General features: G+C 37.0%; 5 protein-coding genes and 1 long non-coding RNA gene across 7 annotated transcripts in view; 3 read left to right on the plus strand and 3 right to left on the minus strand.

Moving 5' to 3' along the window:
* Window positions 1-840: 840 nt before the first annotated feature.
* On the minus strand, window positions 841-14,937 carry LOC136263127 (ATP-dependent RNA helicase DHX58-like). 2 transcript variants are annotated; one of them, XM_066057616.1, is made up of 7 exons: window positions 14,813-14,937; window positions 13,398-13,673; window positions 10,820-10,885; window positions 10,691-10,765; window positions 7,721-7,786; window positions 3,019-3,138; window positions 841-2,969 (listed from the first exon to the last, which is right to left on the minus strand). In XM_066057616.1, the coding sequence occupies exons 1-7, from the start codon at window positions 14,850-14,852 to the stop codon at window positions 925-927; spliced, it is 2,688 nt and encodes an 895-aa protein (XP_065913688.1). In that variant the 5' UTR covers window positions 14,853-14,937; the 3' UTR covers window positions 841-924. The 2 variants fall into 2 exon arrangements, with proteins under 2 accessions (XP_065913688.1, XP_065913687.1); XM_066057615.1 differs by having other exon boundaries at window positions 7,721-7,789.
* A 4,609-nt stretch (window positions 14,938-19,546) lies between these two features.
* On the minus strand, window positions 19,547-24,339 carry LOC136264231 (putative phosphatidylglycerol/phosphatidylinositol transfer protein DDB_G0282107). The gene is made up of 5 exons (XM_066058943.1): window positions 24,074-24,339; window positions 23,924-24,022; window positions 20,396-20,521; window positions 19,805-19,854; window positions 19,547-19,749 (listed from the first exon to the last, which is right to left on the minus strand). Exons 1-5 carry the CDS (start codon window positions 24,177-24,179, stop codon window positions 19,669-19,671), a joined length of 462 nt encoding a protein of 153 aa, XP_065915015.1. The 5' UTR covers window positions 24,180-24,339; the 3' UTR covers window positions 19,547-19,668.
* Window positions 24,340-27,215: 2,876 nt separating this feature from the next.
* Window positions 27,216-28,351, plus strand: LOC136263174 (F-box only protein 44-like). The gene is made up of 2 exons (XM_066057682.1): window positions 27,216-27,332; window positions 27,400-28,351. Exons 1-2 carry the CDS (start codon window positions 27,293-27,295, stop codon window positions 28,233-28,235), a joined length of 876 nt encoding a protein of 291 aa, XP_065913754.1. The 5' UTR covers window positions 27,216-27,292; the 3' UTR covers window positions 28,236-28,351.
* Window positions 28,352-39,627: 11,276 nt separating this feature from the next.
* On the plus strand, window positions 39,628-47,916 carry LOC136264920 (uncharacterized). The gene is made up of 21 exons (XM_066059686.1): window positions 39,628-39,771; window positions 39,844-39,885; window positions 39,947-39,982; window positions 40,158-40,178; window positions 40,251-40,286; window positions 40,362-40,429; window positions 41,126-41,212; window positions 41,272-41,300; window positions 41,345-41,414; window positions 41,479-41,509; window positions 41,571-41,675; window positions 41,732-41,803; window positions 42,008-42,169; window positions 42,228-42,260; window positions 42,315-42,458; window positions 45,392-45,468; window positions 45,546-45,612; window positions 45,868-45,922; window positions 47,439-47,485; window positions 47,535-47,609; window positions 47,668-47,916. The coding sequence occupies exons 1-21, from the start codon at window positions 39,628-39,630 to the stop codon at window positions 47,914-47,916; spliced, it is 1,650 nt and encodes a 549-aa protein (XP_065915758.1).
* Window positions 47,917-64,723: 16,807 nt separating this feature from the next.
* On the plus strand, window positions 64,724-65,206 carry LOC136264921 (F-box only protein 6-like). Its single transcript, XM_066059687.1, has one exon. It carries the CDS (start codon window positions 64,724-64,726, stop codon window positions 65,204-65,206), a length of 483 nt encoding a protein of 160 aa, XP_065915759.1.
* A 6,251-nt stretch (window positions 65,207-71,457) lies between these two features.
* LOC136263718 (uncharacterized) overlaps window positions 71,458-72,089 on the minus strand; it is a 2,515-nt gene continuing 1,883 nt past the window's right edge. Inside the window, exon 2 of the long non-coding RNA XR_010704759.1 lies at window positions 71,458-71,707. This is a non-coding gene — a long non-coding RNA (uncharacterized lncRNA). The remainder of the gene's footprint in view (window positions 71,708-72,089) is intronic.

Genomic DNA, 72,089 nt, shown 5'->3' on the forward strand with positions numbered 1-72,089 from the left:
TTGTTTAGTTTTTATAAACCCATTTATGTACAGCTAACATGATAATAAGAGTTGCTAAACATGTATATCAAGTTATATTAGTCATTATGTATAGTAGCCGTTAAGTAGCCATCAGAGTTAGTAAACACCAGTGCAATGTTTCATTACTATTGAATGTACTTTGTACTATACAACTTTGACATATCCAACTATAGGCAGTGTATAGCATGCTGTTGTCAGCAATAGTATGGCTTATGATTTGTGCTGCTAAGTGATCACAATAAGTCAAGTACACAACAACATGTTGCTCTGGTATGAACTTAATATACTGTGGTTAAATATAGGTAATGATATAAGGTTTCCAAATGAATTTGTTAACATAAATAGATTGGATAGTTATTAACACAATTAGCACGTTGGTCACCCTTGCAGAAACTAAGTCAGAAGATCAATGGCAAAGTGAACCTATAATTGCTTGAGAATGGGTGTTATCATTGTAATATGCATTTAAAAATAGGTCATGGGACATAGGAAGGAAAGTTATGTAGTTTTTATCCCCCAAAAAGCACACACATTTTTCTCTAGCCCTGTGGAAAAAAAATGTGGTTCATGATATAATTATTTTCAAAACCAAATTGAGTTATGACAGTTACCAGTTCAATTCTCCCTTTTTTAAAATTCAGAAACATTATAGCTACTTGTAAAAAGCTATTAATGTTAGCTAGCTACAAACCGCACAAGGATTTTTTTTGTTTTTTCTCCTTTCTCCAACTTTTCAAACACACCTTAAGTAGCTAAAGTCTTTGAGCAGGCTGTAGGACCAGGTGTCCTACAGACCTTCAGCACTTGTGCTGTAAAGCATTAATAAATAAATAAATAAAATAAAACAAACAAACAAAAGGACTCGTAGTACGTTACAATGACAAATTGTTACCGTTAAATAATTTACATTTCTGAAACACTAAATGTAACATCTTTCCACTTCTTAAAAGTATCCCTCCCATCCTTTGTTACAAACACAAACTTGTCACAGCCAAGACATGGCAAAGCTCTACCCACTTTTGGCCAGACTGTTTCAACACCCCATGGATGATCACACTCATTACAATGAATTCTGTATTTCATTTCTGTCCCTCCTCTGACAAAAGGCTTTTCATGCTCTTTACGAGTGTACTTACTGAAGATATCTTCAGAAATAACAACATGTTGTGTGTAAACACGGCGTAGATCTTTACCATGACACACAAAACTGTCACATGTGCCACATAGTATCTTAATATCTTCAATTTTGTGCAACTTCTTCTGTTCTTCTGCAAGTTTCTCTTCCCTTTCTGCCTTATCAATACTGTCCTTTTGAATCATATGAAGCTTAGAAATCCATTTCGATATTGGTTGCAGATTGTTTTCAATTGCAATGGTAACAAGATGGTTCTTTTCTTCATTTTGTATTTCTTGAAACTCTTTAGGGGTTCCCTTACCGATGATTGCATAGCACTTGCTATCCATGGCACGGGCACGACCTTTTGACTGAATAAGAGCAATTTCATTAGTGACATGTTGATAGCGAATGATAAGATTGCAAGCAGGAATGTCAATTCCTTCTTCCAGAACTGACGTAGCTACCAGGAGGTTTAATTTACCCTCACGAAAATTCTTGATAACAGCATTTTGTTCTTCCTGTGTCATACCTTTGAATTCATGCTTGCCATGCCCAGTAACAACTCCAGCTAGAACACAGCCATTTAATTCAGGTTGTCTTAGGATCCACTCTTTCATTTTCACGGCATTGTCAACTTCAGTAACAAATATGATGGCTCTGTTATCTGCTGAACTATGGAAGTTCTCAAAAATCAATTCCTTTAATTTGTCCAATTTAGGATTGGTAGTGCTTGTAACCTGTTGCACTTCTTGATGAAATGTTTCAAGCATTTCTTGTAGTTGTGCTTCAACCTCGGTAGCTTTCTCCTTCCTGGGTGACCTCAATTTATTACGCATGACTGACAGCGAGTCTTTGTATTCATAATCAAAGTAAAACTGAAGGATTTTGGTGTAGTGTTGGAGATGCTCAATTACAGCACGAACATTTCTTTCTTTTTCTGCATCTGATCTCAATTTGGATTCACGTAACAGAGCTGAGAGATGGTTCATATAGCCTTGTTCACTGAAGCCCTGGGCAGCTAATTTTCCTGTAACTTTCTCTATAACACTGTCCAACTTTTTAATGTATTTTATCAACAAGGTTTGAAAATCATCACTGATCCTTCGACCTGGAATTGGAACTACTTTATATTGTGTCTTAGTAGTAAAACGCCACAGCTCAGCTAAATTCTCATTAACAGTAATGTATCCAGCATCAGCATCCATTAGAGCACCAAGTGTCATTAAATGATCAATGGTTTTGTTAAAATCAGGCTTACGACTGTCTCCAGCTCCTGGTGAAGCAGTTAATCCAACTATCTGTGGCAGTTGAGTCTCTCCTTTTCTTAACTTGACCTTGAGATATTCAATCATGATGGATGCATAAGAAGACCGACCTTTACAGTAATGGCATTCGTCAAAAACTATCAGTGAAATATCCTTCAGCAACACATTTTTGGTGTGAAGATCATTCTTCAACAGGTCAGCTGTACACACAACTATATCATGTGTGCTCAGTAGGGTAGACAAGGAAAATGAATTGCTACTCTCTCCAGTAACATACATAACTTTGGTTCCCTTAATGCGATGCTTTATTTCTTCATATTGCTGGCTAGCTAATGGAATTTTTGTGACAAGGTAAACCACCTTCCCTTTCCTGCCATAACGGTTCAAATTTTTACAAATGATCATACAAGCAACTAAGGTTTTTCCTGTACCAGTTGGGGCTACTATGATGCAGTTATTTCCTTGTAATCCTGGAGTGGCCAATTCTGTCTGGTACTGCCGAATGATTACATTATCTTCCAGATAAATTTCAAAATTAATTGGGTTTGCTAGCAATTCAGAAAACTCTACAACAACAAAAATATTCTACACATTACAATACAAATCATGAAATACCTGTTTCATCACTTTTTAGCTTTTTTGGTGGACTACTTGGTTCTTGATCCAGGCACAAGTTTAGCGATGACAAAATGTCTTCCTTTATTTGTAACACTCTTTTTGTACCAGAGGATGAACCTGCCAATGTAAGCATTACAGAAATAATAACATGTAAGTATTTCAAACTATACATGTGTATGTTTGTGATATATATGTGTGTACATGAGTACGCTTGCAGACCAAAACAAAACAAAAACTGTAAGAAAGAGCTTGACTTTAAAACAACAGACAATGTTTACAATGTAAAACCGAAGTGATCAAACAATGCCTGTATGGCCAAAAATATCACCCAAAAACCAGCTTCACAATACCATCCTAGCGCCTTGGCAGTATTGGTTAGGTATAACCAAGCCCAAAAGTGCCTTCATTGTTCAACTATCCCTCTAGGGACCTGCAGGGAGGCAACGAGTTAGCCTGTGGCACAGGGAGTCAGAAACATGAACCTGAAAACTATGCTGAATGCAGAAAAAATTCCAGATCAGGTGGTGACTTGATCCACAGACAGCTTCAGTACAACCCTAAATGCTCCCAATAGATTGCTACATAACTTTAAATTCTCTACTGACTGACTGACTAACTGCCTGCCTACCTGATGTTTTCAGACAAGTGTACAGTAACTCAATAACGGCTAAGGCTATGGGCTTGATTCTTTCTCTGTTCGATGTCGCTTCAGCCGACAGGTGCCTTTTGGTATACCACAGTGGGTTACCGATGCACACATCATGGACTTACCTTTGTCCTCCTTTGCGTCCCATTTCTTTTTGCTGACAGCCCAAAACGTCAATTCATGGTAGTGTGATGGCCTCCCTATGTTTATAACAGGAATCGTCTGTATTTTCCGTGGTGACTGGATTGATTGCAGAGGCACTTCTCATATTGTTCTTTATTTGTAATGCTGTGACATAGCTGAAAATGAAGTGTAATAGCCACTTCATTTTGAGTAAGTAATTGGTAGTTGGGGCGCACGTTCATTTGAAAACATTACCTTTGGCACCATCTGTTCTTTTGACGTGGCATGAGCGGGTTCACCAGTCATAATAATGTTACAAAAAAGTAAACAAACAAACAAACAAGTATAAGGAAAATTTAAGAATTATAAGTTCGATTAGGGATCATAGAAAAAAAGTAGGGACTGGTATAGACTGAATTAGGGATTAAATGTCCAATAGTATATCTGCAGGTGTAGGTGATCTCCCTCCCTTGTTTCCCAAAAAATTTCTATGATCCCTAATCTTCCTTATACTTTAAAGTTACACAGGTGCATGGATATCATCACTTTTACTTTGACAAAGGAAACCACTGGGACATCACCCTGTGGTTAGAGTGATATAATGATATAGCCCTGACCACAAATGCCTTTGATACTGAGATACTACAAAGCATCAATTTCCCTTTGATTATAGTTTTACATTGTTGGTTGGATATGATGATAATACATTTAGTTGGTGCCATTTGGTTACTAGTTGATGATGTTGGTTCCTGTTTATCATTTACTGATGTGGGTTGCAGAGATGTCTCTAGCCTAATATTGGCTTCTAAGTTGGTCAAAATGTACGTACTAGCTGCTGAATCCTGTATGCTGAGTTTGATATCTGTTTTAGGACCTTGAGTTATACTGACCATGGATGATATAATTTTTGGTTGCTAATCCTGCTGGTTGGTAAAGTTTGCAACGGAGTTGCAATGTATAGCAATTTTTACTGTCCAAATATCCTGAACTAAATCATTCTGGATATGCTATGGATATCTGTCTTTCCAGATATCCTGCAGATAGTGACATCATCACTTATAAAATATGACATATATTTACCATGAATTCACTTGCTATACTAATATTATCAGAAGCAAGCATATTATTTGTACAACGATATTACTTTAAATTATTAGCAACTATCCTGATGGTTTCAAATTACTATCTGGATATTGAAATACTATCCGGATATCTGGACAATATGGATATCTGTTTCAGCCCTAGTATGCAGCCACACTAATTCTCCCTTCTAATGTGGTTTCCCATGAATTTTTCTGTGACAAAGTTCCTTTCTGATGTTGATAGTTGGAATTGGCTCGCACTAAGTCAAAGTCCTCTGTCATTCATTTACGGAGCAGTTTGGCAATTCACATGTTAAGGTAGTGTTGGGTCCAGGCTCAGGTCTGCCAGTTCCATACGAAAGCTTTTGTATGACATGTTGAATGAAACATTAATTTCACTATCTCACAGCCCATGGGCCTCCCCATTGTCACCTAGTTAATGAGGTGACAAGAAAAGATTCCTATATCCAATTCCTAGAGTTAATGCTTTGGCTGGTTCACTGTGCTTGACCTTAAGACTAGCAGGTAAGGGTAACTGAGGAGCATTGGGAGAAAATGGCTTTCTGTGCAAAGGAATATTTGTTCGAATTTCCTTTGATTTCTGCAATGCCTCAACCACCTTTCAATGCTTAATGAATTCAGTGCTAGCCTTCTTTTTGAAATTGAGAACAAAAACTCACACATAATGGTAGTGGGTACTACACACAGTGGGTGGAGGCAATCCCAATCCCTAACCAAGAGGTTATACCACTGTTGCTGAAAAGTTAGTAGATGAGATATCCTTAAGATTCTCTGCAGCTCCACATAGACCAGAGGAGACACCAGAAGTATGCAAACTACTATGTTATTCATAAAACAAGAACAGCCCAATACCATCCCCAAAGCGACGACCTTGTGGAAAGGTTTTATCATACAATGCTGAACATGCTTACAGCATGTGCTAGAAAAGCACATCCAGAAATAGCTGTATAGCATACAATTCCAGTTTCCAAGCCTCAACAGGATTTGCACCATTTTATCTGTTAGGACTGCCAACAAAGCTACCAGTTGACATCATTTACCTTTCCTCTGTGTGGTAAGGGTACCCTCCTAGCTGACTGATAAATGGGCAGTGCACTGCCACCATTTTACACCACAATAACAAATTCACCAGTGGGATGTGCCTTTTGGGGTCCGATGAGTGTGTGCCCTCTGCACCTTGTCCTTCAATCAGGCTGCTCTTCGTCCTTCTTCATGAAATGAAACCATATAAGGTGTTGATTTTCCCTATCAATACTTTCCTTGAGCACCATTTAGATTCTGCAATATTTAGGCGCTTACGCTCCGTAGATAACTATAACTTCATGATAGTTCAATACCACACCTATTGATGCGATCTTGGTTGATTAATCGTAATGATCGAGCACCGAGACCACACCTCATAACTTAATCACGATGACACATCCCCTGGTAGGTGAGGCTGACTTGATATACTCTAATACAGCAGTCACCCTAATAGAACAGTCACACTTGTATAGCTGTATGGTATAAAAACCAAACAAACTAGTATATTAAAAATTAATTTTAAAATGAAGTAGGGATCCAAGCAGACATGGGGCCAAGTACATGAGTACTTATACTTAAGTACACTTAAGTACAGATTTGAAAGTACTTGTACTTTACTTAAATACTTTCTTAAATTCCCCAATGTACTTGTACTTATACTCAAGTACTTTGCTAAGTACTTGTATGTACTTGAGTACTTAAAGTACTTGTAAGTACTGCAAACATTGTACATAGTTTGTACACAGTGGGTATACAATGAGAATATCAAAATTGTATGAAGGTACAGTTTACAACTTCTTGCGATTCTTCTACTGCCTTCCCAAACCTTACTGTGTATCATGTTGCCACGATTAACGATGTCGCCAATGCTGTTGTTCAAGTCAGTGCGTTTTAAGAGTTTAGGAGAGAGAATAGTTGACAAAAACCAACCCCCTAGGCACACTTACATACTACAATACAATGAATACAGCATATATTTTACTACAGCAAAATGTACTTGTACTTTACTTAAGTACTCTCTTGATTGCTGCTGGAGTACTTGTACTTGTACTTGGAAAATTCAAAAGTACTTGTACTTTACTTAAGTACTTTTAAATGTACTTGGCCCCATGTCTGGATCCAAGCGATGAAAAGTAGTGAAACAAGAGATGAATGATGGTATTACAGCATAGCTCGGTGGTACTTTGGCATTTAACAAAATGATTGTTATAACATGCCAATGTAGGTAGGGATTTTCCCACCAAGCTATGCTGTAATACCATCATTCATCTCTTTTTTCACTACTTTTTATTGCTTGGATCCCTACTTCATTTTTAAATTAATATACTATTACAATGTAACTTGCTTATTTGATAGTAATTTTTGGCAGGCGATAAATGAAAAAAGAAACACATGGTACGTGAAGTTTTAATAAGCCACATGATACATGTATGTATATAGTGAAGAATGTTGAATATATAAGGCTCCCCTGCCTTGCCCCATTTTCTGTACATTATGTAAGCTTAAGGTTACGGTATAGTCACGGGCAATCATTCAAAATTTTGAATACCTATCGATACTTTTTGAGAAGCCCATAAAACCAGTCTAGCAGCGTGAAAAGTTTTAAATGAAGATGAAGCCCTTCATATTTAATGTTTTTATGTAGCTACAGTGTAGTTTGAGGCAGGTGGAACACTACAATTTGTTGTAGTAACACAAGTAAGCCGTAACCTTAAACAAACTTATTGACAATCAGTTTACATGCATAAACACATGTGTGCATGTATGTTGAGTGTCTGCACTACACACGTTATTACAGCTACACCTGATGAGCCTTGTAAAGGACTGTTAACTCCTCCACTTAATACAGGTGACCGTAGTTGATACTCAGCTGCTATACAAGTAAAAATACATACACCTAGCAAAATTACACATGACACGTACAGATTGACAGCATATTAATATTTTGCATGTGGCCATCTTCAATACTAACATATCCTATGCACAGAGCTGTACATACATTTTAAAAGAGACTATAGCTGTACAACTCAACTGTGACAGTTTATAGTATGCACCTCGCTAAATGCTGCAGTACATATTTGCATGGGAAGATCAAAGTAAAGAGCAGTTCTACAGCTGCCATATACGACAGTTTATGACACTGGAGTTCTACATCACGTAGTTATAGAACAGCACATGATGGAAACCTGGGTACGTAACCATGAGGGGAGGTAAGATAAAAGAATTGCCGTAAAGGTAAATCTCAGCATGAAGATGATGGATTTCAAAACTATTCTGTACATAAGTTTTGAATTTTATCTACACATGTTGCTGTTTTTTTCAGGTTGAATCTCTATAACACTTAAGGCATCACCTAGCTTACGCTATATGAGAAATAAAGCAATCAAAGAGTGGTCTTGAGAAAAAACATCACTTGATTTCACCTCATGTTATACATTCTAACCCACTCTTTTGCATGCTATATTTCATGTGTAGCACCTGCGGCAATGCTTTAACTCTTACACACATATAGTTCAATAAAATTGAAATAGTTGCAAAGTATATATATATATATTTAATCCAAAACAGCCAAGCTGTGAAAAGATGTGAAATCTAAGGTGGCGGCCAAGAAATGGCTGTGATGGTAGGTTAATGGTAAAAAATTTAATAACAACAATTCAGGTGAATTTGGTGTGGTGCCATTTGGTCTTGGCACAAATTCACCTGAATTGTCGTTATTAAAATTTTTACCATTAACCTACCATCACAGCCATTTCTTGGCCGCCACCTTGGATTTCACATCTTTTTTCACCATATAGCCTTTTGAGAGCCGCACTCTTTTTTTGCAGCTTGGCTGTTTTGGATTAGATTTACTTCTTTTTGTATTTGTATCAGGCTTTGGAGCTTTTTAAACCTATCTTTTTTTCTTTACCACAGGAAGAAGAAAAAGATGAAGAAGAAAAAGATGAAGAAGTTTTTAAATACTACAGATAACTTGTTTGCAGCTGATCTCTCTACTGGGTGACTTGAAATGTAGCTGAACTCTCCACAGGGTGATTTCATTCTATCTGATCTCTTTATAGGGTTAATTTGTCTGGCTTACCTCTCTAATGGGTGATTTGTTTTTGTAGCTGACCTCTACAGGTGACTGGTTTCTAGCTGATCTCTCTACAGGGTGACTTGTTTGTAGCTGAACTATCTGCAGGGTGATTTGTTCGTAGCTGAACTCTCTACAGGATGATCCTTCTAGCTGATCTCTCTACAGGATGACTTGTTTGTAGCTAAACTATCTGCAGGGCAATTTGTTTGTACGTAGCTGAACTCTGATCCTTCTAGCTGATCTGTCTACAAGATGACTTGTTTCTAGCTGAACTCTAGCTCTACAGGGTGATTTGTTAGTAGCTGAATTCTCTACAGGGTGATTTGTTTGCAGCTGAACTCTCTACATGATGGTTTCTTTGTAGTTGAACTCTCTACAAGGTAACTTCTTCTAGTTGATCTTTCTACAGGGCGATTTGTTTGTAGCTGAAATCTCTACAGGATGATTTGTTTGCAGCTGAACTCTCTACATGGTTAGCTGAACTCTCTACAAGGTGACTTCTTCTAGTTGAACTCTCTACAGGGTGATCTTTTCATAGCTGAACTCTCTACAGGGTGATTTGTTTGCAGCTGAACTCTCTACATGATGGTTTCTTTGTAGCTGAACTCTTTACAAGGTAACTTCTTCTCGCTGATCTCTCTACAGGGTAATTTGTTTGCAGCTGAACTCTCTACATGATGGTTTCTTTGTAGCTGAACTCTCTGCAAGGTGAATTGCTTGTAGCTGAACTGTCTACAATATTAACTGGTTGCTGCTGAACTCCCTACAGCATAACTTGCAATGTAATAGAAATCTATAATGGAGTCAGTCATGAACTAGTTGAATGCTCTATTAGGGTGACTGTTCTATTAGAGTATCTCGATCTCGCATTTGCTACACGGAGTTGGCTTTTGAATCATATAACTCAGTGGTTTGTACTCCAATTGTTTTGTACTACTGCAAGGAATTTCTACGATGACTATTCCAGCTACATACCAATTTTCAGCTCACTGCTCTAAGCGGTTTGCCTGGTAGGTGTGCAAATTATTGGTATTTTTATTCACGAATCTCGATCGGGAAATTGTTACATACCTTCGGTTTCATGTCATATCTCCATGATCTTTATTTTGACTGCTTTCAAACCACCAAAAGGCACTCCTATAATGGTTGATCTATGCAAAAAAACGATTTTCAACTCATTCCATGATGCGGTTTACCCTGTAGGCATGACAACAAATTGATCTTGTTTTATGCGAATAATTGGTCATAAATCCTCAACCATTCAACGGATTTGCACCAAATTTGATATTAGGATTCGCCTTTGCACTCCCTTTCTGTGTGCCAAATTTCAAGGAGATCAGAGTACGCATTTACATTTTATAGCAATTTGTGCAAGTGTGCGAAAACATGAAGAAGAAAAAAAAATGAAGAAAAAGAACCGAAACTGTGGCTGCACGTAACTGGGAAATGACTTGAGTGATTTCCTTCAAATTTGGAATGTGAACTTCCCTAGCTGGGGGGCAACTCTGCAGCAAATTTAGTTCCAGTTGGATAAGGTATCACCGAGATACAAAGGTGTGAAAATGACGTTTTCTTTCTTCCTGTCAATATACCCACGGTGTGGTGTACCGGCTTCTTGGGCCGCACGACACACTATCGTGTGTCTTCATATACTTACTACATTATATATATATATATATACTCACTACATTATACCTGCTAAACATGGTGTGTCTTTCTTCATGTTATGTACACCTTCCTTTGGCTGCACTTGTGATGGTGACAACTCTCCTAATACACAACATGAGATAAATGTATGTTGTAAATAGATTGATAAAACACAACCTGTCAAGTCCTTAGCAGAATCAGTGACATCTTTTTGTAGAGAGTCTGAACGTTGCATTTTATCCTCTATAAGAATACAACATGAAAATCTACTCTAATAAAAAATATGCATTTAATTTATTACTGCACGGGCAGACAGCAATTGCTAATATTCCCAGGTGGGTGATTATACTCCAAGGGAAATCATACTATATATACAATACAAACATTAGACTACTTGTATGAATGAAACAGTTTATGTAATAGTTATACCATGGCTACGAGGGATTTTGCTGATATATATATATACTCAATGTGGCCCGAGGGGTAAGGGTGTATATATCAGCAAAATCCTGACACAGTCGTGGTATAGTGATATATATCACTCAGGATACACTCACCTGATAGGCAAAAGAACTACAGATAACTCACCCCATTTGTTTTATACACTAGCATACGATGATTGATTGTGGTTTCAGTAACATGAACAAATAGCTCTCAGAACGTTATTCCTACGTCATTACGATCCAACACATGCCAGAAACGTTTGACTATGATTGGTTTTTGGGGTGTAAAGGATCTATGTTTTTAATACTACATTAAACCTTCACTATTGTGGCAGTAACTATAAGTTAATACATTAAGTTAAGTATTTAGGACTATAAGCTACTCACTTAGTTGTCATATTCTCCTTGTTTTGTGGTCTGCTCAATGGCTGACATGCTCCCCATGCAGTGGGTAGAAATATGTATCCATGCATCGTCCAAGCGATCATTTTACAGATCATTCATCTTAGAATATAGTTTAGTTACTGTCAAATAATCTAAACTTAACAACTACACTGAACCTCACCTAATGTGTAAACTAAAACCCACAATAAAATGATCCATGTCGCTCAATAAAATCAGTCAAAGCGTTTCGTATCTTTGAACTAGTTGGGCATCAAAGCCATGAGCAAACCGCATTCCCATGATATTGTCCTGGTAATATCTAGATATTGTCCAGTGAATATGTGAGTTAAACCCTGAGTGACGACGCCTTTACTGCATACGTAAAAATTTTCGAGGTGGAAATTTTTCGTAGACTTCATAGATCACCTTTCACCTATAAAAATTTTCCTTTGAACCCAGCAATTATGCATATAATTAGCTATTGTGACTGCCTAGTTACGAAAAGTTTCCTCCGAATCTTGCCATAGTCACTCATCTACGAAACTTTTTCACCTCGAAACTTTTTACGTATACAGTACGCTGAAGTGATACATTCTTTTGTCGTCATGTATCACTTCTTTGTCACAGAAATTGGCACCATAAAATCATTATCAATGATTGAGTAAGTGTATGACATATTAAAAAAATTTGATTCTAAAATGTTTGTATCAATAACACGGTCATGAATTAACCACAGTGAAGCATGATCACTACCAACCACTAGCTGTCTCCAACAGCAAACTTGTGGACATATGAACAAAATACGCCTGAGACTGTGGAAAATATGTAAATGTAAAGGGTGCATTATTTACCACTGAGTAAACTTTTAACAGAGTTTGTCAATTGACTTGAAAAGCATGTATTGCTACTATTTAAAAATGAAAGTATTGCCTATACAGATTGCATCCACACTGAAAACTTAAGTTTTTATTTATTTCTTTCGTGGTTGAGTGGTGCAATTGTTGATTCAAATGGTGGAACTGGTAGAGGGTTGCTAGTCCCACCATTCAAGCCCTTTTATAATTGTCAATTACACATCATAACCACCCCTTCTGAATGGGTCTGGTGAAATACCCATACCTTTTTGTCTCAAGAAAGAATAAACTTATGGCTATGATAATTCAATGACAGATATTGTCATTCCAACTAGAGGTCGATCGTAGCTACGGATTCCTACTTTTTGGTTTAGACAACATCTGTTTTTCTGTTTCCAAGACCTGAAATATGTTTTGGAAATAATCTGACAAATCCTGTTATATGGTCGGACATACTCAATAGTACTGTTCAGAGAAATGGTCAGAAAATGGCAGATGTCTGACCATAATTTCAAGCTCTATGAATTCCCATTGTAGTGGTATATGTTGTTTGCATAATGCAATTATTGTAAAGCTGTTGCTACAAGGTACAGCAGCTATTAACTAACAATTTACAAATATATCTATGTAAGTGAGCTAGAACTCCAACCATGACTATTTGTTCGGTAGAGTCACCACAGTTCATCAACAAATTACCTGCATATTGAGCACGCTGTACAACTTAGAGCCACCAGCTCTCCAGCAGTATTGAAGCTAACAATCTGTATATTATCAGAACAGCTCTAGTTATGATAGCACAGTATAGTGCTCAAGCTCATATCACCTCTTGTGTATTTATTAAACACCAATCAGATTTTGGTGTTTCTTGGCGCAAAACAGGTACATAGGCATTTCACAAGACACTTTAGGAAGGGACACTAATAATTCCTAGTGAATATTATGAAGGAAACAATCTAGAGGACAAAACTATATAGGGACATATTGCTTCTAAAAATTACACTTTATTGATCAAAAATTTTACTGCACGTACTTCATAATCTTCATTGTAACATTCCACATATATTAGCACTTTACCTGATTTTAATTTAAGACGAAGGGTTCGTGCAAGTTCATGTAAGTGTAAGGAAGGAGCTTCAAGTGCTTCTATTAGAATTTTCCAGCTTGCATTTAGATCACTTCTACGCCAATATTTAAACATTTCTGTGCAGCACTCCTTTCTATTGGAAGGCTTGTTTGCCTGGATTTCATCCAGCTTGTCTTCCCGCAAATCCAATTGTACTCCCAAGTCATACCAGTCAGCCATAACAGCTTCCCTCACATGATTGTTCAAATCCTTAAGTTTAGGACAATCTAGAATACAAAAGTAACTAATTGTATATCCATACCAGGGGCAGATCCAGGCTTTGGAAAGGGGGTACACCATAACCAGGGTAGTAGGTATTAGTTAAATAAATGGGGTCTTAGAGGAGATGGGGGTGCACGTGGGTGGGCACACGCTAAAAGTAAGGATCATGTATATACTGTCAGATATGAGATTGTTGTATAGAATGACATGCAAAGGACCAAGTGCATTTAATTTCCTATCAGGCTAAATAGCTAGCTAAGTGTGCCCATTATTTGGTGCTGCAGATGTAAGTCTTCATATTCAGCAATAACTGTGGAGGAATCTTAATCAGTGTTACATGATTACTGTTCTATTAGAGTATCTTGATCTTGTTTGTATTTGTGTGTGTGTGTGTGTGTGTTGTGGGAAAGCATCTGCTTCTCTTGAATCCGCCACAGTATGTAGCCTAGATTACCGTAAACAACAAAAGTTGGCATGACTTAAGTTTAGAAATTTTGGCGAATCAACTGAAGGAAATTTGCCTATTAGCTACTTCATTTTGGCTGTGTGGTTAATTCGTCAAACTTCTATCTATCAACCTGCTTCACATGCTGATTCACCAAACTCAAATCGTACCAAACTTTCATTGTTTATGGAGCTATCTGAGACTGTAAACATTTTAGCTATGGCTACTACTGCTCTGGCTATCAGCACTTGAGGCTTCTAGGGAAAGTAGTCTCCCACTAACCAGGTTACATTACAGATATTACTCACGTTACCAATGATCTCCATCTATACCTGGGAAATTGTTAACAGTTAGTCTGAGATTGAATTTGAGGACATTTTTGACAGGTTTTGCGTAACAAGCTTAGCCTAAGTACAAATGTACCTAGTCGAAATGTACTTGAATCAGTTTTTAGAGGGGGATTTCCCAGCCTAACAATGGCTTGTGCTCAAATAGGAAAAGAGAGAGAAAAACCACCATTATGATGTTTAAAACACACAATTACAATGCCTCTGATTTACTATTAAATCTAGATCTATTGAGAAGGTGTTAGTATAATTTCCACTGATAAACGCCATTTCAACGCGAGTTTCAACACACCCGCCACTCGCGCATGCCATTACAATACATATTGGGGGGCTATTAAATTACAGTGCATACCATTTAGACTAGCATTAATGCCGTCACCAGCCCCATCCATTTGTTCCACTAGCTCTCGATCTTCTATCCCTTTAGCAAACGTCGATCAACCCAAACCGCAAAAGCACCTAATTTGGGCATTAATTGTCACGTGCATCTATTTATAAACTCGAACCCCTCCAGGTTAGTTGAACTCTGTCACGAGCTTGCAGTTGTAGCTAGACTATTATATCAATAGAATTTCGACAAGTACCGAGTGTACATGTCCTGCCTGGATCTGCCACATTGGTCCTCGGAGAATTTATGCTTTAGGGGGCATCTCCAAACTGATTTTGGTACGCTTAACGTCATCATGACGTTAAGGGGGGAGGGGGGTTCAGGCCATGACATTATTATTATATTATTATATTTATTACTGTGCAGCAATCAAAAGATTATAACGCACAGGTGTGATCATAAAAGTTACTTAAGTTATTACAAAACTCATTAGGGGTAGAGGAATTAATTACATCAGCAGGGAGTTGGTTCCATAATTTGATGGTTGATGGGAAAAAGGAAAATTTGTATGCATCAATTAGAGTCATTGGTTGGTGATAGTAGCCACTCCTTAAACTTGAAAGTTTAGGGGTAAGATCATCTGTAGGCACAATCAAATATCCGTTAATTATTTTGTAAAAAGTACTTAATTTAGCTTGGGTTCTTCTTGCCTGTAACAATGGTAGATTAAGAGAAGACAACATGTTAGTAACACTTGAATATCTTGAAAAGTCATTAAAGCAAAATCTAGCAGCAGTTCTCTGGATTGATTCTAGCTTGTTTATATTCAACAAGGTGTGGGGATCCCAAGCAGACGCAGCATATTCAATGATTGGACGAACCATAATCTTGAAACAATTACATTTAATGTGAGTAGGACATTCGCGTAAATTACGATACAAAAAGTTGTTTACTTGTTTGGCCTTGTTGGTAATCCTTTGGACATGTTCATTCCATGAAAGGTTGCTTGAAATCGTTACGCCAAGGTATTTGGTATGAGCAACTTGGGCAATAGGTACAGCTTCAATGCAGTAATTAAAGACAATGGGGTTTTTCTTATTGGTAACTCTCAAGAATTCACATTTGCTGGGGTTAAACTCCATCTGCCAAAGACGTGCCCATTGTGCGAGAGCATCTAGGTCTTCTTGTAATGCATGACAATCAGATTCAGATTTAATGTAGGAGTAGAGTAATACATCATCGGCATACAACTTTACTTTAGAGCGTATTCGAGAAGGTAAATCATTTATATACAATAGAAAGAGAAGTGGGGCTAGCACTGCATTAATTTTTATTAAAGCAGTTATAGTGGAAACATCTAGGAATAGAGAAAGTGATGTGATTAAGCAGCCGTATACTGCTTGTAGACTATGTTTTCAGGTAAAGAATATAACGTTTTGTGCTTCTATTGCCAAAGCATTGTTTTCATAGTGTGACGTTAAGGAAGGAGGGGGGGTCTGAAGTTAGCGTCATTATGACGTTAAGCGTACCAAAATCAGTTTGGAGATTCCCCCTTAGTTATCATGATTTTGCTGCTGAAGACTGACAGTTATTCTTATTCTTATATTCTTATCCTCTTTACCAGTTAGGCACTGGAGGGCGTACACAGAAGGCAGAGCCTGTATGAGGTGTTTACGGTTGTGCAAACATATATAGCTATAGTGCACCAAGGTATGTACTTGATCAAATGTGATTTTTTACATTTTGTGCTGCAACAATGGAATCAATCAATTAAGTAATCTACAAATTTTGCCATGCAAGTAGCTACTTCAAGTAAATGTTGGTTGCTATGGAAAATCATTTCAATCAGACGCTAATTGAATTTAACTGTATTTAGAGTTTTTTTGTATCTACTTTATGGTCTTACTTCAAATCTTTAAAATCTTGATATCCATGGGTAACTCAGTTTTCAAAACCTTAACAAATCTTTCAGAGCAAATTGTGGAATTTGTCTATAATTTAGACTTTATATTAAAAAAGGTTTGTTTTAGACAATTTTGTAAGAACGGAACTCCTCCCACAAATAAAAATCTTATTGATACCAATGTGTGCACAATAAGTGAGGCTAAATTTCCAATATCCTTTTAGAGTACTGAAGAAGCAGAAGTGAAAAAAAAAAAAATTACACCAAAAATAGTCTAATTAATGCACATTATCAATAATCTTTGGTGAGGCAATTATGCCTGATACTTGCCCACTTCAACCAAGGATAGCAAAAGTTCACAGCTATAAACACATTTGTTTTATAAAAGCCTTAGTGCCCTATACAAATATGTATGGTGAACCCAAGGGGTAGCTAACGTGTTGGGACTCTCGTACACCATCTGAGAAATCCTTCATTAAGTATTTAGAAATCCCAAATCTTGAACCACATACAAAATAGGCTATTCTCATTTCCATCCATTTATGAGTTCAATTATGGCCGCCACTTTATAGCTACAACAATTATTCAAGTTGACAGTGCAAAGTACACCTGTGTCTCTTCTGAAGTTCCTCTGATCCCCTCTCAGCTACTCTCTTAGGTGTTTCCTGCACAAGCATTAGCAAAAAGTGTTATAATAATAAAAACTCAGGTAAAACATCATGATAAAAATCGAAATTAGAATTATAAAATATCTTTTAAATACTTAAATATTGGGACTCTTGTACACCATGTTGGGTTTTTGCGTGGGTGTTGACTACCCCTTGGGTAAACCCACAAAACACCCATTGGGAAGCCTTAAAATTGTTTTTGTAGGGTGGATTTTAGGGGATATTTCAGTCTTATTCATGCAGTTTTGGTCCATAGATGATAATTATGTAATAATTGTAGTAAAATTTCGTTTACCCCTGTTATAGCCTTGGTGCACTATAACAGTATAAAACTAAACTTAGAACAGCTAGTATAACTATACTGATAACTATCAGCACTTCTAAATTACATGGGAGTAACAAGAATAAACTAGCTAGCATTAACACTGAAAATTGAGTCATAGTGGACAAGGCGGAACAACATTATAGCTAAGTGCAGTAATTATTGCCATCAAAGTAAAGATGGACCACAAGTGTTCCTTTAATGTTGAGAGATCAAGATTCATTGTTGGTGGTACGATAGCTACAGTAATAAACGTGGTAGGCTAGCTACACTGTACTGTAGACGATTGACATTATTTTGTGTGGTTGTGGTGAGCTAATCTCAAATGAGATGAGGATCTTTTAGAACTGCTACTGCTAAAATGGATTGATCCATTTGGTGATGTTGATGGATTCTTAATGGACTCAATTAAAAAAAAAACCGAAAAAAAAAAAAAAACAGCAAGTCATTTGTTTTCAAGTAGTTAAACATGAGAGGGAGCATCAAGTATAGAAATGTACTTTGTATAGCTCTCCACTGGACTATTTCTAGTCCTGAATAAAGTTTGGTCGAGAACAGTACATGAGCTGCAAGCACACCAAAGAAATATAACTGTTGAATGAAGCTTAGACCTAGCTGTATAAGCCTTGGATACTAGTGGGCAGACCAAAGAGAGATCAGTATGGTTATCATGGCACCAAGGTCTTTAACTGAGTCTCTTTGCTCAATATGGTCACTGTTAAGGAAGTACTGAGCTGTGCTTTTAGTGTTGCATCAAATACATAATGGAGCAGTCAAATGACTTTAATTGCATATTATGTACCAATTGCTGGCATTTTATAATATTGAAGGCAGGTGAGGAGGCCTACCTTGGGGGTACTCCAGATAGCAGGTAGAACTCCTATATTCTGGGCTGCCTTACAGATTCCTGATCATGCATGTATACATGTCTGATCTGCGGGGGTGGCCTGGACACCACTGACTAAACAATCCTATACTGACATGCCTATAAGTGTCTCCAAGATCTGCTTATGTTAATGTTGGAATGCTTATTTTAAATAATTGTCTTGTATTGTTTCTTATAATATTGTATAGCTATATGTACACGTGTTTGTGCATATCATTTGCTATTATTATCAGTTCTGCTCTGTCTTGGCATACCTGTTTGCTTCATCGATCACAACAGGTATATATGAATTATATAATACCTATGTGATTTACGTATTTCAATTTATCAGTGTTACCATTGCAACTGTGGTACTGAGTAGTGCTGAAATATATTTTGACTATTTGATTAGCATGACATGATTACTTTTGATTTGTTAGCATATTTGAATATTTGTTAGCACTGCAGAAAACTGTAATCAGATGGATGAAGCCAACTCAGAAGCTTAAGAACAAAGTGACATGTTCATACTGAATTTAGAAGATAAAAATAGCTCTTATGCTTTGCCTTATACTGCCTAACAAGAATTTCAGTGCTTAATCATGCTTAAAGAATAACCAGTTGCTTTGTTCACAAATTATATAGAATAGCTATATTATACTTGTTTCAGTACTAGTACTGTGTAATACTTTAAGATGTTCCTAGAACTCTGTTGCAGAACACTCATGGTCAAGGCAATGGATTCGAAAGACCCAAACTCCTCAGAAAAAAAAAAATTATACAAAATTAGAATTTTCCTAGTCAATTACAAGATGAAAACAAGGGGAGTGGTGATCATCATGACAGGGGGGGGGGGATCGTGCTAATATCCAATTACAGTAAATTAAGTAACGTTGTCTCTATGTCAAATAGATAGGGTAGAGAATTCAAATTATAGCCAATCACATGCACTTTGAGTAGTACCTTCAGTAGGAAAATAGACTCACCATCAACGAAGAGCTTTATAGGATGATGATATGTATTGATCAAGAGTACAAAAAAAAGTATAGCATTGTGCCATGAATGGAGAGAAAAACTATAGACAACAAAAGTCAATTGGTATTATTATTATTGTCCCTTGAATTAAACGTGACATCTAACTGTGCCGCATATCATAGAATTATCATCCTGATCAGTGCCATCCATTGTACTCTTATACGTCCCCTATGTGAAGAAACAACATGAAAATAGCCATACATTGTTTGATACGCTGTCTCACCCCAGGAAGTTCTGAAGGAACCTCAAAAGTTTCAGAAACAATCATAGGACCTTTAAACAGAAGGGAAAACAAACTAAATTTATCACATTTTAGAAAATTTCATATACCGTAGAGTCGGGTTGTTAAGCGCATGCATCTATTAAGCGCATACAAATTTCTTGTAATTAACCATGGATGATAAGCGCACATGACCAAATGCGACGATAAAGCAACACGCAGCAAGAAACGACAAAAAGAGCTGGAAGTACTGAAAAATTAATGTCTCCACAATTGCTTACGTCTCCCTTGAGGTCTCCCTTCGCTATTTATACAGCAAATCACCCATCTGGATAGTGATAATCTTGTTTATCACGAAGGATTTCATTCAGAAATGGAGTCAAATATTCTTACACACTGGTGTGGCGACTATTAACTACTCTCACAACGAGGTGATACCGTGTTACACTCACCACAATTATTCATTAGGCATATGCACCTAACAGATAGTACGATTTTTACAAAAAGTTTTCTCCGAAAATTATAAGCGCATGCGCTTAACAACCCGACTTTACGGTACCATAATTGTTATATTGTACTGTACATATACTGTACCTGGAACAATTGGACAGGTGTGGCCATACTTCAAAGCAAGTTCACAAGCATCATAGGTTTCCTTAAATATAGTGAATACATTAAACTTCAACACCACCTGGACTTCACCGCTAGTGATTATCTTTTCTAATATAACACATAAACAATTCAAAACATTCCTACCACAAGTACCTAGCATAAATAAAAACCAGCAGGGATAGCTAGTAAGGTTTGTGGTTACATCAAGTAAACTCTTACTTTGTATGACACCAGCAAATGAGTCAAAATAGAATTTGTGGGTTTACTCGATGTAACCACAATCTAACGCAAAACAGCCAAGCTGTGAAAAAGGATGCGGCCTTCCAAAAATATTTTGGAGGCCACACCCTTTTTTTGGATTAGATATCATTTTTTCATATTTGTATAGCTATGCTGGTCACTTTTTTTCTACAGGTAAGCAGAACTAGATTTATTTTGAAATTAATTTTTGCATTTATATTTTGTAATTTCATATTAGATAGGGATCGTGAAACATGTTTGCCACATGCATGTATGGTTGGTTTCCATGTTATAATTCATAAATATTTACACAAGTTTCTGTTAATTACTCAAGGTTTGTACCTTGATAGTTTACAAGAAAATTCAATTAGTTTTCATAAGAGGTGTAGCTGGTAGAAGCCCCTAAGAGTGACAACAAATCACACTATTGCTGACTGCTCTACAGAGATTTTGCAGGGGGCACTCACCGATTATGTGTCAAGACATTGTGTGTGGATTGAGTATGGCAAAATACCGATAACCGATACTCAAAATACATTAGAAAACTCGCAACTAGATTTTCTTGAGCCTCAATATTAGTTTCACTACAGAAGACCTCTTTTTGCAATGGCATATTGTACCTGTTAAACATATCTCTGCTCCAAAACTTCTTGGTTAGTGGTTTTAAAAATTGCTGTAGAACGCTCCACTCTTCATCCACTCATTACACAAAAAAATCTAAAATTTGTATGCATACGCATGACTCTGGAACACCTCCTGCAAAACCTCTATTAGAGCATCTCAATCATGTGACTTAAATATAATCAATAGCCTATAACAGGTACAGTGTGTACTTGTACACATGCATGTTTGGGACGTGTCAGTATAAGAACAGTATAAGGTAGAACTAGGGTTCCAGCCCATGGGGCACCCCAGCCTGGTACAAGCCCATTAATATTTTTGAAGTACTTTAGTTGAGTGCACATTTTTTTTCTGAGCACTTCTAATACAACACACATAGAACGTTCTAGAATTGTTGGTACATCTATAGTTATTTCCCCTTTCTCCACCTCTTCAAACACACTTTATGTAACAATTTTAAACAGGCTGTAGGACCAGGTGTCCTACAGACCTTCAGCACTTGTGCTGTAAGCCTTAATAAAAATAAACTAGACAGATGGTAACAGCATTGTGGGGCGAGCCTGATCTATAGCTAAAAGACTTGTATAGCTAGCTATACACATTAGGGATGCAACAATACAGGTAAACACCCTAATTGCGTATTGTCTTTATTGCATTCCACACCGTGACCTTCTCGTAAAGTAACACTGAGAAACGAAGAATAATAAAGAAGAAATTACGTAGGTAGCAAGCTGCACTTAGTGCATGTACCGGCTATTTGCATTTACAAACCTTGCTTGTCTTTCCTCCTCGGTTTCTCTCTCTCTTCTGAGCCTTTCTTCTCTCTCTTCTGTACTTTCAACACTCGTCATGGTCACATCGTGCCACGTGCTATAAAAGTGACCACTGTAAATTTTTGGAAACTGAATGTGACGGTCCCGACTACCAACAGTGTGGGACTTTCCGTGTTCTTTGCGTAAACGTTTGGGAATACGACGATCGTATGGTCCAATGGACTACTAACAGTGTGGGACTTTCCGTGTTCTTTGCGTAAACGTTTGGGAACGCGACGATCGTATGGTCGAATCGAGTACTGCAATTGTGGGACTCGCTCAGGCTCGCCCCAATAAATAAAACATTACCAAGCTGGTTCTCAAAATTTTAATTACGTTTGTATAACCATACAAAATTAAAATCTGAGAGCCAACTTGTAGTTTGTTTGTGTTTTGCTTTGTATAAGCACCATAATAACTCTTGACTTTTACAAGAGTTTGTACATATAGTCATAGTAATAGTGTACAACTGCAAAACTTATAGCACATGAAATAGCTTGCAGTCATAGTTTGATAATTTAATTAACATATCTACAGATAACAATATATTAAGTGTTTGAATTTCACAGTCTCTATAACAATAATAATTTATTTTACAGGGGCATAGTTGATTTTGGAAAGAATCGAAATGCCGTAGTCGTAATATTTTGGTTGTGACTACTGCAGAGGTGTCAGAGTAAAAGTGAAAATGGTAAGGCTCAATACAGGGGGATGGGCATGTTCCCCCAGGAAAAGAAGTATTGTTTTTAGCATTGGCTTCATCAAGTTAGATTTGTTTTCCAAATTTCAGCCAGAAATTGCCTCACTGTTTGCACCTACGTACTTGGACCTCTGGTGTTTGAAGTAATATGGAATAATTCTACTGAAAGAATTTCAATCAATGTTAAAGGATAGGATGAGACTATATTGCATAGTGTAACATGTTTACACATACTGAATATGAAGCCATATACATCAAAGCGCCTACAATTTTTACTTGAATTTTTAAAAAATTCTTAGCAACTTGTTGAAAGCATTTCGGGTTGACCTAAAGACTTGTTTGGGCTAATACTGCTTTATTGTCGTCAGGAAAAAGTTTTTGGGTGATGTTTTTTCATGAGCCACACCCAAACCTTTGTCCTGCTATATAACATAAATTATAATATACATCACTACATAAGTATAGGCAGTTATACCATTCAGCTTTGAATAGATCAACATGTCACATGGTGGCAAATCTTTATTAGCTGGTTATATACAGTGGCACACAGAGTAACTGTCTGCTACTAAGTAGGTCTGAGAACAATTCTAAAATGGAAACTTAAGTAGAAACTACAAACATTTATATAAAATGGTTTCAGCAAAATATAGATCTGCCAATCTCTTAATGGATATGGACCGCCCACCCGCATGTAAATTTATTATTTTTTATTATTTATTTATGGATATACATACATAATAATTCAAAAATAAAGGTTTAGGCTCCAGGCCTTTGTTCATATCCATGTCCTGTAACTTCCCAGAACTCATCAAGTTTTTGTTTAAATGAAGATATAGTAGGTGCTGAGACTACATTGGATGGTAAGGAATTCCACTCATTAACAACTCTCTGATTAAAGTTTGCTCTCAATTGCAGCCTGGTTGGATTTTTAAAAAGTTTCAAATGATGGCCTCTTGTGTGGTGTACAGTGCTTAGTGTAAAGAAATTAGACTAGTCAATATTGTAGTAGCCGTTCAATAGTTTATAAGTCTCAATCAGGTCTCCACATTTCCTTCGATACACTAAATATACCGGAGTCCAGGACGGGAAATAGAGAATTTCTTTGGAGTGACCTACTCTATCGAACGATCAACTTACTGACAATCCCAGTAAGAGTGACGGTGACGTTCTTTCCTCTCTCTGGTGGGTCAGGATAAAATGAGAGTGCCAGATTCCTCACATCAAACTTATCCGTGTCTGTGGAAGGCTGGATCAATGCATACACTAAAACGAGCTCACAAAACTTACCGCAAGAAAAGTCGGTAGTGCATGTTATTTTATCGGGCTCTTTCACCAGTAGGTTGGCGCTTACTAGAACGAGGCAGAATGCGGCAAGAACAAAAACAACCTTCATTGTCACTATCCGCAACAGTTCTCAATTGAGATGATGAGGTAGAGTTGGGCGCACGACACTAGTCTAGCTACGGCCTCCTCTCTGCCTAGTTCAGCTGCTACTGATGCCAGTCTGTAGTCTCGCGTGACCCGACCTCTATTTCAGCGCAGAGGTTTATCGATTAGGCGCTTATAATTTCCGATCGATAAAGCACCGCAGACATGCCAACTATGCGTGAGTCTCACTCTTTGACTAGTACTCTCACGCCTAACCCTATTTTTCTCACTCTTTCAGCTTAGTTCTCACGCATTTCTCACGGTTGATCTGTCATCATTAGCCCTGTGCTTAAAATTGGACAGCCCTGTGCTTATTTATATAGTGCAACCGGGCATAAACCTCCAAACTTATTTTACTTCCTCGCCCACGCATTTATTTCTATATGCCACTAGATACATTCTATAATGCTTTTATCCTTTCATGTGTTGCTTTGCTCATTAGTATTTCATAATATTTTTTTTTTTGCTTTTTTGTGGTTATACATATTTGCAGTGTCTCAGAGCGTACTTTTATAAATTGTGATTTTCAACAAATTTCACAGAAAAATCAGTAATCTGACTTTACGATGTCATAAAACAAAAACTAAAAAGAAATTTACAAAACCCCAACTACAAATTTTAGGCATGTCTATCTCCTTTCAGAAAATAATGAGTATATGTAAAAATTTTGAAGTATGTGAAACTAGATACATTTTTTCGAAACCCTATGAAAAATCACAAAAAATCACTTTAAAACATTTTTTTTACAAATCTGGCACTACGAACTGTCGGGCTTGATGAGACCTTTCATCTACTAGAAAATTATTGAAAAACTCAAAAGTATATAAAACTATAGATACAAAAAAACCAAAAACCATAAATATACCATTTGCGAGATAATTGTGGTTGTTGCCATGGTAACCTTTGTACAAATATGTACAGATACATGAGTATAACCATGTGCAAAAAAACAGAATTAAGATGTGTGGTGTATGTCTCAAGTTATAACCAGAAATATGAAATTTAACTTTTTGGAAGTACATGCCCAGTTGTAGTCCCGGTTGCACTATATACTTTGAGCACGCAGTGACCCTTTTTTTTTTTTTGATCTTCACTACCAGAAATCATGGAGCTGCACTTAAGTCTAGTCCACATTGCTGGTAGTGTTTGAGGTCTCACTCCTAAAATTGTTGAGAGGTTGACATCTCTGGCACTGTGGTCCGTGGGGAGAAAAATCGGACCACTGATGTTTTGGGGCAGTTTATCCAGCTAGGTCAAATGCTACAAATTTTGTATACTGTGTAGTGATGATGATGCTACATTGTATATAGAGTTGTACAACACACTTTTATGGTTTTACCATCGGTTGAGCTTCAGTTGTTAACATTTTATCTAGCTAGCTATCAGTTTGACTATTGTGTTAGAATTAAGCTCTTGAATTATGTAAGCTGTTTTTAACAGTATCACCGGCATATCTTTATCAGGTGCGTATATGAAACATTCTATGTTGAACTTCTGCCTTGCCATTACTGAAAAATGGGCACATGTGATTGTGATCCAGTTCTCTTCAATAATTGTCATCATGTCCATGTCGACGCATGCAATATCGATAAATCTACCATCAGACGTCCAGAAAATGTATGGATCACTTCAGAAAACATTAGTAACTCTCAGTATTTATTATATGCAGATTGCCCAATGCCAATTCAATGTTCTTGTCTGCCACACTCATCAAATCTTAATCTACAAAGCCCAGATTTACAGTCAGTCAGTACTGGCATCTTGTGTTCACAGTGTCAACATTCACTTAGTACGGTATTTGGATCATCAAGGTGTATGTACTGTACTCAAGGGCAGATTTAGGGGGGTCCTTGGGGGGCTGAAGCACCCCCTCCAAATTTTACAATGAGCAAGCTAGGAAGCTTCTAGAAGCTGTAGTACAGGTGCAGTTGCATTTTATACACACGTATGGGCAATGAAAAGATGGAAAGAGCAAGGGGAATAGCTAATCTTATCCAAGAATTACTAAGAGGGGTTCAAAATTAAGATCCCTAAAGTGTACTGACTAGTGTACACTTTGTTATAAGGCCATCTCTGTATTAAGGTGGGGATGAAGGAAATTCAACAAAAATTATGGGATAATGTGGCTTCTTGAGTGGTCAGGGCATAAACTGGTCTAGTATGGTTATGCCAGACCATGCATAGGGTAAGATATATATATTATATTATTAGATGATGGTATTAATCCTTAAATATCTAATGTTACAACTCTACTACAGGGGAATACTACAACTAAGGGATTGTCTGCGACTCGTTGTCGCTGTCCTGAAGAGCCTAATACCTCAAGATCACCTTAGCATTATTTAGCCGCAGTGCAACAGAAAGCTGAAGTAAGTTCTTTCTTGCCAGCTTGGGAGGGACACAACTATGAGGGGTGATGACTAATTTTCAGAAATATCATAGTACATTGGACTGCAATCATAAAGTTTCCTGAGCAATCTATTTATGATTATAATTAGTGGAGTAGGTGTATAGATTAATAAAGTCAGAGCTGAAGTAGTTGTTAAGAATTTTGTATAGAAAAATTAAATTACTCCTCTGGCATCTATACAACAGTGATGGTAAGGATAGTAGTGACAGCCTTTCAGTATAGGACTTGTCATGTTATGATGGGAGGAGACGGGTAGCTCTACGTTGTACCTTTTCAACCTTTCTCTGATCTTTGGTAGCAATAAATTAATTAATGGGAATTTGGTGTAGATCAATACTCTCTAGCCATAAATTTTAGATCACTGATCACTCAAGAAGCCATTCAGTTATTACTTTTTTTTGTTGAATTTCCTCCATCCCGCACCATTTCCTCCATCCCGCACCATTTCACAGGAAAAGCCATAGTGTTGGAGCTGGCACGAATGCCACACTATGGAAACTTCTCAGCCACCCTGCAGGTTTAGACTGCTCTTCAGCCTGTGCACTGAGATCTAGCTCGTCATTACTTAGGGACACCTATGGGACTAAACTTATGACCTCAATAGCGAGTAGCCTATTAGTCTAATTACGTTACAGCTAGGGGAAAATCCCTAGCATTTAACATTGAAAATGGCGTTTTCTTCTTTGGTCTCTTATTTCAAAGCTTCAAGTGAGTAGTTTATAACCAGTACATATGTGATTGATACTTGTTATTACTGTATTCTCTATCTGTGCAGAACCATCGGCTTCAAAAAAGACGACGAAGGGTTCGATCTTGGGAGATTCGACAGATGATCCAGTCACGTACTTTCCAAGTGAGGTAGTCTTTCGCATTTTCAGTTTAGTCCCAGAGTACGACCTTCTTCGCAATTGTCAACTTGTTTGCAAGAGGTGGAGAAGCGTCATTACCGATCCCTACTTATGGCAATCGAAAATCGCTCTAACTAGTAAAGTTAGCTCACGACTTTTTGAATTGGGTGCTGAGTTAAAATTGGACTGGGCAAAGCTTTATATGAAAGTGATCAATAAGAACTTGTTGAACTGTTTTGACAAGAAGAGACAACTTAGTTTGTCTCCATGGCAAATAATCAAGAATGGTGGTGATTGTTGGTGTGTGGAAGACATGGCAATTAAAGATGACAAAACACAACTTATCAAGGAAAATGGTGGCAGCAAAAGCAACTATGCTACTTCCTATGGCCTATGTACCAGAAGGCAAATAGTTGATTTGGTGGCAGCAGGCTTACACCCAGAAATCCTTGATAAGTTACAACCTACCATTGAAGCTTCTGAGTGGTATGCTGCCAGGTGGGACTGTGGCTCCACCTACTGGGTACGTGTTACACTTCTTGATGCTAAAAAGAAGAAGATTGTTGAAGACGCTTTTGAAGATACTACTCCACAGTGGGCTGGTGGGGAGAAAGGATGGTGTAAGTACTCCTACTCTTTTAGCAGTTATGGACCTGGTGTACGCTATGTAGAGTTTTGGGATCAAGGAAAGGACACTCAATTCTGGGCTGGACATTATGGCAGTAAAATGGCTGGGGCTGTTATTAAAGTTTCATTTAATTAATTTGACTGGGACTCTGTGCTGCTTTCTTAATTTTTGCATTTCGGTATCATAATTGAAAAGCAAAGAACCAAAAATATTGTTTATCTGAACAAATGTATTAAATTCTTTAGCCACAGTATGACTAGTATAGCGCTATAGCATACATCCACAGAGTATTATCCTGCAATAGGCATGCATGCATGATACTCATGCACATCACTTGTGTATAGTTGTAATAACTTGTGCACCAGAGGTCAGACAGATCACTGTTCTTGAGTTCACCTGAACTTGGAATTTTTTGGGTGGTGTCGGTCCCCTGCTTGAACCATTGTTAAAATATGGGCCAGCTGCCCATTGCAAAACCCACATCCACCGAAGCAGGAACTCATAGCACACAAGGCCAAAAGGAGAACGTCATTCACATTATACACTAGCTATGTTCCTTTGTGGTATATAGAGAGCAATAATTGCCTGGTATGTGCCTGTAATGTTAGCAGGTGCTAGCAGTTTAACCAGTTGTATGAACAGTGTTAATATATACTGGCTGAGTAGTTATTTCTGATTTTGATAAACTTCTGTCACTTGTCCCCTTCAGCAGAATGCTTCCAAATTGGTTGCTAAGTTAATTGTTACAATATTATAAAGCTGTAATTTCATACTCTTCAAGTTTACAAATGGCCCACAAAGAGTTTGACTCAATTATGGCTTCCCTTTAAAACCCCCACATCATAAGATGTAACTAACCACTGAACAATTAATCAGGAGGCATATTTGTACAGAAAAAAAGGGTGGGGCTGAAGAAGTGGCAAGTAGAATCTCAGAGGATTCAGAGGCAACTCACTGTGATAATTAATGTGTACACTGTATAACTAAATTCACGATCAAGTAAATTGTGCCATGTAATGGCACCAAAGTAGCCACAGTACATTTAAGCTTGACAACTTATTACACATACTTACATGATTATAGTTTCATTACTTTATAGCTAATGATGGTTTAATCAGCTAGTGAAGAGCTCCTATATATATATACATAAGTGAGGAAAGTGTCTTATTTATACAATATACAGCGTGTATAGTATATAGACGCACTTTAGTGTGCTTCATGGTAAGTCTAGCAATCTAGAGGGGTCTGAGGGCATGCCCCTCCAGGAAATTTTTGAAATTTAGACATTTCAGCATGGGTTCATCACAATTTTTATATTCAACTGTTGTATTAGAGATGACTGCTCTATTAGGGTATCTTGATATTTATGGTAAGCTCTTGACTAACAAAGTTGCTATTGTCCAACTAAATAATATGCCACACAGGAAATTTTTGAACATTAGGTTTGAAATTGAATGTGTGGCTGATTTCAGCAGTTTATTAGAATAACTATCACTGAATATTTACCTGACACAGTGCTGTATATTTGGTGACTAGAGTATCTCAATTTTGATGTTTATATAGTGTACTATTGATGGGCCAGGATTTCCAGTTACCCTCTTGCTGAACTATTTTGTACTGTACAGCAGTTCTGCACAATATACACATACGTATGTCCACTAAAATACAATGGTAGTAGCTAGCTAGACAGGATCTTTGAATGCGTGTTACATAAAAGTGCGCAATTAGCATGTAGGCTGGTAGTCATTGGGAGTCTTGGGAGTACAGCATTACATGAGAGAGACTGGTGGTAGCTATTTATACAGCTAAAAGTCACAAATAGAAAGATAAAACATCACTGGATGAACACAATTGACATGTATGCCAAAAATTTTTGGAAGAGCACCCCTTGACCCCCCTAAATCCAACACTGATACATAATTATGCACACTACACTACATACAGCATACTACACTATATACACACACTTAACTCCTCTTCTATGCCTGTTGAACAGTTTCCTTAACTCCTTATGGAGGTTATACCCACCTGACCAAAAGTGTTGAACAACCCGACTGTTACAAGACTGTCTATTTAGGCCAGGTGATGGTGAGTGAACCTCTAGGAGGACAGAATTATATAGACACACACAATCAGGGGCTGATCTAGGGGGGTGAATGGGGTGGTGGTCTTGCAGCTACTCATGGGGACATGCAGTGTTTTACTGAAATGATTCTATGAACACTAATCACTAACACTCTATAGCTTTTGTTTAGCTTTAGTCAAAAATTATTATATCAATGTGACCTCTCCATTGTCAATCAGATTCCAACAAGGAGTTCTTGAAGAAAAGTGGTCTGAGTCAATTTTTCATTACTGTGGTATAATTGCTACCAAATCACCCTAGGACCATGGCATAATAATTTGACTACACAAAAGTTATTGAATTACACAGTTAAAGTGGCCGGGTTATTTATTAGAAGGTTGTGAAAAAGTATAATATAAATACAGGTATGTGATCAGTAGATGATAGTTCACATTTATATAGTTAATGGAGCAAACCTAAACTATCATTTCCTACATATCACACACTGTTAAAACTGAGGTGGTCATAGCACACTTAACCAGCAGCACACCCTTGGGGTGCAGGCACACTTTCAGGATATGGTGTGTGAAGCACACAAGACAAGCAGTGTGACCGTATATTAGTGTACATGACACTAAGATTTGTAAATGAAACTGAAACTATTTTCTGCTATTATAGACGATTCTAGTGTTAAAAATTAGATGTTCTTTGGCATCTTCAAAGTTTATCATTTAGAGGTAGTAGGATGTATGTGGTGTGTAGGAGATGATTGTTCACATTTGTCCATTAGTTAGTAAATGTGAACCATCATCTCCTACACATCACATACTCCACCAAAGTATGTGATGTGTGTGTGATATGCACAAATACACATTTTATTGTAGTGACAGCTCAAGTCGGTGAACAAAGCTGGTATGTTTGTATCCGTAATAAAGTAACCAATTTGCAAGAGTAAATTTACTCTTGATTAACATCAACTCATAGAATTTCCATTAGGCCACATAAAGTTAATTTTTTAGTTTCTCATCCCCGCCCGCATCATATTTTCACAACTGCATCAACATTTTTTGCTCTCACACGTGATCCAAAACCACAAACTACACGTGCTTTATAGAAACTCAAAATGGCATTTGTGTTAGTGCAAATCAAATGTTCAACAAAAGTTTTAAAATCGTGGTATGGTTGTTCATTTCCGGAGTCATCTACTCTAGCTGATTTGTATACACATTATTCTGCTGGACAACTCGACGATAGTCAACCTCTGTCGGAACAGTACACCAATGCAACGGTGAAATGCCAAGCTGGCAAGGACAGAAAAGAACTAATACGTGTTAGTAGTGATATATGTGTTGACAAATAGTATCTTCTGTTGGAAACTACATCACTGTGTAACTTTTTCAAAATAAAAACAGTTCATTCATATTTAAATTTTTTTTTTTTAAATTAAATAATTAAAATACCCACCCGCCCGCGTCAAATTTTTGTGGGCAGGTGGATGAGCGAGAAACTAAAAATTAACTTTATGTGGCCTTAGATCGGGCTCGCATTAGATTTATCCAGTCAACAGTAGAGAGATAAAAAAATTATATACTAGTGATCAGTGTGGGCCCGTACATATCTTGAGGTAGCCTCAGTTGAGTGAAAATTTCGTTTTCGGATGGAAACAGCCCAAACCGCGCCGTGCGAATTTTTTTTTTTGGGCACACTTTGGACTTAGAAAATTTTCACGAAATATTTTTTCCGCATAATGTTGTGTACGTATCTCGGATACTGACACGTTGAAGACTAGTTAGCCAAATGTAGACTAGTTAGCAGGGCCAACAACGTCGTGTTCTCCGCCATGGTGGCAGCCACTAGAAAAGAAGGGCGAAAAAATTGAGCCCGTTTAGAAGAACTCTTTTCTCCTGCCGTTTTTTTTCAGAAAGACTGTTCTTACCTTGTTTTTCTCACTGGCTGCCTCATCAACTGATTTGTCAGTGGCGTCTCGCATTACCTGGCAACACAGAGCTATTCACAGGTATTGGTGAAACTGATAATGTGAGTGTGAAGCAGCTTGTGTTTTATTCTTGTGACACCACTGTGTGTGTCTCGTTTTTGTGCATGCTATAATATGACTGTTTGTACCTCCTGCAAGGAAGAACAGCTTAAGCCAATTGCATTGAGTTTAAACAATAAATCAAGTGTGTGTGTGTGTGTGTTACTATACGTGTTATGAATTCTCTCATGGAAGAACGGCTCTGCCAAATGTTCTTGCTTGTTTTTATCTGTTGTACCAGTTATAACTGAACAAAGGATGGTCACTACCTATGTGTGGTTCTGTAAAACCATCTGCGACTGTGATTAAGATTTTTGATTACCTATAATATAACTGGGTTGATTTCATCTGAAATAGGGCTTTGACATTAGTAGAAAGCATCATTATGGTTTTGGTACCATGCATAAGCCACTCGATTGCCTCTTTTGAGGACTCTTAATTCAGTAAACTAATCTCTTGATCCCTTGATTTTGATCACAGTTACAGATTGTCCTACAGGAGTATTGGGACTATATATGTTGTTGAACATCAGTTGTGGTTTTGTCATCTTATTAGTATTACCAAATTCTACTTTCTCAGAAAGAAATATGAAAAATTATTTGCTATTCTATTGTAGTAACAATTAAGTGACTGATATTTGTAGTGACATTAAGTCCCAATAGAAAATAACGTTTTGCTACTTAGAGATGTTCCTTGCCCTATAGAGGTGCTACTGTTTTTATATACGTTAATTCACCTATCAATGTATTACCCCACTATCCCGCCTTTGGGCATATATGGGGATTTCAAACAGCTGAATGTCAAATGACCCATAGAAGGGCAAACCTATTGTGTCAAATCCTCACTTATCCACACAGAGATATGACAAGTTACAAGAAAAAGTACTTGTGTGCTTAATGAATGATTATCAAAATTAATGCCCTATAGTGCGGCAACAGTTTTGTGTCAATTCTCCCTGTAAATACATTGATAGGTGCATTATAGATATTATAATTTTCTTCACCACTATTATGTGGTAACATGGTCATGATTTTGTGTGATGTTGTGTGTATTGGGTATGATGTTCTTATTTGTAGGTGGAAACTCAGATATTGCAAGCTACTGACTAGGGAATTGAACATCTAATGAGGTAACCTAACACACTACAGAATGCCAAGAAATGCTTATTGGATCGAAGTCATCTCATCTTTATGCAATCACTGTGAGAATAAGGACTCATTGTTCCAATTAGTCTCCATGCCAAACGGTTTGTGTGGGGGTGGCAAATAAGCCTTCTAGTCACTGTTGTACACATTCTGTGACCACTGTGGAATGTTGGCAGAGCCAATCAGATTGCCTTGCGGGCTCTATGGTGAAACAAACACCAATTATTCAAATTCTTACTGTAATAAAGGACTGAAGTTTAACAATGCCATAGGCTTAGGATATTTGTTCCCCTTGTACAGAGCTCTTAAAATCATTGGTTCGCTATGGATTTATGAAGTAACAGAATTGTTGTGGAATACCTTCAGTAATGTTTCAAATACATCATGACATTACCAGTACAATTTTCACCTCAGCTTGCTCAGACGTGACTGGCACGGTTCATCCTTGCCACAAAACAATAGCGTGATGTAATCTAATTGCATGTCAGTTTATTCATGGAAAGTATACAACAGTGACCAGATAGTTTATTTCCCGCTCCCACACAACTGTCTGGCACGTAAGACTAGTTAGGTACCTATATACAAATGTTGCAATTTTTTAAAAAATGGCTGCATATTCAAGTTTTTTTTGTTATTCAGACTAAATAATTGTTAAATCAGCAATGATGGGTAAATATGTGGGAGCTGAGGAAAACAGAAAAGAAACTCACTGTAGTTTCTAATAACTATGTTACATACTGCGCAAGAATTGTGATCCACAGATGTGATTACTGTTAATAACCATTTAATTGAGTGACTGACAGGCTACTTGCTGGCTAATGTAGTACATAGTTCTACATATATGACTCAACCATACAGTTAAGGTAAATCTTTTTTACAAATTACCAATCTTTAAGAGGTTTCATTATAGACAAATTTGTAAATTCTCAGTGTTGTCTCTTATACAGGTTCTTGTACAGGAACATTTCTAATATTAATGGTAATTAGAACTGCTCCTGTACAGTATGAGTCAAGCATACTGAACTGTTGAATGACCTAGTGCATGTATAGTATAATTATGTACGTACATATAAACTTATCTGTTGGAACCACTATGTAATGAACCACTACGTACGTATGTAATGAACAGTTTGAGACCAACTGATGAAATCTTACTGAGAGGTTGTTCTTTAAATTGTATTCTATAGGAACCACAGAAATGTTTCTTTATAGTGAAGGGTACTTTAAGAGAGGTTCTACAGTTAGATAATCCATCAATGCGTTTTAAATTCAGGAGTAAGAGTTACATGGTGCAAGTCAAGGTTGTTGACCAACAGGAAGAATTGTCTACAAAAGAAAAGTAGCTAGAGGTACCAAAACACACATAGTCAATGATTGATAAGTGGGTGTGGCTCCATGATAGTCTACAGGCTCCCATAAGCAGGCATAGCACTTTTCTTGATGCCATGCAGACTTTTGTTGCCTACAACAACACAATCCCAATAAGTAGGCATAATACCATAGAGAATGTGGGTGTGGCTCCATATATCTCTTAAGACACCAAAAACATTCTCAAATGGTGCATGAGTACAGCTCCACATTAAGTCCCTTGAAATGCAACCCAAATGACCTGACACTAACGCACTAATAGACCAATAGACCAGTCACTGTAAAGTGTTAATAACAATAACAATAGCACTTCAAGTTCATACATGCATAAAGAAGTACAGTAGATGTACTCTATAAAATTGACGAGGATGCATTGATTTTTATTGCGGAAATTTTGAATGACATGTGCTCCTATAGTACCTGAGAATCTCCTAATTATTTAGGCTATCATTAGTTGAACAAGAGATGATATGGTAACACAATTAGTACACACATAAAGCATCCACTGTAGCTGTCACAACAATGGATTAAATATATCACACCTAATAGAAGTAAATACTTGATTATCTGACCTTCGACTATCAACACACTTACAGTAGATGTGTCTGTTCTATTAGAGTATTTCGTCTAAGGCGATCATTCCATTAGAGTAACTATGGGCTTTGATTATCCAAATTTTGATTATCTGAACTTGTGTCTTGGTACCTAGGGGTTAGGAAGCACTGTACGAGTGATTCTTTACAGCCATCAGCCATGCAGGCATGTAAAGGACAAAAAGTTTTCAAGTACAACTACCTTATAAATCATGGAGTAATAGAAGTACTTCTGCAAATTTACCATTGGATAAAATAGCAAATAACTTGCACTAAATCTACTACACTAACACTAATGCAGCCTTCAGGTGTGAGGATACAGCTAGCATTATTGAGGTGAGCATACACTCTATGTACAGCAAAATACGATTGACTACACTCCAGCAAAAAAAATATATCAATAACATGTGGCCATCAACAAAAATTAGTTGTGTGAAGGTGCTTGACAATACAAACGTGCACACTGGTGCTATTGTAATATACACCTAAATGCAAAACTTCAATCATGTCTTTTGTTGTTGCCGTTACCCTTGAATGCTCACAGTCAAATTGTTCATCATTAAACATAGATCAGTCATCTCACAAGATCACCATAATACGGACTCATTGTTCCACACCTCATTTAGACGAGAAGTAGCTTGGTTAAAATCATTCACAATAACAATGTTAATCCACCTACAAATTAAGAACATCACACTCAATCATAGATCATCACACAAAATCATCACCACATAATAAAGTAGTGAATTATAACCTAATATAATGTACCTATAACATACATAAAAAAAAAAAAAAACATTTCTGTAGTACAAGGAACATCTGAGTGGTAAATTAGGGAAAAATATTACTTTATATTGTGAATTGTGATGTAATTCAGTCTTTAAACTTGTAGTCACTTGATATTACAACAATAAAATAACAAGCACATAATTATCATGCTTTCGTATGTCTTCCTTTAATACTTAATAAGGTTGAGACAGATGCATATGGCTGATTAATTCAAATCACCTTTATTTTTATAGTAATCTCGCTTAAACCATTACAACATGTTTCCATAGTGCATTCCAATGTTCAATTATTATTCTTTAGAAATATTTCTTCACAAATTTTCATGCACTGCATGCTTGTACAATTGAATGTCAATGGGAAATGGTGGATCTGGTAAGCTGCAAGGATTGGTGCATGTTACCATGAAACATCTGATATGTGGTGATCATGTCTTCTCTAATTTTCTGTATACTAAGGTGGGTGGTTGTAAACAATGGAGTCTTTCATAACAATGAAAGTCACTAACTAGTTTTGAAGCTCTGTGTTTAAGCGATTCAACTCTGTTAATATCACCCTAATAATGAGGCCCATAGATTACAGCAGCATAGTCGTAGAACTGGTTGAATCAAAGTTATCTCCAATACAACAAATATCATAGCATCCAAGGACCAAACATCTCTTTATTAAACCCATCAAAAGCACAACTGCTTGTTCACACATATATAATACTCCTGTAAAACTATCCACGACAGCGATCAATCAAGATATCAACACTGTGACGTTATAATTAATTTCTACTGACTTAAAAGAGGCAATCAAGTGGCTTGTATTAGCAAAGCAGTAAATTAAGCTTTGTCCCCTTTTCCTGAGATGAAATCAAGGTTGATTAAATAATTATCTTGATCACAGTCACAGATGGTTTTACAGGACCATACATAGGTAGTGACCATCCTTTGTTCAGTTATAACTGGTAAAGTAGATAAAAACAAACAAGTCATCTAATGTCAGAATTTTTAAAAATTTAAACTCAACACATTCAGCAGAGCCGTTCTATCTTCCATGAGAGAATTCATAATACCTATAGCTTAATCTGGGCTGATGACTCTGTTGCAAGTGGTTTCTTCCGTTCCGTGATTATTGTACGTGGGCGGGTTATCCAGATTAAATACTCTAATAGAGCACTCATGTAAATACTCTAATAATGCAATCAAGTGTATAACAACAATCCTTGCACTGAATTTGAGAACTATTAAAGGCACCAGTAATGTAAATTGTAGCTCATATTGGGAGACTCTCAGTCTGTATGCACATTGCAATTTGATCAGTTTCATGTTTGTACTGAAACATTGACGGCGTGGTGCTACTATGCAGAATGCAAAATTACACTATTCACCACAGTCTTCATTATCAATCAAAGAAATCCATGTTAATTTGTACACATGATACTGTAGTTAATAACATGAGAAGATATTGCTGAGGAGATGATGTGTTCCAACAACTTGCAGCAAATACTAGTCTATAGGTCTATAGTTCGATGGATTAGTACGCGGGCCTTTCTTGTATACTGGTGTTAAATATGCCCTCTTCCAGTCTGAAGGGAGTTCACCCTGATGTATAATGCAGTCAAGTGTATAACAACAATCCTTGCACTGAATTTGACAGCTATTAAAAACACCAGTAATGTAAATTGTAGCTCATAATTATTAGGAGATTCTCAGTTTGTATGCACATTGCAATTTGATCAGTTTCATGTGTGTACTGAAATGTTGATGGTGTTACTATGCAGAATGCAAAATTACATTATTCACAACAGTCTTCATTATCAATAAATAATCCATTATTGGATTAATAAAAAGTACACAAACTAGATGAATAAAAAATTGGAAATTTTAAAATGGGAATAGGGATCACTGAAAAAAGCCACGAAACAAGAAGGGATCACTGGGGTGGTAATGTAAACCACAAATCCCTATTTTGACTCACTTCAAAATGACAAAGCATGTAACTAAAGATTTATGACAGAGAGAGTCAAAATAGGGATTTGTGGTTTGCATTACCACCCAGCGATCCCTTCTTGTTTCATGGCTTTTTTCAGCGATCCCTATTCCCATTTTAAAATTTCCAATTTTTTATTTATCTATAGTTATTAGTGTGACTAATATGGTGTGCATACTACTCTTGTAAGGATGTGCCAGTTTAGACAACAATATCACAGGTGTGTTAGTGTGTTGTGACCACTATTGTATTTACAACAGAGGAATGTGTAGTATGTGCACAGATGTAATAAGTGTTGCCCCGTACTGGGACTGATTACAAAATGCAAATGTTAGGTGCACAAGAGGTCTCACTACTCTTATTTGACTCGTAATGATATTGACTTTCCAGAGTACAAATCAACCTCCCAATGTAAATACTTCTGCTAGCTACTCTCAACTTAAAATATGCACTAGCCACTCCCCCCTCTCCTCCCCTAGTTTATTTTGGATAAGTGCCTGACTATTTTGTTCACTAATAAAGCTGTTGTGCTATCTGCTTTACACTGTACAGTGTGGAGAGTACAGTGTGGAGATTATAAGTTCCTGATGTAAGGTGTTGAACAATGTGACATGCCAGTAGCTGGTGAATCATGTTATCATTATCAACAGTACATGAGGGAGCATACTATATTACTAAGAATTTGTTTTGTACTTTCTTTTTTTGTCAGCTGAATTTGTATATATGTATTGGTTGGTTACCGATTTCATCATGGAGAGGTTCATGTCTTTATCAGCTTTGTCACCTTGGTCGTATATATGAGAGATGATTGGCTGCATACACATGCACTTCTCAGAGAATTATGGTGGAAGCAGCCAAGAAGCAGTGGGGCATACATGATTTAGTGTAGAGGGACATTGATATCAAAGATGATTTAGTTTGGTATGCTTTATGCCAAGAGGGGACATGAGGCAGACCACCTGTGCGGTAAATTTTTCACAACAGAAATGTATGCATGATTATGATCACATTGTATGTGGTTTATATGATTTCCTATATACACGCACATACTTCAACAGTACTAATACAAGTTTTGTTGTATATAGCTATTATACAGTACATAGAGTAATAGCCATAATATGATAAAGATCACACATTCTTGCCTTGAAGAACTGCCCTTTACACATGCGTAAAAATACTTGATCTATCAGGTTGTATCATTGTACAGTTATACTTCCAGCTAAAACTTTATGCATTAATACATGCAATTTTATAACATAAAATGGGCAGGGTATGTTTTGAGAAAGGGACCAATCAGTTCTGTACATCAAAAGAACTTTGAAAGTGAGATGGTCTATATGTTAACCAACCAACAAAGTGACTTCATAGTGACATGAAAGAGTGTCATTTTTATTGATCTTTTATTGCAACTTGGCCACAGTGACTCCCACATTTGCAGACAAAGCATTCCTACAGTGAACACATCTTACATAAGGATTCAGTTATTCCTTGTACAGTTTAGTGTATAAATTCAACTCTCTTATATACTTGACCGTTTTATCTAGCAGTTACTCAGGGTATGTATGGAGGCAATTCACTGCAGAGGCAGCTTAGAACAACAAACCTGGTCATTCCAGGGGATGCACCTCCTAAGGAAAATAGAATCCATAAGCGACAGAAAATCATTGATGAACTGGATATGATAAAATTTAGAGTAGATCAGGTAAATATAGATACTGATGAGATACATATTTGCATATACAGTAAAAATTTAAGAAAGTGTCTTTATTTTTAGATAACTAAGAGTTATGAAAAAGAGACTGAATTATATTTTCTGGTATATAATGTTAATAGCAAATTCACTTGTGTGAAAAATGTACCATCTTTTCTGCTCACAGTCATCGTCAGATTTAGATGTGTCCATTCCAACACTGGTAAGAACTTGCAACTATGTGTGTGTGTGTGTAGTTTCATGGCAACAAATTTTTTTGTTCCAAAGACATTACAAAGCCTTTTAAAGCAACACGAAGTAATTGGTTTCAGGAGAGAAAGGGTATGATGCTCACATATGTGGTTGGTAAATGCATTTATGATTGTTTTTATGTGTAGGAATTATCTGCAGTAAGAGATGTAAGTATATACATGGTTTTACAATAAGTATTTTAGCTACGTAACATTTACTTACTTTGCATATTTATTTAGTTTTTCAGGAAATTCATGGAAAAGTTCCTTGATGAAGTATGTTTGACATTTGCAAGTTGTAGATGCTGAGCTTGAATGTGCATGTCTGTAATGTAATATTTTAATACGTAGACTGAAGATGAAGATTTTGAGTACAGTCCCCATGATGATTTTCAAATTCCTGATATAAATGAATTTGTGTAAGATCACGAATATTATGTACATAGATGTTAATGGTGCTAAAAACAATATCATGCAGCAATAATCAGGTACCTGTTTAATAAGTCAAGAGATTGTTGGCTTCACGGTGCCCAATATATGTACGTTTCATGATAAAATACTTATCATGACAAGATACCCATGTGTAGAGTAATAACTTTATCAAGATAACAGTACATCACTGTAAAGGATATTGGATCCTCACTTATCTCAATGCCTCAATTATCTGAATACCAAAAGTGACTATTTAATTAGAGTAATGGTTTGTTAGCATACTTTCTATTAGAGTAATATTAAATGGAGTTTTGGTAAACTGAACAATTCAGTTGTCGAAATACTTTTGTCTAACTTTAAATATCATCAATGATTGTACAGTACACTTGTAACAATGGTATCCAACTGGTTGTGTGTCAGAGATAATTTTTTCTGCAAATTTAGGCTGAAATGACTGCCACTTCACGATCGCGAGAAGCCCATAAATGCTGCAAAGTGCAAAGAAGCATTCAGCATCTGCACATGCACACTATTGCTGATTCCAACTGTCACCAAAACAATGCAGAATTCTTTATCAGAATTTTCATTCATCTAAATATGCACTTATTTACATAGCTAGATCTTCAGTATTGTGAAGTTATGATGTGGGTAGCATGTACATACATTGTGCATGTATTACACAGATCTGCAATTCAGGATTCCTTCCAAATGGTGCACCAACTAAGAAATATCAATGCCCAACTGGTTGAAAAGATGTTTGATTTACTCAAGTATGAACCATACATTTACATTGACAAAGTATACTGTGTGTATGTATCCCTCACTGCAGAAAAAGAGATGTACAACAGCATGAAAAGGGTAAATGACTCTATATAAGGTAATGATTATCATGTGTGTAACAGAAGAAGTTAGAAAACAACATAAAGATCAAATCCTGTCCAGGTATACACAGGAGGCCATCAATAGTGGAAGGTAATATCAAGATCATGACACTAGATCAAGGTCATTGCAAAAAAATCCTATTGTGTATGTACAGGTTAGAAAAGACTGCTAAAGGTCTGAATGAGGCAAGTGTTTGTTTCAGTAAGTTGGTATTGTTTGATTAGATGTACACATTACACTGGACAGGAACTTAAACATTTGAAAAGTCACAATTCGTATTTGGTACAAGCAAATGAAACAGGCATATCAAGGCTAAATGATATTGAGATCTCAAATGTGGAACTTGAAGAGGTTACTTACTTTTTTACAGTTCTCTTAGTACGTATTTTTGTATATTTTAATATCAGACCATTAAGACATTAAGAACAGAAATAAAGTTCCTAAGAAACCCAGCTTTGAAGGTTTCAGCTGGCTCTCAGGTACACACACACACACACACACACACACACACACACACACACACACACACACACACACACACACACACACACACACACATACACGTACGCACGCACACACACACCCACCACACACACGCACACACACACATGCACGCACGGTTTTCTGTAATATAATAATACTTATGGTTATTTTCATGCTCATTTTTTCTGTTGCTTGATTAGCAACGCAGCTACCAGACAAGTGAAATTCCAAGTAGTCAACCAGAGGAAACTGCTAACCTGCAATTACAATCTACCTCACAGTCTAAAATATTTACACATCGACAAAACGCAATGAACATAATTCCTTCCAACAATACAACTGAAATTAAAATGGAAGGACATGTTAGTAACTATGCATGTATACCCATGAAGAGATTTTTGTGTGTTTAAAAAAATGTAGGTAACATCTGGGGTTGTTTCTAAGCAACAAATGGTAAGAAATGTGCATCTATTATTCTGATTTACTGGTGTATATTATAATATACAGTCAGTAAAACATACATCTAGACTACTTGAGCAACAGCTTAACAATATGGAAGAGCTACTCATGCAAGGACAGAAAAAGATAGATCTTGGTAAAAAGGAAATGGCAGATCTCACAAACATGACTGATGAGACATTGAAACATAAGGTATACTGATACTACAATAGAGGTTTTTTTTTTGCGTAAATGCAAACAGATAGCACGAGTGAACATTTAAAGATTGTGCATGTACATATAAGCATTTCATTCTAATTATCCACTTCAACCAGCTACTATATTCATGTCAGACCTGTACGTATGCTATAATAGAGTTCAAAATAGCTGTAGTTTATATTAGATATTATTCAAAGTGTACTTTAAGTACTTAAAGCGGTTAATCTTTTGAAGCATCTGTTGTGTTTAAGTTCTTTTTACCAATACTTGAGAAAAGTGTTTCCAAGCAAGTTATATACTCATGTGTGAATGCAACACATACAAGAGAAGATATACGTACAATATATCTAACCAATTGAAATACTGTAACTTTTTTTGCACTTTAGTACAGAGAACAATATAACTGTTTAGTTGAAGCAGTGGATGTGATATTAATACTATTGGGAGTAGAAGGTATACATTACATATTGTAAAGTTTGGCAGGACTAAAGCATGGTGAATTTTGTAAATTGAAGGAGATTACTTGCCAAGTAATTTATATTGTTATACATATGTATTCTGTACAAAATTGGCTGCAAAGTAAATTTGCCAAACTTTTCAACTGCTAACATGTATGTATGCTGATCCACCAAACCTTAGTCTTGCTAACCTTTCATTGTTTTCCACATACACACATGCACACTAGTACACATGTGTACACACACACAACACACACACACACACGTACACACACACACACTCAAACAAACACACACATGTACATATGTATAGTGCATGCAATTATAGTTTTTCTACATCTAAAGGATCAGAGAAACTGATGAAAGCCTTAGACAATGCAGATCCAAGCAAAGTTTTAAGTGAAAAGGTTTGCTACTAGCTAGATATAAACATGATTGTGTAGCTGTTTTAAAAGGGTTTACAGTGATAACAACTCTTAATAAAAATCCCATAGCAAAGAAACTCTTTTCTCCACCATGTTTCTTCTTCTAAACTTGTGTAATGTTTTGTACAGTAAATAATGGCAATTGATGTAATCAGTGCACCCTTATACATGTTAATATTTCATAGTTATGCCACAGCTGTGAGGGAAGCATAATATGCACCTGCTGCCCCTGAGCTAACGGCTTTTGAACATTGGTGTATATGTTAACAAATCTTGAGCAGCCATGGTATGGTGATATAATAATCACTTTAGGTGTATATACTTACCTAATAGGCAAAAGAACTATAACAAGTACTTAACCCATTTGTTGTACACACTAGTATCTGATGATCGACCATACGTGTGGTTTTAAAAGCATGAGCTAATAGAGAACATAATATGTTTATACATTATTATGCTTCAATACACCATGTTAGTAAACTTACTATTGTGAGATCTGGTATGTCACAGTTATTTTGGTAGCACTGTAATACTAGTACTGGGATAAGTAAGACAATAACGATGTGGTACAAATCTTGCATGGTGTTTTATAGTTTACAGAGGTGTAGTAGAGCCACTTTGTGCTGAAGTAATGAGTGTATACATATGCATAGGAATATAGAAAACCTTGTTATTGCAGCTTCAGCTTAGCTTCAATGCCCCCACGATGCCCCCAACTGTAGTTTTCCTGAGTCAATCTTTAACTTACCAAGTGATGCAAAATTTATGGTTGCTCTTAACCTGAAATATGGTGGGGCCTGTTTAGACTGGTCGCCAAGGATCTCCAAGGCAACTGCATTAGATGGTGTATTATATCATACGCACAATTCAAAATGCATGTTACCATATTTGGTATGGTTGCTCCTAACTTGACAATGTGGTAGGACCTGTTTAAACTGGTCACTAGGATCTCCAATTTTTGGCAGTTGACTGCGTTAGATGATGGAGTATGCAATATATACTTCTCAATTGGAAAATTTTCAATAAGGATGTTTATAGAAGTGTATTGCATTTCTATACCAATGTATATGGCTGCTAAGATAGATTTCACTGTCCATGCTTTAGAAAAAGGCTGTTGATATCAATAACCTGGCTGGGAAAATAAAAACATGTAAGCACATTGAGAGCACGTGCATATTCATGTGTGTGTGTAGTAATGTATGTATGTGTCTCAGGGGCGGTGGAGCAGGCCAAAGAGTGAGGGGGCCAGGCCAGCTGTAAGTCGAAGACAAAAAAAAAGGTCACAGCCTGCTGACAGTAGCTGCTCTCCACCAATTACATCTCCTTATTTATAACTACACATACGTAGCTAAGGAATGTGCTACACTGCTTCTCTGAATATTGTGACTGCTCTATTAGAGTATCCAGATCCTGACAGAAGCAGTGTATCCAGATCCTGACTACACTGCTTCTCTGAATATTGTGACTGCTCTAATAGAGTATCTCGACCTTTTCTTGCAAACAGTGTCCCAAAAAGTGGGGGGCCATGGTCCCCCCGTCTCCACCGCCTATGGTGTGTCTAGTATATTTACATGTGTGTATTTGTGTGTGTGTGTGTGTGTGTGTGTGTGTGTGTGTGTGTGTGTGTGTGTGTGTGTGTGTGTGTGTGTGTGTGTGTGTGTGTGTGCAGTTGTGCATGTAGTATGTGTGTGCAGTTGTGCATGTAGTATGTGTGTGTACTGTGCATATTTGTGTGTGTGTGGGTGTGTGTGTGTGTGTTTGTGTGATATAGTGTGTATATGTGTTAGTAACAAAATCATATTGGATTTTTTATGCTTTTATAGTGATCTCACATGTTACATCGGAATTAAAATTGTTCATTAAACTTAAGGTAATCAAAACACATGATTACATGGTACTGTGTACTGAAAGTGTAACTATACATAGAAAAGACTGGCAGTTACACCATCGAATTCAGCTAAAAAATTATTTTTCAGTGAAAAAGCTATCATGGTAGCTAATCAACAATCGTTGCACATGTATAAATTATGATATAAAATCACAGCATGTTACTGAGCTGGTAGAATGGTTAAACAGAGAACTAGTTGGCATCGATAAGGAAATTGTAGGATCTGTACAGCAGTAAGTTGAATAATATTATACCATATGTAATGTGATGTGTTTCTTAATACACAAATATGTGCTACTTTTGTGATCAGTTATGAACAACACAAAGCAAAAATCGAAGCCTCACAAGAAGTACATCTTGATCAGTTCTCAAAGAAGGTAAGTAGCTATAGTACATGCATTGATGTAACTGAATTTGACAAAACCAGGGACCATAACTTAATGTAGAAGTAAGCCATCATGCAGTTTTATAAAGTTTGAGTATCATTCCCTATAATACTACATAAGGATTGTATGAAAATTCTAGGTCAATAGCATGCTTGCTGAGCTTGACATGCAAGCAAACTCAGATATCCTGGTTTTGTCAAATTCTGTCACAATAAAGAAATCAACTATATATGTACTTATTTATAGGTCAATAACTCTGTAGAGAAGATATCGAAATCAATGAAAAGGCTTGAGATGCCCGGTAAGATAACGAAATTGCTGTAAGCATACATGCATATTAGGGTTTGGCTGGGTTGGGATTAAAGCAACAAATTAATTTAACTGGGATAAAGGAATGGCATTAAAAGCCATAAGATCCTACCAAATATTGCAGACCCTGTAAGTTGATTAATTAACCAAGCCATTGTAAGCAAGAAACACAAATATGCAGTTTGCTATCATGGTTGCTTCTAAAGGGTATTTACACACCGTACTTTGGTTAACAGTAAGCCTATAGCCATGTAGCTATATAGTCAACTACAATTGTATAGTGTCTGTGGATAAACAGCACCGCCTTTACATGTTACAGTACCAGGTATTAGTAGCACTCTTGAGCAAGCAAGCAAGCACCAGGCTTAGTGGCATGTATGACTTGTAGACTCTTGTATGATTTCTTGCCCTATGGAATCTATCACACTGACATAGGAATTTTCTTCCTCCAGGTTGAGTGCTGGCAGCATGCACACACAAACACACACAAGCACACAAAGTAAAGGTCTTAAAGAAAAAATAGTATAGCTATACAGAATGCATGCAGTTACATATAATTGCTACCCAGGCAAGTTAACCATCACTGGGACACTCATGCACTGCTCAGAGTAATCCTGCTGGGGCAAATAGACTGCAGTAAAATCGGATAAGTGTGCCATGTATCACAAATAAAGGTCGTGGGACTTGAAGTTCCACAACAACCTCAACCTGGTATCATATAATGCAAGACATGCACACGCAACGACATACACACATGCATGCACGCAGGCACACAAGCATCCACACACACAAATACTGCATAACACCTGCTTAAACTCTAAAGTTTTCAGTACCATGTTTGTTTACTGATATATACTCATGCAGATAACACAGAATCAATGTTGGGAGGCATCATGTCTATAGTAAAGCTGATAAGAGATAATCCTAACAATCCCCTACCTCAGCATATATTTGTAAGTTTCATATGTTCAAATTATATCACCTTTTAAAACAAGGAATAAATTAATTGTGTGTTGTTCTAGTACTGCATGCGGTTTTAAATTAGTTCTAGTTTTAGTACTCATTATTATAAGTAGTTTAGTTAATATAGGTCTAGTACCTCAAGTTTTAGTTAGTATTACTTACTGAAGTCAATAGGTTACAAAAGGCTATAGTAAATTAAAATTAGAATGATGTTTTATTATTTCAATTGCAGACATTTGCAACTTCAATAAATTGTGATAATTGGCAGTGGTCTTTGCCTTTTAGGATGCACTTAATGTAAATAAATCTGCATGGTTAGCTGTAACTTCTTTTATAATAACACCTATATCATGTAACTATGCATTTATAATTAATTTCTGTTTCAATATCCAACAGCTATCATCTTCAAGTGGCATGGAAACAATTCCTTCAAAATTAGAAGTGGATCATACCAACTGGTTAAGCACATTATCTATGCCAGGCTAGTACTACGCACATATTTTACTGAATATACGTAGTGTAATGTGTATACTTCACTGTGACAGTGATTGATGCTATAAGGAAAAATGTGGCTGGTCACCTGAGGAAGAAGGTATTTAGATTACAGTTGAAGAAAAAGATTTGTAATAATTACTTTACAGCATGGAATCAATGCCACTTCAAGTTCATGGAGAGCTAATGCGTACATGAAGAAACAAAAGCCCATACAAAGAAAGGTATATATGTCTATACTCCATGTGAGTTATGTGTATATAATATATTATATGTTGACAGGTTGAAAGTAGAAAATTGCTAATTCCTTCATTAGCAAATTGTGTAGATTTCAGTGAATATGGTACCAACACTAACAATAAGCCACCTTCAAAACCAGCTTTGGAGACTATTCACTTGCCAGTTATACACAAGCATAAGCCAAGAAGCGTATCTCCAATGCCTGAACAGATCACACACCTCTATCATATATCCAGGAGGAAGACAGTTATTGATAATCAGACAAGAATACTAGCCTACAGAGTACCATAAACACATCTTCCTACTGTAAATATATAACAGAATTGTACAGTTGGCTTCTATTACACCGTCTCAGTACATAAAGCATATTATACCAGTATGTTATGCATGTATGTATTCATGTAATACCCTATTGTGGAATAAGCATTGTTTTGGGGCTTTGTATACCAAACTGTGCGCCATGCCTCTACAAGGCTACGTCTCTACAAGGCTCTGGTAAGACCTCAACTTACAATTGAATATGCTAATCTTGTATGGGGACCCAATTATATTGGAGATTGTGACAGGATGGAGAGAGTGCAAAGAAGAGCCACTAAATGTGTTCAGGATCTGTCCAGTTTGGAGTATGATGAACGTCTGGTTACCCTCAAGCTTCCTACATTGTCATATCGAAGGCATCGTGCTGACATGATTATGGTATATAATATCTTACAAGGGAATGCTAATCTTCAACCTGAATTATTTTTCCACCTGAATTTGTCAAGTGCCACAAGGAGACATGACTTCAAACTTTTTAAACCTCATGCCCAAAAGAATATCCGAAGTAAATTCTTTTCCATCAATTCATGGAATAATTTACCCAATTATGTAGTGTCGTCTAATTCTACTGACAACTTTAAAATTTTGATTGATAACTTTTATTTTTAATGTAATCGTTTATTGTAATGAGCAGGACTCACAGGCATAATGCCTTTTTCTCTGTATTTAATAATAATAATAATGCCTATAGTGTTCCTTGACTGTCTATTATCAACAGATCAACAGATCAACAGATCCCTGTGGTGTGATGGAAGGGTGGTGTGTAGATAGGCAACTGTGACCACATAATAATAGATTCCTTAATAATAGTGATCTCGCCATTGTTCTCTAGTCTGTGGTGTACCACAGCCATCAACATGTTAATTTATTCAGTATCATCCAACCCTATAGTGTGTTCAATGGTGCAGCAAAACATTTGTATGTGTATAACTATGCATACGATACTATATTTTCTTGAATACACATCCAGAAAAGCACTATGAAACAACATAATTATGAGCAAATTAATGTATTATATCATTGTACATATTAAGCTGGATTAGCTATATATTATACATTATATCTGTACAGTGTAAATACTTTTATTCATAGTATTTAGTGAAACCATAATTGTGCTCACATGTTGACACACAGCACACATATGGAATCATACTTGTAATAACACTCACCTTTTGTATATACCTAACTTACATAACTGTGAACTAAGATGAGTAGCTGAGATCCCTGCATAGCTCATGGTGAGGGGCAGCTATTGTCATTGTGAACATGTAATGATGACCCTTTTTTTTTGGTCTTCAACTTACAGCTAGGCTGAAGTTGTGATTCAGAGCAGTGTTTATTCTAGGAAGCCTCCTTTGGGGAGGATCAGGAAGTTTGGGGTGCCGTCCGAGTTCACAACAAAAAATGTGAAATAGTTGCCTAACTGGCTAGTCATTTAAGGTGATGTTCGTAATATCTAGGACAACCATGTGCACCTCATGTCCACTATAGTAGTGCACTGTATGTGTTCAATCCAAGGCCGGAGGAGACGGTCCGGTTGGTCAGGCCTGAGCCGGACCAATAATCTGGAGTTGAACCAACTAGCTGACCAGCTCGAACTACATTACTCTCATGCAATCTTTGGACGATCACATCTACATGTAGTTACGTACATTTCACAGATGTTATTGAAAATGCATGACATGAGTAGTTACCTAGTTTCTCAGCCTAACTAAAGCACAGAACTACACGTATAGTACCTCCAATTACCTTACAGTACAGCATTGCATTCGTATCGTTTTGTACAGAAATGATTGTGGGTTCTACGTACAGTATCACGTGTGCTGATAGTTGGCATTTATCACGTGTAAGGCAGGTGCCTTCTTTGATTCTAAACCAGCACACTTATATCACAATTCAATCTTCATAAAATAATCATTAGCATTCCTTGGCTTGTCTTTCTTGGCTTCCTTTGCTGGGCGAAGGGCTGGCAGTGACAAACCAGATGACTCATTCCTCGGCAAGAAGCTGCACACTCATACATTACATGGTGGCCATCTGGATGAGATGTTGATTTGAATCACTCCTCTTCAACTACCCACTCGTCCTGTCGAGATACCGAGCAAACTCTCAGTTTCACCCACATCGCGCCATTTTCGAATGCTGATTGGTCTCGTGACTGTCCACCAGTATATTTACGTGATGATCCGTTCACTTCATACAAACCAGTGTAGTAGTATACAGCTGTGTAGCATTTTATTGTAGCTGTGCAGGGGCGGATCCAGAGTTTGGAAAGAGGGGGGGCACCTTGCTGAAAAACAATTGAAGACCAAAAAAAAAAAAAAAAAAAAAAAGGTCACAACAATAATAGCTAGTGATCCTTTACCAAATATATCACGTCTGTTATGTAAAATAAAATCCTATTTATAGCTTCATAGGTAAGCTACACTGCCTCATGAACATTGTGACTGCTTTATTAGAGTAACTGACTGCTCTATTAGAGTATCTCGATCTTGTATGCAATTTCTTGAAGGGGGGGGGGGGGGGGGGGGGGCATTTGCCCCAAATGCCCCATCCTGGATCCGCCATTGCTGTGTGAATTCACTGTATAGTAATTATATCCTAGCTAAAGGGGGCCATGCTACATGGGTTCCCTGTAAAATTTGGGGGGGAAGTTGCAATTTGCTAGCTAGTTTACTTTAAAATTTAGCATCAATTTTAAATTTTAAGGCATTTTCAAACCTTTAAATTGCAGAAATTCTGCAGCTCCTGGGGGTTGCACCCCCAGACCCCCCTTGAACTTCTAATTGCTAGCTATAACTAAATGAACCATACAGCAAGTTTCATGCTGTGTCCCCTGTATGTCAGGTCTGCAATAGTATAGAAAGTCTGAAGAACAACAGATAGACCTGAGCATATTTATATAGCTAGCTAGCAGTGAAATATCACTAAAATTGCATATCTGAGTGTCTAATTTTCAAAAATTTCCTGTGGGGGCATGCTCCCAGACCCCCCTAGAATGCTCGTGCTTCGCACACTGTGCAACAGCTCCTCTCTCATTGGCATGTATACAGTAGCAATTTCAACATTATAGTCAATGGCCTGACCAACTCAATTTTCCCTCCTCCGGTCCTGCAATCTATTGAATATATACACAATTTGTGTGAAATCACTGAAATATTGTATTGAACATCATTGTACGATACCACATAGCACTAGCTAAATCAAAAAAATCTGCATTGGTGGATGTTTTCAGCCAAGAAATAGAAATTGAATTTTAGGAATTTCAGTTCATGCAATAAGTTTTGCATGCCATTTTAAAAACAAGCTTATAGTAGTCACTCATAATTTTAGGCTGAGATTTTAGGGGAGGAAAGTTCACCGCCTAATAGCCCTAGAATAAACACTGATTCAGAGTGAAACCCTCCTTGCCCCTAGGGCCCCACTTATTGTGACTCATCTCAAATAGTGACAGAGCTAACTAATATTTATGACAGAGAGTCATAATAGGTTTACCAGTATTACCACCCCAGCGATTTCTTCTTGTTTCATGGCTTTTTTCAGCAATCCCTGTTCCCCTTCTATTTTTTATTCATCTAGGGTGTGAAACACTCATAAAACATTTAGATACTTGAACACAACATTTATATGTGTCATTATGGGCTAGTGTGTAAATGCGTATTAAATAAAGGAAATTGTGGTTTAGTTTTAGTTTAGTAGATAAAAGAAACTGTGTTTTTAGCTTTTATGCAAATTTTAAATTAAAACTTTTAGTCTTGTTTTAGTATAGTTACAAAAGTAATTTTTGCTTAGCTACTAAAGTAAACAACACCAGGCACTCCATTCCTTCAAAAAAACTGCCTGTAACTACTATAAGGACTTTAAGTTAAAACACCATTCAACAACATGGTTATGCTACTAAAGTTAACTATATAAAACAACACTAGGCACTCCGTTCCTTCAAAAATAACTTCCCGTAGCTACTATAAGGACTTTAGTTTTAACACCATTCAACAACATGATAGCTAGTGCATGGCATGCTTTCATTAATTGGTCAGGTAGACTTTTGGAAAGGAGAGGGGTCAAAATGTTAGCATGCCCAATCATACGATTTTCAAAACTTGATAGCTGCAGCTTGTACTGTTCTGTAGTACTAAATAGTGCAGGCTGTTTAAAAAAATCTCAGCCAAACGTTATTGTGGCCGGCATTGACTGGGCCACTTGAATATAGTGAAAGGATTGAGATACTGTAATAGAGCAGTCATCGTGATATACTCTATTAGATAAGTCAGTGAGTCTGGGGCCTTAGGAAATTTTTGAAAATTATGTACGCTGAGATTGACCCGGGTAACAATTTTCACCAAAAGATGACATTTCAAATATATGTTAGGAACTAATTGATATAGACTGCTTATGCTTGCTTCTATCAGGAGCAGGCTAAAGAGTTAAGAAGTGGAGTACTTCAATACATAGTTTCTGTTTTATGGCATACTTTGCATGATACTGCATGTAATACTCCCTGACAAACAGTTGGCTTGTAAAACCTTAGTTTATAGTATGGCAATCATGCATGTATTCTCTCTATAGAGTGTCTTAACTGTGAGGTCACTTATGTTTCCTTTCATATATATATCAGTTTAGATGTGCATGGGCAGGATAGATTTAACATTGGGATGCATACAGTGCACAGTTAGAGTATAATTATATCTGCTTGACTGGAGAACCTGTGGCAAGAAATTGATCTGCATAATTTACATGGCTATAATCGTATGCATCATTTGAATTTTCTAAATGTTTTTCATATAAAAATGCTTTTATTATGTGTATCACTAATGAAAATAAACTGAAGTTATATTATGAATTACTTATTGAACATGAAAGGTATTGTTATGCATAACATATTTCAACTGTTGCACATTGTATTTTGTCATAACGAAACATAATTGTGTAGTTATTACAAACAACACGTAAACAGTTCAGACTATAATAACTACAATATTGTTCTTTAGGCATTAGTTAGCTATTATATATTTCTGTGTGGATATACCATTGCATGGTGAAAAAATTATTGCAGATGAACCTGTTTGGATTAGCAATAATCCAGGTTTGGGTAGTCACTGCTACTGATGTATTCTTTGTGCTACCAGATGCCTCATCTAATATGAGTTGTCTATCTCAACCTTGTGGTACACTAAGTCAATACTTACTGGATAATAATGGTACTTTACCTGTTGTGTCAAATGTTGAGTATCACTTGTTGCCAGGAGAACACCATGTACCACCAAACATGATATTAACTGGTTTGTATAACTTTACATTGATTGGAATTGCCAGTAAAGCTTTATCACCAGCAATAATCATTAGCTGCGTGCATTCATTACTATACATTAACTATTCACAATATGTTGCTATTAGAAACTTAATTTTTCAGCAATGCAATTTACCTATAACTTATAGGCAAAATTACAAAAGTCACAGAGAGACAAATCTATTACTAAATTATTGTTGGTCTTGCAGAATAAATGAAGTCGTATTTTTAAAATATGGAATGATAGGAATCAATATGATAGGAGACTCACATTTGAACAACATTAGCATTAATTTAACAGTAAGTAATTCTGCTTCCTATTTGCGCTACCAGGGAATTTCACTAGAATATACCAATTTGTCATTGAGTAATCATAAACGGTTCAATATAAAAATAAGAGAAGCATCCATTACCGGACATGGTAACAAATGCCTTGATACTATTAACGATCAAAATTATTACGCTGGACTAGCCATATTATTGCAGCAATTAAATTATGATCTTAGCATTGTAGTGAGTGACTCTCATTTCCATGATATGGATCAAGCGGTTTTGTACATTGAAAACCAATGTTCTGTAACTGAAATCAAAGTAATTTTCAGTAACTGCATTTTTGAATTCAATGTTTACACTAATGTATGTTCATATGTGTCAATGGTAGTGGCTGCCTTATCACAATTCAATACAACTCTGGTATTTTCAAACTGCACATTTACTAATAATGCACAGTGGTCATACTTGATTGGATTAATACCTTTTGACAATGACTCAAGTATATGCTTATCTCCAGTCACTACAACTATCTGTACATATCCCAACGAAGTATACTTTATTGTATGCAGTTTTCATAAAACTGGAAATCCAATATTCAGAATTAATGGTGGTGAGTTATCACGCTACACACCTAAGGTATATTTTGTAGGACACATTGAAGTTACTGAAACTAATTACACTGAGAATTCTGTGGCTTACATTAGCAACATGATAGTCCACATAGAAGGTCCAGTGGTAATAACAAACAATGATGTTGATTATGTAATGCACTTTGAAATGTGTCAAGTTACTTTCTATAATGAAATTATCATCAAGACAAATAGATGTATTCGCATATTCACCATATCATTAGAACCTGGCTACTTAAAAGTGATGCAGCACAGCAGTATTATAATTATCAATAACAATGTTAGCAATGAAATTATAGCATATGACCATAATGGATACAATGTACCTTACCCCTATTGCATTTTTCAATTCATCCTCAACGAAACAAATGACACTGTTTCACTAAAAGATTATAATATTGTTGATATTGGCAATTATAATTATAATGAAGAAATTACACTTAAATGTAGTGTGCCTTTTAGCCATTTTATGTACCACTGTAAATGGATGTCAACATCTGCATTCTATGGCTACAAACATGAATTGGTAAATCCAGTGGTAATCCACTCTGAAACTTCTCGTCAAGAATTTGATAAACACACAACTATTTGTTCTTGTCCAAGACAGCTAGAAATAAACTGTACCACTGATGTTTTAGGAGCAGTTTATCCAGGTCAAACACTACAAATTGACTTTTGTATACCGTGTAGTGATGGTGGTGCTACATTGTATATAGAGACACATAACACACTTTTACCATCATCGGCATGTAAAATAGCACACCAGTCTGAGCTTGTTATTTTTCTTGATTCTTCATCCAAATCTGTTAGTTTGACTATTGTGTCAGAAGCTCTTAAAACATGCGAGCTGTTTTTAACAGTATCACCATATCTTCATCAGGTATATGAAACATTTTATGTTGAACTTCTGCCTTGCCCACTTGGATTTATACTGCAAAATGGCATATGTGATTGTGATCCAGTTCTCCTCAATAATCGTCATGTCCACATCGATACATGCAATATTGATAAATCTACCATCAGACGTCCAGAAAATGTATGGATCATTCCAGAACACATTAACAACTCTCAATATTTATTATGTGCTGATTGTCCAATGGATTATTGTCTGCCACATTCATCAAATCTTAATCTACAAAGCCCAGATTTACAGTGTCAGTTTAACAGGACTGGTATCTTGTGTTCACAGTGTCAACATTCACTTAGTATGGTATTTGGATCATCAAGGTGTATACACTGTACTAATGTACATATTCTGATCACCACAATAATTCTGACAGTCGGAATTCTGTTAGTTTTAACACTTTACCTTTTCAACCTCACAGTGACAACTGGAACTATCAATGGGATGATGTTTTATGCTAATGTTGTTAGCATTAATGGTTCTGTATTTTTAGCAAATCACAATGTGTTTAAACCTCTTCAAATTTTCATTTCATTTCTCAATTTGGATTTGGGTATTGAGATGTGCTTCTACAATGGCATGGATGGCTATATTAAAATACTGTTGCAGTTATTCTTTCCTTTTTATCTCATCATTGTTGCGATTTTCATTATATTGGTAAGTCACTATTCCACTAGAATACTTCGATGGACATATGCTAGGTCTCTTCCTGTTCTGGCTACATTGTTTTTGCTATCATACACAAGTATTCTAAGAGTTGTATTAACTGTTTTGTTCTCTTATTCTACTATAACTCATCTACCAAATGGTGATCAGCAGTTAGTGTGGTCTATCGACGCCAGTGTTCCACTGTTTGAGCTAAAATTTGCCATACTTTTCATCACATGTCTGGTGCTATTCATATTACTTGTACCTTTTACCATTATTTTATTGTTCAGTAGATTCCTATCACAATTCAGAATAATTAACCGTTTTAAGCCATTATTGGATGCATTTCAAGGCTCGTACAAAGACAAATACCACTATTGGATAGGGCTAACAATGATAATCAGGAGTACGCTTTTCAGTTTGTATGCATTCCAGGTAAAAATGAGGTTAATATTGTCAACCACACTTCTTATGTGCTTCGCATTAAGTTCTGGTTACTTTCATCCCAACAAAAACAAGCTTGTGAATTTTCAAGATACTTTAACATTATTAAACATCACCATAATGCATGCAATGTCATACCAGAGTGACAGTAGGTTATTTTCTATTGTCTCCAATATAATGATTGCTTGCACTTTTGCTCACTTTTGCTTGATACTTTTCTACCATATTGGTACTTACACCTGTCATTGTGATCTTATCGGTTTAGTAACAATTGGAAAGCAAAAGATGATGAGAGCAAAACAAGTAGAAAATTCCAGCAGCACTATTGAACTAAATATCCCTGAACGTCTTTACAATTACAGTCAATACCAAGATGGGCTAGTTAGTGATGACTTTAAATAACTACATTAATTGGTACCTATATATGTACATGTATGTGCAGTAGCCATTTTTCCATTGAGTTTTTGGTTCTTGCGGAATATTTAATCTAATCAAAAACAGCCAAGCTGTAAAAAAAGGAGTGCGGCTCTTGAAAAGGCTATGGTGAAAAAAGATGTGAAATCCAAGGTGGCGGCCAAGAAATGGCTGTGATGGTAGGTTAATGGTAAAAATTTTAATAACAACAATTCAGGTGAATTTGGTGCTAGAGAGTTCAGCTGCAAACAAATCATCCTGTAGAGAGTTCAGCTACGAAAAGATCACACTGTAGAGAGTTCAGCTAGAAGAAGTCACCTTTTAGAGAGTTCAGCTACAAAGCAACCACCATGTAGAGAGTTCAGCTGCAAACACATCACCCTGTAGAGAATTCAGCTACAAACAAATCGTCCTGTAGAGAGACCAGCTAGAAACAAGTCACCCTGTAGACAGATCAGCTAGAAGAAGTTACCTTGTAGAGAGTTCAGCTGCAAACAAATCACCCTGTAGAGAATTCAACTACAAACAGATAACCCAACTCTCTACAGAGTGATTGATTTTTTTGCAGCTGAACTCTCTACATGGTGGTTGCTTTGTAGCTGAACTCTCTAAAAGGTGACTTCTTCTAGCTGAACTCTCTACAGGGTGATCTTTTCATAGCTGAACTCTCTACAGGATGATTCCTTTGTAGCTAAACTCTCTACAGGGTGATTTGTTTGTAGCTGAACTCCCTACAAGGTAACTTCTTCTAGCTGATCTATCTACAGGGCGATTTGTTTGTAGCTGAGTTCTCTACAGGGTGTTTGTTTGCAGCTGAACTCTCTACATGGTAGTTTCTTTGTAGCTGAACTCTCTACAATGTGACTCTTCTAGCTGAACTCCCTACAAGGTAACTTCTTCTAGCTTGATCTATCTACAGGGCGATTTGTTTGTAGCTGAGTTCTCTACAGGGTGTTTGTTTGCAGCTGAACTCTCTACATGGTTATTTCTTTGTAGCTGAACTCTCTACAATGTGACTCTTCTAGCTGAACTCTCTACAGGTGATTTGTATGCAGCTGAACTCTCTACATGGTGGTTTCTTTGTAGCTGAACTCTCTACAAGGTAACTTCTTCTAGCTGATCTTTCTACAGGGTGATTTGTTTGTAGCTGAATTCTCTACAGGGTGATTTATTTGCAGCTGAACTCTCTACAAGGTGACTTCTTCCAGCTGAACTCTCTACAGAGTGATTGATTTTTTTGCAGCTGAACTCTCTACATGGTGGTTTCTTTGTAACTGAACTCTCTACAGGGTGATTTGTTTGTAGCTGAACTCTCTACAGGGTGATCTGTTCGTAGCTGAACTCCCTACAAGGTAACTTATTCTAGCTGATCTTTCTACAGGGTGATTTGTTCGTAGCTGAGTTCTCTACAGGGTGATTTGTTTGCAGCTGAACTCTCTACATGGTAGTTTCTTTGTAGCTGAACTCTCTACAATGTGACTTCTTCTAGCTGAACTCTCTACAGGATGACTTGTTTCTAGCTGATCTCTCTACAGGGTGACTTGTTTCTAGCTGAACTCTCTACAGGGGATTTGTTTGCAGCTGAACTCTCTACATGGTGGTTTCTTTATAGCTGAACTCTCTACAAGGTGACTTCTTCTAGCTGATCTCTCTGCAGGGTGATTTGTTTGTAGCTGAACTCTCTACAGGTGATTTGTTTGTAACTGAATTCCCTACAGGGTGACTTGTTTCTAGCTGATCTCTGTACAGGGTGACTTGTTCCTAGCTGAACTCTCTACAGGTTATTTGTTTGCAGCTGAACTCTCTTACATGGTGGTTTCTCTGTAGCTGAACTCTCTACAAGGTGACTTCTTCTAGCTGATCTCTCTACAAGATGACTTGTTTCTAACTGAACTCTCTACAGTGTGATCTGTTCATAGCGGAACTTTCTACTGGGTGATTTGTTTGCAGCTGAACTCTTTGCATGATTGTTTCTTTGTAACTGAACTCTCTACAAGGTAACTTCTTCTAGCTAATCTCTCTACAGGGCAATTTGTTTGAGCTGAACTCTCTACATGATGGTTTCTTTGTAGCTGAACTCTCTATTAGGTACCTTCTTCTGGCTGATCTGACTACAGGGTGACTTGTTTGTAGCTGAATTCCCTACAGAATAACTTGCAATGTAATATAATTGAGTAAATTATAAATGCAGCTAAATGCTTTATTAGGGTGACTGTTCTATTAGAGTATCTCGATCTCGCATTTGCTATACACGTAGTTGCGTTTCGAATCATAACTCAGTGGTTTGTAATCCGATCCTTCTGTACTACTGCAAGGACTGTCTATGATGATTATTCCAGCTACATACTAATTTTCAGCTCATTGCTCTAAGCGGTTTGCCTGATAGACACGAAAACTAATAGTATTTTTATTCATAAAAATCTATCGCGTAATTTTGACACAGGTCGGGTTTTGTGTCATATCTCCGTGGTCTTTATCCCGATTCCTTTCAAACCACAAAAAGGCACTCCTACGATGGTTGCTCCATCTACATAGCAATTTTCAACTGATTCCTCAAAGGAGTTTACCCTGTAGGCGTGACAGACCTTCGATCTTATTTTACGCAAATAATCGGTAATAACTCCGTAAATGTTCATCGGATTCCTACCAAAGTTGGTACAGAGATCCGCCTTAATGAGCCCTTTAAGTGTGCCAAATATCATCCCGATCCGAGCACGCGTTCGTGTTTTATGGCGGATTTTGAGAAGTGTGCGAAATGAAGAAGAAGTAGAAGAAGAAAAAAACGAAGAAATTAAAACGAAAGTTTGTTCGCTCGTATCTCGGAAATGGCTGGAGCGATTTTCTTCAAATTTGGTGTGTAGACTCCCCTTGCTGGCCGGCACCTCTCTAGCAAATGTGGTTCCAATCGGATAAGGGATCACAGAGCTACATAGGTATGAAAATTGCGTTTTCTTTCTTCCTGTTAATATACTCACGGGTGGCACGCCGGCTTCTTGGGCCGCACGACACACTACCGTGTGTCTTGATTCAATTTATTTTGCTACTACTTTACCTACAGAAAAGAGCTAGAACATAATTTACTGAAACTACCAACTTAGAAAATAATTTCATGTTATGCATAACCATCCTATAGGGTATAAATATTGTGCATACATAGTTCATTTGATATATTGATATGTACATACATGTACGAGAAGTAAAGCACATGACACATATATAGCTATCCAGCATAAATGCTGTTATTTTGAAGTCAAAAATTATTGACATTACGTATGTATATGTATGTATACACTACATGGTACTGCTTGCCTCACCAATGAGACTTAATTGTAATGTGTAATGGCCATAATCCAATATATTTTTGTCACAAACTACAATTGGATTATAGAGATCAATTTATGCATCTGCAGCTACATGTATACAGTTTGTATTAGTGTGTGTTTGTGTGCATGTTAGTTCCTGAAATACACAAGCTATACTGGGGAATTGATTGAAGATGCCAGCAGCTACTAGCTTTATCTACAACAACAATATAATATAACACATATGGAGCGGCTATAGCCACAGAATAGCCTTGTCATTAGTTGCTATGTGATAGGCAGGTGTGTTAGTTCACATGATATTGTGCATGCACACTACAATTAAATACACTCTATACAAGCACACACACGCTAGTGATGTGTGATATGTGATATATATCGAAATATCGTGATAAATTTTTTTATATCGTGATATGATATAGAATCTTTATATCGTGATATAAGCCGAAGTATAGATTTAGTTATAATTAGAGAAAACTGTACCCAAAATGTCATTGTACACTGTAATTTTTTTGATAAAAGAGCTTGTAATGTTGTATGGTAGTGATGTACCATGTTGTATTGTACTTCTAGTACATTAGTGCTACAAGTGTCATTGGTGTAAGTACACAAGCTGAGTGATGAGTTGTATATCGTGATATATATCGTATCGTATAATTGTGTGTAATAATCGTGATATGAAAATATCCTATATCGCACACCACTAACACACACACACACACACACACACACACACACACACACACACACACACACACACACACATATGCACACACTTGTTTGCTCTGTTGCTGCTGTTGAATGGTTAAGCAAGCCATTTAAATGGCAATTAGAATAACTTCATATTCTACATGTATATGTATTGCTAGGCCTCCTTTATACTCTTGAACCTCTTGTAGCAAGTTACATATTGTACAGCTTCCTTCTGTAAGTGGACTGGTTTACTTCACTCAACAACATATTTAATAATGTCTCTTAATTTTTATTCTCTTCTGAAATGTCTCAAACAGCTGGTTGGACAATTGATCTCAGGTTGTGGCAGTTCAGCAGTTTGTCCACTAAAGGTTCCATCAGCTATTCTTCTACGTAATGCTCTCCATCTCTACATGTCACAGCATCATCATACCATTTATTTTCATCAACACCAATGTCTTGTGTTATCACATTCTTCCATCTTCTCTTTGGACACCTTGTGGACAAGGTTGTTTTAGCCATCCAAAAAAATACTTGCTTGGGAATTCTGAGATCAGGCATGCATGCAACATGCGCAGGCCATTCTAGTCTTCTCCCCTTGATCATATCATCGATTAAATCTTTATTCCCCCATTTCCTTTTAATTACAACTGATGTAATTCTCTCACTCCATTGTTGTCTATTCTAATCCCTAAAATTACTGCTATGCACCTATATGGTGAAAAGTATTCACACACATGCACACACAATACACACACATGCATGCACGCACGCACACACAAATGCACACACTCACATTCACACACTCCCTTTCTCCTTCCCTTTCTCCTTCTTCGGCCTTCTACTTGCCTGGTGAAAAGTCTCGACTCGTGATGGAGACTATACCTACTGTACCTGATCAGCAAGTGTGAACAACCCATTTACATTCAACTGTTGCAAGACTGTTCTATTTAGATCAGATGGGTGAAGATGGATGGACACAAACAGGCTTCTTCTGTGCCTACTAAAAGAAATGCACATAAGTCTGTTGTGTTTTTTCTGTCATATGGTGTAGAAAACAATGGAGAGTATGGGCTCCTGATATGCATGTATGTGCCAGTGCAGGGACGTATCATGATATGTACCAATAGTGCATGAAGGGAGCATATTACTAGTTACATTTGGTATTATGCATTGGTCAGTTTCTGATGTCATCATGAAGAGGTATTTTTCTTGGCTTGTCAGCTTGGTTGTGAGCAAAAGTTATGAATGCAAGTTAGATGTAATTCAAATGAGATTGATAACCGAAACTTTAACACTGAAATTTAAACAACTATTAATACAGACCAGATTAGCAAAAAGGGGTCTTCCACACACATCCAATTCTATGAAGTTGGAAGACCATAATCTAGTGATAAAGAAGCACATTAATCTGAAATTTACTCCATACGCTAAGCTACGTATGTTGGTGCTCACTACTGACTAAATTCAAGTCAATAGCCTTTTTCAATCTGAAGTTATGAGTCATCAAAGCTGGTAAATTGGATGTGGGTGGAAGACCCCTTTTCGCAAATCCGGTCACTATAATAATAGCTAGAGTGCATACTGTACCAGGCCATGCTAACTGTTTGTCTTTGCATGCATGAGCATGCAGGTATGCTCTTTAAACATTTTGTAGAGCTTTTCTTCCATTTTTAGATACCGTATAAAATTGTTTTCTCAGCAATATAACTATTGAGACAAAATTTATGAATCATAGAATGGTGATATACTGTGCATTGAGTACAAGCTAATGATGTGTATCATTGTGATTGTGTTAGACTTACATGAGCAAGCAGTAATAATAAATTATATAGATCTATAATCCTAAGGAGAATTTGTAGTCCCATTTGGTCATTCGATCACGAATGAAGTCAGCAGCTCCGTAATATATAAGGTATAGAACATGTATGGATTTTAGTTGTAGGACTCTAGGCTGTTGTACACGATACTCTATGATCTTTGAAAGCTAGTGCATGGGATAACCTATACTCCCTCTGAAGTAAAAGTGAAAGATCTTCAGCCTCGTATGCCCTTAAGACAATGCCTAGATGTATTGCACATTGTAGGCCACTATTTCTTGAGTTCATGTTTCTCATCTGATTTTTTTTACAAAGTAATTCAATGGTGTGCTCATTATTTAACATTGGCAATCTAAATTTAGTATTCAATCAACTATATAACCTTGTTATTTATTTTATTTTTTATTTATTAATGCTTTACAGCACAAGTGCTGAAGGTCTGTAGGACACCTGGTCCTACAGCCTGCTCAAAGACTTTAGCTACTTAGACTTTGGCTACTTAGACTTTAGCTACTTAAGGTGTGTTTGAAAAGTTGGAGAAAGGAGAAAAAAATCCATGACTGGACCTTGGTAGCCTCGAACCTGCAGCCATCCGATTTATGCTCTAATCACATAGTGATTTAATTTGCCATACATTAGTCCCAATAGTAGGAGTGCAATTAATCCCAAATCGCGTGGCCTTGTTTCTGTAATTGCACTGTAAAGTAGCCAATAAAATAGCGGAATAACAGAAGCCTTTTAAGTGCAACAAGAAAGTGATATAATGAATAGCCAATCAAATAAGCTGACAATAGAAGCCTTTTCAGTGCAACATATGTAGTCATTTTGAGTAGCCAATCAGAATTGCTGATACGTGAAGCCTTTTAAGTGCAACAACAAATGATGTAATACAAAGAAGGATGATGCAATCACCTGGTAGAAGTTAATGGCCACATAGAACTGGATAGATGTGTACTACAAAACACGAAGGGTGGTCACTATGTGATTAGTAGGCAATCACACGCATTTTCGTGCAATTATGGAATAATTGTACTCGTAACAGCCAAAATTGCACTCGGCTTCGCCTCGTGCAATTTTGACTGTTACTCGTACAATTATTCCCTAATTGCACTCAAATGTGTGTGATTACCTATACAAATTATTGCAATTGAGGAGCTCCGATGTTTGTTTAAGCTATATGATGTTGACCTAACTAGCTTGTACCAGCTAATAATGGCAAAATATTGAGTAGTCAATGTGGTCACTAATTAGTGAATTGTCTCAACTCAAGTGTACTGCCAGAATGATGTTTAAATCTTTTCAGAAAGAAGCCCTTTGAATTACTTAGCCTCCTGATTTAGGGGGGTGCATGGGGGCACCCTCTCCAATTTTACTATGTGTAGCTACGTATAAAGGTAGTAGAAGCTACAGTACAGTTGCAGTTGCATCTAAAACATACATGGGCAATGAAAACATGGAAATGGTGAGAATAGAAGAGCTAATCTCTTCTAGGAATCAACAAAAGGGGATCAAATTTATATTTTAGGAGTAAAACTGCTAAAAAGCTGCTAAACATCTAATAGAACAGCCAACCACTCTAATAGAACATCCATCATCAAAATTACTATAACCAACTTCTAGATCCCTTGAACTTCAACTTTGAACTCAAACCATACTATTGTTGAATTTCCTCCATCCCACACCATTTCACAGGAAAAGCCATAGTGTTGGAGCTGGCATGAGTGCCACACTATGGAAATTTCTCAGCCACCCTGCAGGTTTAGACTGCTCTTAAGCTGTGTACTGAGATCTTGTACGTCATCACTTAGGGACACCTATGGGACTAAAATTATGACCTCAATAGCGAGTAGCCTATTAGTCTAATTACGTTACAGCTAGGGGAAAATCCCTAGCATTTAATATTGAAAATGACGTTTTCTTCTTTGGTCTCTTATTTCAAAGCTTCAAATGAGTAGTTTATAACCAGTACATATGTGATTGATGCTATATTCTCTGCTTGTGCAGAATCATCTTCGAAAAAGACGACGAAGGGTTCGATCTTGGGGGATTCGACGGATGATCCAGTCACGTACTTTCCAAGTGAGGTAGTCTTCCGCATCTTCAGTTTAGTCCCAGAGTACGACCTTCTTCGCTTGTTTGCAAGAGGTGGAGAAGCGTCGTTACCGATCCTTACTTATGGCAATCGAAAATCGCTCTAACCAGTAAAATTAGCTCACAACTTTTTGAATTGGGTGCTGAGTTAAAATTGGACTGGGCAAAGCTTAATCTGAAAGTGATCAATAAGAACTTGTTGAACTGTTTTGATAAGAAGGGACAACTTAGTTTGTCTCCATGGCAAATAATCAAGAATGGTGGCGATTGTTGGTGTGTGGAAGACATGGCAATTAAAGATGACAAAACACAACTTATCAGTCAAGGAAAATGGTGGCAGCAAAAGCAACTATGCTACTTCCTATGGCCTATGTACCAGAAGGCAAATAGTTGATTTGGTGGCAGCAGGCTTACACCCAGAAATCCTTGACAAGTTACAACCTACCATTGAAGCTTCTGAGTGGTATGCTGCCAGGTGGGACTGTGGCTCCACCTACTGGGTACGTGTTACACTTCTTGATGCTAAAAAGAAGAAGATTGTTGAAGACGCTTTTGAAGATACTACTCCACAGTGGGCTGGTGGGGAGAAAGGATGGTGTAAGTACTCCTACTCTTTTAGCAGTTATGGACCTGGTGTACGCTATGTAGAGTTTTGGGATCAAGGAAAGGACACTCAATTCTGGGCTGGACATTATGGCAGTAAAATGGCTGGGGCTGTTATTAAAGTTTCATTTAATTAATTTGACTGGGGCTTTGTACTGCTTTCTTAATTTTTGTATTTGGTATTATAATTCTAATGTGAAGAATCAAAATATTATTTATCTGTACAGATGTATTAAATGTTTTAGCCACAGTATGACTTCATCTGTCATTAGCCATGATTGTGTAGATTTACAAGCACTGCTACTACAATCCATCTATGGATTGTAGTAGTATAGCGCTATACAATAGGCATGCATGTATGGTGCTCATGCACATTAGTTGTAGTGTATTATAGTTGTAATAACTTGTGCACAAGAGGTCAGACAGATCACTGTTCTTTGGGATTTTTGGGTGGTGTTGGGCCCCTGCCTGAACCATTGTTAAAAGCATGGGCCAGCTGCCCATTGCAAAACCATCATCCACTGAAGTAGGAGCTCATAAGCATACAAGGCCAAAAGGAGATTATTCACAATATACTGTAGCTAGCTATGTTCCTTTGCGGTATAAAGAGCAGTAATTGCCTGGAATGTGCCTGTAATGTTAGCAGGTGCTAGCAGTTTAACCAGTTGTATGGACGGTGTTAATATATACTGACTGGGTAGTTAATTCTGATTTCGATAAACTTCTGTCACTTGTCCCCTACAGCAGAGAGCTTTCAAATTGGTTGCTGAGTTAATTGTTACAATATTGTAAAAGCTGTAATTTCACACTCTTCAAGTTTACAAATGGCACACGAAGAGTTTGACTTGATTATGGCTTCCCTTTAAAAACCTGTGTCATAAGATGTAACAAATCACTGAGCAGTAGTGAATATGCCTTATACTGTTTCTGACAGAATCATAGAGGACAAACAGAACCTTTTCTTGGTGGCCTTATAAATAATGCTAGCAAAACATTAATTTGTGTCAGCTGATTAATCAGGAGGCATTACTGGTGTATTTGTACAGAAAAAAGAGGATGGGGCTGGAGAAGTGGCAAGTAGAAACTCAGAGGATTCAGACAAACAATTGGGTCAGAGGCAACTCACTGTGATAATTAACATGTACACTGTATAACGAAATTCACAATCAAGTAAACTGTGCCATGTAATGGCACCAAAGTAGCCACAATACTTTTAAGCTTGACAACTTATTACCATAGGATTTACATGCCTACATGATTATAGTTTCATTACTTTATAGCTAATGATGGTTTAATCAGCTATTATAATAGTATGTTCGCGTTGAGCTGAATCCTCAAAAACATTTAATAGCTGATGGATGCAATTACACATGATCTTGAAATTTGGCTCATTTGTAGTACTACTTGACCCGCTAAAAATATTTCAAAATCTTTTTGTTCAAATGTTTGACATAATATTACAAAATTTTCACAACACATTTCCTATGGGGAAGCCTTATAAATACAGTGTCCACTTGTAATGGAGCCGAACCATACGTGTCTGTTGTTGACACCTTTGCTGTTACCACTAATCATCTGGTTGGCTGAAAAGTTAACTCTGTTGAGAAAAAATCTACTTTTAATTTTTAGTTGTTTTTCAGGATTCAGCTCAACTTGTACATACTATAGTGAAGAGCTCCTATATATATACATAAGTGAGGAAAGTGTCTTACTTATACAATGTACAGCGTGTATAGTAGATAATATTATATTGCTTACTTATAACATGGCTTCCTGTACATAGGTACACTCAACTACAAGTAGGACACTCTCTTCTGTCTGTTAGGAGTTCTCAGTGCCAGCTCCTTCTACCTCTTTTTGCCATGCTATTACATAAATTTATATAAATGCTGCAATTTTTATGTGAATGGTCTGTATTACAAGTAATCAAAAGAGCTCAACAAGTTCTTAAGTTGCAACTGCCATTACATAATTTAGGCAACAAGTGTGTGTTGTATGTGTACACTTATATACATAACAGGGGAGGATCCAGACTTTTGGAAAGGGAGGGGGGTCAAAATGAAATGACACAACAGGGAAGACACACCTTAGTGTGCTGCATGCAGTCTAGAGGGGTCTGAGGGCATGCCCCCCTCCCCTAGGAAATTTTTGAAAATTAAACCCTCTGAGATAGAATTTGAGAGTGATTTCGGCATGGATTCATCACAATTTTTTATTCAACTGTTGTATTACAGATGACTGCTCTATTAGGGTATCTTGATCTTGATATTTATGGTAAGCTCTTGACTAACAAAGTTGCTATTGTCCAACTAAATAATATGCCATGCAGGAAATTTTTGAACATCAGATTTGAAATTGAATGTGTGGCTAATTTCAGCAGTTTACTAGAATAACTATCACTGAATATTTACCTGACACAGTGCTCTATATTTGATGACTATAGAGTATCTCAATTTTGATGTTTACAATTGTTGATGAGCCAGGGTTTCCAGCTACCCTCCTGCTGAACTATACTGTACAGCAGTTCTGCACAGTATACTATACACTTATGTGCACTCAAATACAATGGTAGTAGCTAGCTAGACAGGATCTTTGAATGCACTCAATGCAACTCCCTTGAAAATCTGAACATTGAAATGTTTATACATTTAACAGATTTTGGTGTGTAACTATATTGCTATTTAGACAACAATCGAAGGAAAGTTACTGTTCATGTGTTAAAGAAATTTTGCTTGAATATACATTGTCATTCATAATACACACAACTGAGCTGTATACTTTTATGTAACACTCAAATATATTTAATTGTGGGTTTTAATTAGCATGCAGCTGTAGGCTGGCCATTGGGAGTCTTGGGAATACAGCATTTATATGATAGAGACTGGTGGTAGCAAGAGTTCATAACATAATTTAGGGTGGTAGCTATTTATACAGCTAAAAGTCACAAATAGAAAGATAAACATCACTGGATGAGAATACAACATAATTGACATGTCTGCCAAAAATGTTTGGAAGAGCCCCCTTTGACTCCCCTAAATCCAACACTGATACATAATTATGCACACTACACAACATACATATTACACTATACACAAACTATACACACTTAACTCCTCTTCTCCTTCTTTGACTGCCTGTTGAACAGTTTCCTTAGCTCCTTATGGAGGCTATACCCACCTGACCAAAGGTGTTGAGCAACCCAACTGTTACAAGACTGTCTATTTAGGCCAGGTGAGTGAACCTCTAGGAGGGCAGAATCGTATACACACAATATGGGCTGATCTAGGGGGGGGGGGGGGGGGGGGGGGGTGAATGGGGTGGCACCATTGCATGGTCTTGCAGCTACTCGTGGGGATATGCAATGTTTTACTGAAATGATTCTATAACTTAACACTAATCACACTAGCTTTTGTTATTATGTTTAGCTATAGTCACAAATTATTTTATCAATGTGATCCCTGCATTACCAATCAGATTCCAATGAGGATTTCTTGAAGGAATATGGTCTGAGTCAATTTTTCATTATTATTTTGGTATAGCTAATTGCCAGCAAATCACCCGCCAAATGGGACTGTACAAAAGCTATTGAATGACACAAAAATTAAAGTAGGTTATTTATTAGAAAGTTATGAAAAAGTATAATATAAATACAGCGATGTTTATTCCTGTGTGGTATGTGATCAGTAATGATAGTTATAATAGTTATTCAATGGAGCAAACCTAAACTATCATTTCCTACATATTACATACAACAGAGGAATGTGTTATGGAATGTGAAATGTGTTATGGAATGTGGAATGTGTTATGTGTTACCCTGTACTGGGACTGATTACAAAATGCAAATGATAGGTGCACAAGAGGTCTCACTCTTAATTGACTCTTAATGATATTGGCTCAAGGCAACAACTATATACCATAGTCACAACACATATAGTCTCCATTTTGTCTCAATAAAATGTTCTCCACCTTTAGGTCTCTGTGAGTATTTGGCCTAGTTCTATTATGAAGTCTGGTCACAGCCAAACAGATGTCACAGAATATCTTCAGCACTTCTTGCTCATTAAATCCTTGTTGAATACGTTGGTTCTTGATATCCAATAGTTGCCCACCCTTGATCAGCTCCATCATAGGCTTCACTGACATCAACAATGAGTTGGTTGATCACTGAGCCAATGTATTGCACCGAATGAGGATGACGTAACATGGTTTTCATCACTGCTATATCTCTTGTTTGCACAACAAGTTAGCCTGGTTGTTCACAGCTAGTCTCTTAAGCTACCACTAACATCTTGTACTTGAAAAACAAAGGTAAACCCTCCCTCAGCAATAGTCTTCTCCAGGACTGCCCTGTATATAAGTCCTGCCCAGATAGTCAGTCGCCATCCTCAAGCAGTAAAAAACCGTGTGCTTTGCTTGCACCATGACTGTACGTAATAGTTAGATGATAGCACTGTCAACTCTTTTCCCAATTTAAATACTTCTGCTAGCTACTCTCAACTTGAAATATGCACCCCCCCCTTAGTTTATTTCTGGATCAGTGCCTGACAATTTTTCTATATAATGTTCACCAATAAAGCTGTTGGCTATCTGCTTTACACGTACTGCCACAGTGTGGAGATTATAAGTTCCTGATGTAACTAAGGTGTTGAACAATGTGACATGCCAGTAGCTGGTGTCTGGTCAATCATGTTATCATTATCAATAGTGCAAAGAGAGAGCATACTATACTACTAAGAATTTGTTTTGTTCTTTCTTTTTTTGTCAGCTGAATTTGTTATATATACATTGGTTGGTTATTTCATCATGGAGAGGTGCATGCCTTCACCTTGGTTGTATATATGATGATTTAGTTTGGTATGCTTTATGCCAAGAGAGGACATGCACGGTCAAGGAGGCAGACCACCTGTGCAGTAAACTTTTCACAACAGAAATGTATGCACGATGATCACATGTATGTATTTATATGGTTTCCTATATACTTGCACATAATTCAACAGCACTAATACAAGTTGTGTTGTATATATATGTATATATATACGTATGTATATATATAGGGTAATAGCCATAATATGTATGAGGATATTTTATAGTTATAACACGCTTACGAGGAATATGACTAAAATATACGCACGATTCACGAGAGCGCGCAGCGCTCGAGTGAGAATATTTAGTCATATTCCGAGTAATCGTGTTATAACTGTTATATTCTACACCCTAGTAGATGAAAACGATTATAGATAGTGAGTTATAGTGAAACAGCACCTCCTGGAGATGGAAATCAATAGAAATTCTTGATGGATCAGACTTTTAACGGTGCCACGCCCACATAGTCGCGATTAGTGAGTTATCCACGAAGGAGACAAGAGTTCGCCGAAACTTGTTCCAGTTCCTGAGGTGAATAATTGTTGGTTGATTTAGGCGCTTGTTATTAGAGACTTGTTTACCGTTTAGATAAGGATTTCGCGGAATGTGTGAAGTTACACCATATATGGTAAGCGTAGCCACAAAGCGTGGTATCAAGACTCACGGTAGTGAGTCGCGAGGCCAAGAAGCACAAAGCGCGCGCCCACAAAATAATAATAATAAACACGCGACCACTACTGTGAGTCATTTACATGAGGGATCGATTACGCAATCTTTTAAAACCCGCATGGCGAAATCTCAGCCTTACTAAAAGATTCCGCCTAAAACCAAGGGCATGTAACCTTTGTATAATGAGTAACTACTACACGAAAAGTCAGGCGAATTGTTGGAGTAGTTCGTTCCATCGCCCACCCATTAAATAAATTATTTATTCAAATGTGCATCGTTCTTTTTTTCGTTTTCTTTGTCATCGCATCCCATTGGAGCGATTTTCTTTCAACCATGAAGTCGTATTGTAAAAAGGCTGCGGCTATCAGGGGCTTTTTACACAATGTATCTGCACATTTAATTTCACTAAGAGTTGTTTGTTGGTTTATGAGATCGCTTTTGTGCTCTTTGAAGATTCAAACTTGCCTCCATGACGTCGAGATGTGAGGCGCCCGCCTCAATTCCCAAACCCAAACAGTGTGGAAGTGGTTAGCCATAGCGAGCTGGCTGATTTCATTGTGCTGTCAACTCTTGGTTTAATTGTGAGTCCAGTCACTGATTTGTTTTAAATTCGCCACGGTATGCCTCCACTGACTCGTTATAGCGTGACTCCGGCCCATGCAGGGCTGTACATAGCTATAGCCAGCTGTTTCATACCCGCTGTAGTGATATAGTTGAAGTAACTTACTGCTACATTACCCGTGCACGTCTTTAATCCCGCCCCAGCCCTTCAGTGCCTGCGAAACTTCAGTGTTCACTTAAAAAGCCAGCATCAGCGCATCACCTTTCAGTAACCCACAATTATAGACCGAAACTCTTTAATGATAGCATGAATATACTGTAATAGTAAACATTTACATTATGATGATCCCATAAAATTTAAAAAATGACTACAATAGCACAAGAAGCCAGATACACTAGCGTTTGGCTATGAAGTACCACCAAGAGTTCATAATATAGTAGTGGGGTCTTGGTAGCTACCACATATTAATTTTTCTTCACCATTTGCGTGATTTGTCCATTGACCATAAACTCACCCGCCAACAGTCACAGCATCAGTATCCACCCTGCATATACAGAAAGGGATACAGTATGGTAAGGCACAGCAACTAAAACCATGTAATCATATAGTCAGACTAACATGTCAACAAACACTTAATTCCACTATTATGATTATTGTGAAAGTGAGCATCCCACATAGCCATTCCCAAGATGTATTCAGCATACTGCAGCAGTTGATGACCAATTTTGGAATAAGACTTGTTTTGTGGTTCTCACCTACATTGTTGACATAACAATTTTGGTTGCTAGGAGACATATAAACTAGGAGGGACTAATGGTTATAGCATAATGGTCAACAAGTTACACAACAGCAAAGGAAATTTTAATTAAACTAGCAGTGATTGGATAGTTGATAGATAAAAGTAGAAGACAATTTGTAGTATTTCC

The sequence above is a fragment of the Dysidea avara genome, chromosome 8, assembly GCF_963678975.1.
Source record: "Dysidea avara chromosome 8, odDysAvar1.4, whole genome shotgun sequence".
In the NCBI taxonomy this organism is placed as follows: Eukaryota; Metazoa; Porifera; class Demospongiae; order Dictyoceratida; family Dysideidae; genus Dysidea; species Dysidea avara.

Coding starts and splice junctions, on each gene's coding strand:
- LOC136263127 (XM_066057615.1), bottom strand. CDS start 14,852: ATGGATGGGGCTGGTGACGGCATTAATGCTAGTCTAAATG. Junction 10,766..10,819: donor TTCTGCTAAGGACTTGACAG/GTTGTGTTTTAT, acceptor GTTGTGTATTAG/GAGAGTTGTCACCATCACAA. Junction 7,790..10,690: donor AGACACACCATGTTTAGCAG/GTATAATGTAGT, acceptor TTACTTGTATAG/CAGCTGAGTATCAACTACGG.
- LOC136264920 (XM_066059686.1), top strand. CDS start 39,628: ATGTATGGAGGCAATTCACTGCAGAGGCAGCTTAGAACAACAAACCTG. Junction 39,772..39,843: donor TAAAATTTAGAGTAGATCAG/GTAAATATAGAT, acceptor CTTTATTTTTAG/ATAACTAAGAGTTATGAAAA. Junction 42,170..42,227: donor AAATTAAAATGGAAGGACAT/GTTAGTAACTAT, acceptor AAAAAAATGTAG/GTAACATCTGGGGTTGTTTC.
- LOC136264231 (XM_066058943.1), bottom strand. CDS start 24,179: ATGAAGGTTGTTTTTGTTCTTGCCGCATTCTGCCTCGTTCTAGTAAGC. Junction 24,023..24,073: donor CACTACCGACTTTTCTTGCG/GTAAGTTTTGTG, acceptor AGCCTTCCACAG/ACACGGATAAGTTTGATGTG. Junction 20,522..23,923: donor CACTCTTACTGGGATTGTCA/GTAAGTTGATCG, acceptor GTGTTATATTAG/AAAAGATAATCACTAGCGGT.
- LOC136264921 (XM_066059687.1), top strand. CDS start 64,724: ATGGTGGCGATTGTTGGTGTGTGGAAGACATGGCAATTAAAGATGACA.
- LOC136263174 (XM_066057682.1), top strand. CDS start 27,293: ATGGCGTTTTCTTCTTTGGTCTCTTATTTCAAAGCTTCAA. Junction 27,333..27,399: donor CTCTTATTTCAAAGCTTCAA/GTGAGTAGTTTA, acceptor CTATCTGTGCAG/AACCATCGGCTTCAAAAAAG.